The sequence below is a fragment of the Helianthus annuus genome, chromosome 17, assembly GCF_002127325.2.
Source record: "Helianthus annuus cultivar XRQ/B chromosome 17, HanXRQr2.0-SUNRISE, whole genome shotgun sequence".
Taxonomy (NCBI): Eukaryota; Viridiplantae; Streptophyta; class Magnoliopsida; order Asterales; family Asteraceae; genus Helianthus; species Helianthus annuus.
In genome coordinates, this window is record NC_035449.2 from 4,076,404 (window position 1) to 4,148,492 (window position 72,089).

The window sequence follows — 72,089 nt, forward strand, 5'->3', positions numbered from 1 at the left end:
TAACACTATAGTTTGTCTGATATGGTGTTAAATATTGTTATACGGTGTTTATATGATGTTATATAATATTATATATAGTGTTATAATACACTTCTCACACTTTGAGCACTTTTTACAAGATCCTCTACCTTATTAAACATTTATATTATTGTAGTGAATGTTTTTTGTAAAAGGATTAATTGATGTTCATGAACACAAATATATAAATTGGATTACATATTATTATATTACTTTAATCACGTGACGGTAACTATTTATTTACTATATAACAATTAGCAACATGTGTTATCAGCGCTATTTTTTTTATCCATTTAAATTCTTTATTTTGTTTTCATTTGGATTCGTTAGGTTCTTGTGTGTTAACAGCAACTTTTCGACCCCTCAGGGCGAGGTTTTGTTTTTAGTAGATTAGGGTTTTCTATTCAGAAAGGGATGGCGGCGCAATTTGTTGCTCGTCTACCTGCTATCCTTATGTAAATTGCTCAAATTATTGGAACGAAATATATTTTGATTTAAAAAATGTTTATAATAAACTTTAGGGATATTTTATTTTAGTTTTAGTTTTTACAAAAATTCAAATATTTCATTTCGACTTGCTTTTTATAGTACGTCTGATGTAATTTTCATTCGAAACGGAGTTTTCGTGATAATATACAAATAAACAAAGCATGGGCTTACAAGTCGTCAACCCTGCTTCAAGGTTTCATTTCTTTATTAGTATTTCTTTCTTTTTCTTCTTACAACCTTTAAAATATGATGTTTTATAAAATTCTGAATTTGCTGTTTGACGATATCTTTTTTCGTTGACTAAATACCAGTATACATGTCATCGAAACCGAGCCTTACAAATTTTAACAACCCGTCGTTGCGGGTAATATATCGCTATAGTTATATATAATTTCCACTATTTTATTTTGAATTGAGGTTTATAAAGCATATTGTAGACTTTAATCAAGTGATGGTAACTATTATATATAATTTCCAATATTTTATTTTAAATTGAGGTTTATAAAGCATATTGTTTTATACATGATATACTTAAAAAGTTATATACCAACTATAAGATGATCCACTTGTGTTATCCATCAACTTCCCTATATAAGGAGATGAAGGGATAAAACCAAACACACAAAACCTCTTCTTACACATCTCTCTTCAATTTATAACATCCGATTTCAAATGAAGTCACCAATCTCTTCTGTTATCTTTGTCATCTTTCTCTTCTTCTTAGTGTCATCAGCCCATCCGGGCATGAAAAAACAACACTACCCATGTAAAAACTTAGTGTTTTATTTCCATGACGTGATTTACAATGGCAAAAATGCCAATAATGCAACTGCTGCTATTGTAGGTGCACCCCAATGGGGAAATCTTACAATATTAGCGGATAAGTTCCATTTTGGGAATATAGCGGTTTTCGATGATCCTATCACTTTAGACAATAATTTTCATTCCACTCCAGTGGGTCGGGCTCAAGGGATGTATATGTATGATACAAAGAACACATTCACCGCATGGCTAGCGTTTTCGTTTGTGTTTAACAGTACAGAACATAAAGGAACCATAAATTTCATTGGTGCTGACCCAATTATGGTTAAAAGCAGGGATATATCGGTGGTTGGTGGCACCGGAGACTTTTTCATGCATCGTGGGATCGCAACTATCATGACTGATTCTTACGAAGGAGACGTGTATTTTAGGCTGCGTGTCGATATTAAGTTCTATGAGTGTTGGTGATTAACTCATCATGAGAGTATCGTAGAGGCTAAATGTACTTGTTGTGGAACTTGTTTTACTTATTTAAGTGTGATGCAAAATAAAACATCTTTTTTTTATGAATTTGACACCACCCATAACTTATGGGCCATAAGAATGCTATGATTGTTATCTCAAATATATAAATATTTTATGATAGTTGTATCAAATTTGTCATTGTGGTAAACTTTTTGCGGCATGCTAGCAATTATTAAAAAGAGCCTTAAATTGTTTAAACTTTATTTTTTTTTTAAATAAACTTAGTATTGACATATTACACGTTTCTAAACTGTTATAACAAGCCTAGCAACCTCACTCCACTTGACAGTGTGTTTCTCCTAACAATCTCAGAGTGCAAACCATTCCTAACACTGTGTTCCTGAGTTTCATTAAATGAGAGAAAAGAAAAGATTTGGAAGGAAATAATTTTTAGTTGTGTTCCAGAGTTTCATTAAAGGAGAGAAGAGAAGAGAAAATGAGAGGTTTTTTGCCTAAATTTAATCTTTCCAATTTGGAAAGAAACGGAGAGAAGAGAAAAGAAAATGAGAGAATCATTTCTTTTCTCCCCTTAACTTAACTCGGGAACACAGCGTAAGTTTCGATTGCACCAGATCATCTCCATCTTCTTGTCCCTTTCGGTTTTCTCTTCCACCACCGCATCACCACCACTCGTAGCAGGGCCGACTCCGCCATCACCGATACGAAAAGAGACTGGAAAAAATCTTTGCCTCAGGTCTTTAGGGTTTATATATATGAGTTAATTACATAGTTAGTCCCTGTGGTTTGTACAAAGTAACATACTTAGGTACTAATAGTTTAAAATCAATTTCTAGGGTATTAACTTTTCATTTTGTAACGTTTGGAGGTATTAACGTTATTTGTATGTTTAAAATCACATTCTATTAGTACCTAAGTATGTTATTTTGCGCAAACCACTGGGACTAAGTATGTTAATACTCTAGAAGTTAATACCTCCAAATGTTACAAAATGAAAAGTTAATACCCTAGAAGGTATAGGGTGTTAACTCCAAAAAATTGAGTTTATGCTTTTCTTGGCTCAGTTGAGTTTATGCTTTTCTTGGTTCCATATATTGATATAGGAGTTGTTTTTTAGTGGAACCAATCGAGTCTAAAGTGATTTTTTCGATGTAGCGTGTTTCTTTACCCGCATAATTTTTTTTTTCAATGTTAACTCAAAAGTTTTCATTATTTTCAATTTAACCTCACAAAATTTTTACCTTCAACTTTGGTCCCCTATACTTTTCATCTTTCGCAAATTTCGTTTTATGTTTCGTTCTAAATTTTGCGAGTTAAGACGGCGCGACGTGCGTGTGTGGTTCAACATTTTTTTGGTTTTGTTCAAAATCATGCGAGTTAACACGACGCAACCTGCATGTGTGGCTCAGTGTTTTACGTTTATTTTTTTTCGTTTGATAAGTTCGCCGCAACATGTGAGTCCTGGATCGACTCAGTGTTGGTAGTCTCTGGCGGTGACGTGACATTAGTGTTATCTGGCATTGTTTTACGCCCCGTCACAACGCATGGGAGTTTAAATCTAGTTATACATAATTTTATAGTACAAAGTCAGTGGGTTTCCGCTTTCCACCAAACCCCCTCAACTTTTGCATATGGCAATCCTAACCCCTTATCATCTTCTCTTAGCATACTAATCGTTCGATATTTAACTAATTTAACTTTTCTTCCATAGCACTAGATCGTTAATTTCTGTTATAATAAACTAAATTTTCATTGTCTTTAAAATCTTTATAAATACCATTTTGACCCTCTTAAGTTTTTAAAGTTTTGAGTTTACCCCTTTCGTTCCTTAATTTTTTAAAAACTACTTTTTTGCGTGCGTATTTTTACGTACGTGTAGGTATAAATTCAACTTTTTTTCAAAATGAATCATGCCAAATATAATACATTTTTATGCTTATTTTATGTACATTTCGGTTGGTCAATGTTTCGGCGTAAATTTTGTTCCAAAACGAGTGAGGTCAAATATGATACGTTTTCATTCGACGGTATAAATTCGTGTCACTCTACCCTTCGCCCCCCCCCCCCCCCTCCGCAACTTGCGACGGGTACAATTTTACTTTGCAAAACACTCATGAAGTCCCCTTGATGTGAATGTGTTTTCTTTTATCCTTTTGTGGTTTATTTTTAAGCTCTAATTAATCAATTTTGATTACACGTGTCATTTTTTCTTTATACACGTTTTTATGTTTTTCTTTTTTGGGTACGATTCCTATGTGTGGGTCAGGTCATATATAAATATGTTATGATTGTATGGTATAAATTTGATTTACTTTACATTTTGATCCAAATGCAATGCTTATACAAGTTACTTTGAATTAAATTGGATTCGTTGAAACACGGGTTTTCAAATGGTTAACACATCACATAACGTTTAAACTGATCCATTCGATGTTTACAACAAGCCCGCAGCGCATCGCCTGCGGGTCATATTACTAGTTAAATGCTTAAAATGGACGGAATTTAACCACAGAAAAAAATTATTGAAGTATTACAACAAACAAAAAATTATGTCAGTTATTTAACTCATTTTTATTTTAATTATGCATAATATAAAATAGAAATAATTAAATACATCTAATACACAAGCATATAAATAAAACATATTGTCAAATCTTATGGCCGGTCCAGTTTTATACGGCCGGTTTACGGCATAAAATGTAAACCAAACCGTTCGTCACGGTTTAAAACTTTTGAAACCGATTGGCGGGAAGTTAGAAAAAGAAAAACTTGTCCGTAAAACCAAACTGATGACAAGTTTGAAAAGTTTTACCGATTTAGAACGGACCGTAAGCACCCTAGTCCGTTATTAACTAATTTTTGAAAAACCTGCTTTGCTTTATTTTGAAACGGTCCGTTCATTTTGGGCCCGATTGCTTTGTTTTGTGATAGGCCGAATTGTTTTACCATTGCTCCATCAGTGTGTACTAGCAGTATGAAATTGCTTTTGGTTTGGTTTTTGTTTGGGCCGAAACAGCCCAGGCCCTAGAAGGCTAGAAACAATGAAGTAAATGCGGATATACCATTTGTAGTTTTGTATCACAACTAGGTTTATCACCCTAGCCGCGTTGTGGCGAACTTCTTTTGTTATTTAGTCTGTGTTTATATGTGTTTTGAAATCACTACGAGCGCGTTGCACGCGGAACCACTAACAAGAATAAAAAGAAAATGTAAAAAACAGTAAAAAATAATCGAAAGAAAATCAACCAAAAAAGTTGTATGTTAATGATGTTGTTCGTATGAAATCCGTGGTTAGAGATGAGCAAATAATACTGGGTACCGGTGCCGATTTCCCAAACCGAAGGATCCTAAGTACCAATTCGGTACCGACTTTTAGCGTTCCTAGTATTGGTTCGCTACCGATTTTTACCTTCATATGCCGGTACCGTAACCGGTATTTTTGGTATCGGTTGCCACCAAGCTCATCCCTACCCCTGAAACTAAAAAAAGAAATCATTAAAAGTTGAAGAAAATCAACAAGAAAAAGTTGTACGATACCGTTGTTGTTTGTACGGCACACGTGATCAGGGATGAGCAAATGGTACCGTTTAGGCGTGTAGCAATACCGAATTCCCGAACTAAAAGATTTTCAAACACAATCCGGTACCGACTTTTGGCGTTTTCTGTATCAGGCTGGTGCCGATTACCTTCATGTACCGATAATGAACCGGACTGTACCTGTATTTTCGATACCAGTATTGGTTGACACCAAGCTTATCCAACTCATAAAGTAAAGAAAATAATAACAATTATTATGATTTGTTATAATATAATAAAGTCACTGTTCATTTCAATTGTAATAGTAATATATAGTAATATATAGTAATATATAATAATAATAATAATAATAATAATAATATTTAGTAATAATAATTCTTATTAAAGCTTAAAGAAAATATACCATTTGCATTTGCCTTCATCCTTCTCCACATCTACATAATCACACCCAAATTAAAACATACAAGCATAAACAACAAAATCCCACTAGTCCCTCGCCGCCCCGAGAAGATCGCCTTGAAACCCACCCAGTTGGTTTTAAGACGCTTTTAAGAAATTATGCTCGAAATGCTTGTGCATGTTGAAAATTGCTTGAAATGCTTGTACCGTTTACTTAAAGTGCTTGTACTTGTTGAAAATTGGATGAAACGACCATATTCTTGTAAAGATCGAATAAAATGGGTTTGAAAAGAAGAAGAGGATAGGTAAATTTGTAATTTAGTTGTGTGTAAAAGGAATAGGCTATGTATTAATTTAAAGGCGAAAAATATAAATTTATTTTTTATGTTAAACGGTCAATAGATCGTTGCGAAACGTTCACATTTTGAAATTTCACGCGGATTGTAATACTCGCTTAGACTACTCGGAATGGTTGAGACGATATACCCACCCAACCCTGAGCAACTCGCAACAACCCCCCTAAAGAAGGTTTGGTATGTTGTGGATTTATGGAGCGCCATACTTGTTAGATAGTAAATTATTTTTTAGTATAATGATAATAAAGACGGTAATTTGTATTATCTTAGTACATCAAGTCTTGGACATAAGACACATAACACTTATCAATCTGGATAAAGACCGAGTAGCGCATGTATCATCCCCTTGTCTTTCGGCTATCAACGCCATCACATGATGCATGATTAACCGTCCGACGCTTTTAACACTATTTCCACGAAATTAGTAAAATAACGTTAAAATTTGTGCAATTTCACTTTTGCCCCCGAGCGCCCACGTATACATACCGCAAGTGAGGCAATACTCAGCTTCGGTATTTTCTAGTATGTACAAAATTAGAAATTACGCATGGGGTAAAAAACCTAATCACACATGTTATAAAACTAATCACGTATGTTATATTTTCACAGCATACGCAGCATACGTTTAAATTTGAATGAACCTAACCACTTATAATAACTGTAACTTTTTATGTTATGTTTTAGAATATTAGATTTTTATATTTAGAGTAAATTATGTTTTTGGTCCCTGTGGTTATATCACTTTTACTGTATTAGCCTAAAATAAGAATTTTTAACATATCGCCCCCATGGTCTCTATAACTAACCATTTTGGCCCCTAAGTCTAACCATTTTAGCCCCCATGGTCTCTATAACTAACCATTTTGGCCACCATGATCTCTAGACTTAGGGGCCAAAATGGTTAGTTATAGAGACCATAGGGGCAGATATGTTAAAAATTATTATTTTGGGCTAATATAGTAAAAGTAATATAACCACAGGGGCCAAAAACGTAATTTACTCTTATATTTATATTTGATGGTATATGCTTTATATTTGATGGTGTATGCAGATTAGGATATGTGTGTAAGTTATGTTGTTGGTCGAGTTTTGTGATTCGCAATTGTCATGCTACATTTGTCTGTGTTTTGTGTGATATATATGCGTTTTGTGTGTATATATGTGTGTTGGGTGTATGTGTATATACGTGTGTTGCGTGTGCTTGTTTGCGTGTTTGTTTGAGAAGGCAAGGATCCGTGAATAATCACCGATCGGTGATTATCTTTTTCCCCAGGGTCGGGGGAACGGTAACGGTCTGATTTTAAAATTTGTTGAGACATAGTCAACAATGTCATATCGGATTAAACCCAAACCAATTCGGATCCAAACTGGATCATAAGAAATTGGTTTGTTCAAACTGGTTCTTTTTTTGTTAGAAGTTAACACAAAAAATAAGTTATAATTGCTAGATAACCTTATGATTTTTTTTATTTATTTTTGAGAGATCATACAATCATGCAACATCCATATATTATTATTACACAACCGCAAACGTGCACAAATTAGACAATGAAGATAGTTAGCAAAACCGTCTAATGGCATGAAACACCAAACACAAAACTAAATAGAGCATCAAGAAAAGAGTAAAAACATGTTATCGAGAATTTTTCCCACGATAGTCACACGAAAAGAAGTCACTAGTACCATCAACAACATAGAAACGACTTTGACTTGAAACTAGAGAAGTCAACTCTTCCTTGCCACATATATGCTAATAGCAAAAGAGATCTTGATACGATGAGGAAGATCAATGAGAATATGGCAATAACCGATACGAACAAGAAATTGATTTCGTTTTCGTCGAATCGTAAAGGAAGGGAATATGAAAGAAAAAGGTTTATAAGAATGCATCTAGGTTCAATGAGATACCTCATTTTTCTTTCTTGTTACCAAGTTAACCTGACACAATACAAAGTGGGTGGGTAATATTAAATCTGACCTGAAGGTTTATATAGGGTCGGAAATTTCTTTTTTGGCATATAGGAAGGAGCCGGATCACTTTCTTGAGAGGGGTTCAAATAAGCATCTTTCCTCAATAAATGTGTTTTGAGGGTTCAAATAAGATGGTGTACTCAAAAAGTTTGTTTGAGGGGTTCAAATAAGCGAGTCCTTTTAAGCACTTTGAGAAAGTATCGGGCCCCACATGCATTAAGTCACCAAAGATGTGACAATTTTAATTATTATTATTTATTATTGTTTTCTATTATTTAGATTTTTAGAGTATAAGTTTGTTTTTCTTTTGTATCTTTCATATATTTTTTATATAGATATAGAATCGAACACATCACTTTTTTTTTCTTTAGTTTATGTATATCTTAATATAATTTTTGGATAAATTTAGCAAACACGAATTTAATTAAGAAGTTGAATAATGAATATAGAACATTGGGAGAATTAAGAGAAGGGCTTTCATTAGTTAAAATCCCAAATCGAGTACATTCATTACTTTTATATCCGTTTGAAATATTTAAGAAATTATAGTTTTTGATTTATAATAAACAAAAAAACAATGGGTTAAGTATGCTTTTTGTAATTAAAATCGTCTTAATAGATCTTTGATAATGATTTTTGGCTATATACTTTTTTGAAAGGTAAATTTATTTAATCTTATCGTCTGTGGAACTTATATTCAAGACGTCCAAACGTTGGTGTTTATAAAGGTTTTATCATTACCAATGGGTCACCATCTCCATTGGTTCTGATTATATACCTAACTATTAATCTTGTTATATTTGGATAATCTTTATAAGTTTTTAGAACGGACAATCTTTGTACGTAAATCGTTGATTTATACCCAAAAAATCCACACATTATATAAATACACATAAAAAAAAGAAAGCCATAAAACTTACCGATATAAACAAAAATTCAACATAAATTTTAAAAAACTAACAATACTAGTTACTAAGGGGCTTTTTGTTAACCTTTTAATTAGGTTCTTAATGGTTCAGACCTCTTACTGGTTCAGCACTTAAAGGTTCAGACTGTTTGTTTCGCGAGCAGATGTCTGAATGGTTCAGACATTTGCCTCTGAATGGTTAAGCATTATGCCAAGTCTGAATGGTTAAGGTCTCTAATCTGAATTGGTCGACATTTGCCTCTAAACGGTTAAACATTATACTGTCTCTTAATGTTTCAGACCTCTTACTGATTCAGCACTTAATAGTTCAGACCTCTTATTGGTTCAACACTTAACCATTCAAAAGTTGCCAGACAACCCCTATGAGTCCTTATGGGAACATCTTGGTGGTTAAATGGTATACTTTATAATCAAACAGTTCGAAGTTTAATCACTGTAAGGGTGTGGGTTGTGATTTATTTATCTTAGAAAATCTATAAAATGTTTTTAAAATAATTAATTAATTAATTACTAAAAAAGGGTGGTGACTAGTGCAAAAAGAAATGGAAAGACAATGGTGAGTGTTCCAATTTATGTGTTGCAATAAAACCATGTCTTTAAAATGAGGGTTTTTTAAACATTCTTGACTTCTTCAGCATACGACTAAATCCATACCTTTCTAGGAGAATACTTTTATATGGTTGGAAAATTAACCTTCATATTGTGATAATGATTACATAATATATATAGTATAAATATAAATTGATATTTAAATATAGGGGTGCAAACGAGCCGAGCTTAAACGCGCTCGAGCCTGAGCCTAAAAACAAGCTCGTTTAGTAAACGAGCCCGAGCCTGAGCTTTGCTTATCGAGCTCGAACCAGCTCGCGAGCCTAATCGAGCTTTTTGTTTATATATTTTTTATTAATATATTAAACATATATTTATATAATAATTACCATTTATATAAATATAAAAAAATAACTAAATTATATGTATAATAATAATTATAATTAATATAAATTAATTAATAAATACTAAACGAGTCGAGCCTGAGCCGAGCTCGAGCTTGAAAAATTACATTCGAGCCGAGCTCGAGCTTTCATATGTTAAACGAGCTCGAGCTTGGTTAAGCTCGGGCTCGGCTCGACTCGTTTGCACCCCTATTTAAGTACTACAAAATTAGCCAGATTGACACAAATTGTAACCAAATTAAAATGGTACCTTTCTATCCATAAAAAAAAAGATGTATAAATGTCCTCTCTTTAAAGTGAAGCCATAAAAATATAAAATCAATGTCAAAATTAAAAAACTTGTACCAGAAAGAAAATCTACTTTGAAACCTTGTTAACCCTACTAACCGAAATCGACACCGGTTTTTCCAAAACCGACACATTAATGTTGTTCCAAACATCCGATACCGTGGGAAGGGTAGCAATTTTCTCTGCAATTTCCATGTCCTCAGGAAGAACATATCCAAAAACCGTGTACGTGTTTTTCCACTCTTCATGATTCGCTAAACTGATAAAGAATTCTGGGCCCGAGTCAATCCATGCAACCGAGCCCCTTTGGATGACTGGACATTCTTCGATTGGAATTTTTTTAAACGCAACACCTTCAGCTTCAAGTGTTCCTTGAACCAATGCAAATGGAGGTCCAAAAGAAGCCTGAAAAAAGACACACAATTAATAATTGAGTAAATTACAAAAATCGTCCTTTATGTATGCCACTTATTGCAAACTGTGTCCTTTGTCTTCAATAATTACAGAAAACGTACTCGATGTTTGCAAACCCTTGTAAGTTATGTCCTTTAGCCCTAACTCAGTTAGTTTTTGTGGTTAAATCTGACCAAATGGACCACACATGAGGGTATTTTTGTGGTTAAATCTGATCAAATGGACCTCACATGAGAGTAAAATGACCAAAATACCCTCATGTGGGGTCCATTTGGTCAGATTTAACCACAAAAGATTAACTGAGTTAGGGCTAAAGGACATAACTTGCAAAGGTTTACAAATATCGAGTACGTTTTCTGTAATTATTGAAGATAAAGGACACAATTTGCAATTAGTGACATACATAAAGGACGATTTTTGTAATTTACTCTTAATAATTTAATGAAACCACCAAAAAGGTTGACTTTTTTGGTCAAAGCTGTAAAAGTGATATATAGATTTAAAAGAGGGTTAGAGAAGCCTTACGGATTTTATGTGATTTCCTTTTGAATCCCAAGATTGACCACGTCCTTCGGCTCGATAAAACTGGCAACCCGCGCAATGTCGCATGGTCAACAACTCGAGAATGTACATGACTGAACGCGGGGCACATTCAGGGAGAAGCTGCATGAAAATTTGAGTTTTTAGAATAATGTACAGGAAATAGAAAATGCAAAAAAAAAAAAAAAAATGCAACACATTAAAACAAAGGGTTCCATTTATCATTCTTTGTTTAGAAGAGTATCCAATTAATATTAAGAGATACATGTTGACTTTTTTAAGTCAAATGTACAAATATTTGAGCGAATAAATTGATGTGTTTCTCGTATTTTTCTATAAAAACCAAAATAAAACAAGTACTAGATAATACTCTGTATCTTATAAGCCTCAGTATTGGAGTTAAATTCACAATAAAACTAGGGGTGTAAACGAGCCGAGCGGCTCACGAGCTACTCGAGATCGGCTCGAGAAAAAGCTCGAAACGAGCCGAGCCTTATCGAGCCCGAGCCGAGCTTGAGCCTCAGAACAAAGCTCGTTTGTTTATCGAGCCCGAGCTCGAGCCTCACATGTGAAGCTCGTTAGGCTCGTCGAGCCTTAGTGTAAACGAGCTGAGTCGAGCTTATTTAAACTTGTTTACAAGCCGACCTCGAACCTAAAAATAAGCTTATTTAGTAAACGAGCCCGAGCCCGAGCTTTACTTATCGAGCTCGCAAGCCTAAAAAGTCTATTATTTATATTATTTTTATTTAATATACTAATTAATAGATAATAAACGAGCCGAGCCCGAGCCGAACTCGAGCTTGATAAAATACAAACGAGCCGAGCTCGAGCTTATTGAGCCGAGCTCGAGCCCGAGCTCTCATAAGTTAATCGAGCTCGAGCCTGGCCGAGCTCGGGCTCGGCTCGGCTCGGCTCGTTTGCACCCCCACACCATAAAAAATATGAATTTACGAAATACAAAGTTTGACCATAACAGTTAGAATTATCGACTAGCATGTGCCAAATTTGGAAGGTTTTTACAGTTTCCACTTACTTTTATGTGAAGAGTGCCGTGTAGTGTTTTCATTTTCACGATGCCCTGCAAAGAGGAAAATGAAAAGAATAATATCCGTTTTCTTGTACCGAAAACTGAGATTACCAACATGCTAAATTACCTCGCCTTTTCCATAAACAAGGCCAGAAGTCCAAATTGTGTTGTCTCCTGCTTCTTGCCTATCGGGAGCCAAAGGATCGCTTTGTTTCTTCAACCAACACTGAACCAAGAAAATGTAAAAATCGCTTTCAAATATCGTACCATTTACGTTTATGGGTCTCGTCACGATTCTCTTCAAGTCAAGTAACTGAGACCCGATGCACGTTTTTATGAATGAATAATCTCACACAAAATCTCGTTGCAAGAAACTATAAGGCTGAACTTGATATTTACTTATTTAACGCTACGCTTTGTTAGATGATGTTTAAATTCTGATAAAAAATACAGTTGTAAAATTTGCAGTTGGGTAAAGAATAGAGTAAATTACAAAAATCGTCCTTTATGTATGTCACTTATTGCAAACTGTGTCCTTTGTCTTCAATAATTACAGAAAACGTACTCGATGTTTGCAAACCCTTGCAAGTTATGTCCTTTAGCCCTAACTCAGTTATTTTTTTGTGGTTAAATCTGACCAAATGGACCCCACATGAGGGTATTTTTGTGGTTAAATATGAACAAATGGACCTCACATGAGAGTAAAATGACCAAAATACCCTCATGTGGGGTCCATTTGGTCAGATTTAACCACAAAAAATTAACTGAGTTAGGGCTAAAGGACATAACTTGCAAGGGTTTGCAAACATCGAGTATGTTTTCTGTAATTATTGAAGACAAAGGACACAGTTTGCAAAAAGTGACATACATAAAGGACGATTTTTGTAATTTACTCGTAAAGAATATAAAGGGATAAAACAGAACACCAATCATGGTCAACTAAGTTCTTAATCATAGACATATTCTTAAACAACAACCCTATTAGTTGACTTTACATCAACAACCCTAATAGTTGACTTTAAAGCAACAATCAACAACCATACCTAGTAGAATCCCACCCGTAGCCATGTTATTGGTGGGGTTTGGGGAGGGTGAGATGTACACAAGCCTTACCTCTATCCCGGCTCCAAATTCATTTTCATATATAAATGTCAAAATAAAACATACATAACTACTCAAAAACTCTACACAACAAAAAAACCTAAGAGTACTAGAAAATATCCTTAGTAAACTAACATGTAAGAAGGGACAGATAACACATCATATAGACACACCTTGGTTTTAAAAAGCGAGAGGCGCACAAAAGCGACGAGGTCTAAAATTGAGGCGCGAGGCGCAAAGCGCAAAAGCGGTGGGCTTTTCGTACCCGAGGCGCAAGGTGTTTATATAATTTTTTTATATATCCCATACATATCCCATAGGTTTTTAACTTCCTTTAACCAAAATATAGCTATAAATAAGGCTTTTATACCATTTTACTTACATGTACAAGTCAAAAAACCCAAGGTACAACATTTTTGTGCAGTAAAACGCCTCATATACATGAGGCGCGCTCCTCAGGCCAAAAAGCCCCCAAAAACCATCAGAAAATGCGCCTTTTGGTCGCTTCCTGTAATTACACAAGGCGCTGAGCAAAAAAGCCCCAGGCCCTGCGCCTTGTTGCGCCTTGCGCCTAGGCGCGCCTAGGGCGCACTTTTTAAAACCAAGAGACACACAGACAAGCGATAACATGTAAAGGCCACCAATATAAGCTAAGAAACTAAGCTCCTATAGCGAGAATAAAACACGAAAATCCGTACCAACCTCCTAAAAGTCTTTAACCTTAATCCTACGTCCTTACGAACTCCTACCAGGCTACCAGCGACCATATCCTCATAGAGGTGCAAGTCTAGCAAAACCTACCTAATCCGTTCCTCCCAAGTCAGTTACAGTCTACCTATACCCCCCCCCCCTTCCACAGTGAGCGTTTCCACGATTCTAATTGTGGTCATTACCATCTCAACCTCCCCTCCTTTATCTAATTTGATACACTAGCCACCCCTAATCTTTCCCTGAAAACCTCATTTCTTATCCTATATAACCTAGTGTGCCCACACGTCCACCTCGGCATCGTCATCTTTGTTACCTACATTTTACGCGCTTGTGTCTTCAAGAAACCTAAATATCAAATTTGTTGACTTTACACAACATATGATCAAATTAACACAAATGTCATGGCAAAACAAGAACCAAATTCAACTACCGAATAACAATCTAACTTAGGGGCCGTTTGGCAACATCTGAATGATTAAGTGATGAACCAGTAAGAGGTCTGAACCATTAAGTGTTGAACCAGTAAGAGGTCTGAACTATTAAGAGCCTGTATAATGTTTAACCGTTCAGAGGCAAATGTCTAACCAATTCAGATTAGAGGTCTTAACCATTCAGACTATGTATAAATCTTAACCATTCATAGGCAAATGTCTGAACCATTCAGACATTTGCTCATGAAACAAACAGTCTGAACCATTAAGTGCTGAACCAGAACCGGTAAGAGGTCTGAACTATTAAGAGCCTCATTAATAGGTAAACAAACAGCCCCTTAACAACAATCTCAATTCAATAAAAGTCAAAGATAAAGATCAAAACAACTACTCACCTCCCCAAATTTCGACCCACAAGCTTCAGGATCCCCACAAAACACCCAAGAATCACACAAACAAGGCCCACCTTTACCACTACACATCGCCTTACACGCATCACAACACTCAACAGACGAATTAAACTTAAAATCCGAACCCCATTTCACAGCAGAACCCCAAAGCTCAACCTTATCAATCCCTCTACAACACCCACCATCACTCCCCACCACTTCCACAGATTCACCATCCAAAATTGACAAACTTTTACTCTCTTGAACAACAGGTCTCAAAATCACAGACATGAACATATACACAACCGAACAAGAAATAACACCCATCAAGAGAAGGATCACAGCGACCCAACGGGTGGGTTCCGAATCGATCTGTCTCCGACCCATTAGGGTTTGATCAGTGAAGAACAAAACCCAGAAAAAAAGTTTTGAAATTGGTTAACAAAACCCTGTAAAGATTGTAAATTTATTTGGGTTTATTGTCGAATTTTGGAGGGGGTGCATTAGGGTCAACTGAGAAATTGATGTGGCTATATAAGATCATAAATACAATTGAATTCAGGGAAGTTGGTGAGTGTGTGCAGAGACATTGAGGATTCTGAATTTTTGATAAAAAATAATAATTAAAATATTCAGAAAGAAGAGAAGAAATGGTGGACGATGGTGGCGGTTTCTTGAGATTTTTGTTTTGTCGAGATGTAAATGGAAAAAATAAAAAATGGAATGGCATGATGTAAAAGAACCTAAGTACCTAACACACAATTATTGGGTTTTTGGTCAATGGAGATGTATCAATCCCTAATCACAATTAGGGATGAGTAAATTGGACCCGGTACCGGTACCGAATTTACCGAACCGGATACATTTTCGGTACCGATTCGGTGTCAACTTTTGACATTTTCGATACCAGTATTTACCGGTTTTTACCCTCAAATATCGGTACCGAACCGTACCGTACCACTTTTGGGAATTTTTGATACCGGTACTTTCGGTACCGGTCAGTACCGAGCTCATCCCTAATCACAATTAGTTGTGCATGTTGGTAGACTTATTTTTGTAGCCAAAATGTTATATTTTTTTCATAAAGCGTCTCATTGATAATTTATTGTCATAACAACAAAATAAGTGATAATATAAAGTGTATAAGAACTAGTACGTGGCGTGATGGGGTTTTAATCGGTGTCGGTTTGGTATGGTATATGAGTAATATGACATCGAAAACAATCTAACATTTTCAGGCATGATAAATTAGCTCAATAATTTGTATATTCAGGCATGAAAACAGTGATTTTATTGAGTATAAGAACTTTAGAGGTGTTTAAATTAAACCCATTTAAAATGGGTTTTAATTGGAGTGTTAATGTTTATGGCCCTTTTTTTTTGTAAATTTCAGGTTAGGTTTATTAAAATATAGTGATAAATGAGCAAGGACTAAAGATGAACGCTAATAAATTATACATTTATTAGGGTGTAAGGGTGCATGCCTAATGAAACGGAGCAAACTTTCAACCCACCCAATCACATTGTGCTATTTCATTTTCCCTCTTATTCTCCCCTCTTGCTAAAAAAACACAAGGGGTGATTTCTCCCAAACTATTTTTTTAAAGGATGATTGGTTGACAAGAACTGGGCCCGCCACTTACCTCTCTCCCTCTTCTTTGCCACATGTGGCAATCTTTCCCCGCATGCCTCATCCTTTCACCTTTACCGCACGGCATACTTGTGTTGGCGGTGGATTTACCGATCGGCAAAGGGGTTGCCGCACAGACTTTGTCGCGACCACCCCGTACCCCCTTATACATCATGAAGTAAAAATCCTACTTTGTGAATCATATCCCTTCTCTCACATTTTCAACTTTGCTATTGGGTTGTAAATCTATACACAGGTGTGTTTCAAATAGTTGCAATTCCTTTTTCTTTTTTCAAAGGGCTGTGATGCGAAATTACATAAAATGATTTGAGTTACGGCCCGCTGACATTCTTGTTTTTGGATGGGAATGAGGGAAACACACGTATGTCGATTTGACAGGTGTGTCCCCCCTCGTTGGGCTAAGGGACCACGAGTTTGTGGCGAGACAGGCGATAACCAAGGCAGAGGCGGGCAAAGTAGCTAAACACGAAAAAACTTGCATCGAGAATCAGCACGTGTTCGTCCCGTTCGCTTTCGATACATTTGGCTCTCTCACCCCTGACGCGGTGCAGTTCCTTAAGCGGGTTCAACAGGTGGTAAGCAGTAACACCGCACATGTTAAGGGGCAAAATTTTGTGTTTAGCAGGGTAGGGTTTGCTATTCAAAAAGGGGTAGCGGCGCAGCTTGTTGCTCGTCTACCTACCATTAGTTTGTAATCGTATTGAGTTTGTTTATAATACTTGGTATCATTTATATCATTTGAGTTATAAAGAAGTTTTATGATAAAAAACTTCACAATTATAGTATATAATAATAATAATAATAATAATAATAATAATAATAATAATAATAATAAATCTATAGTTATAAGAGTTATTGAAATAACTATACAAAGACTTAAAAGTCCATTAAAAACCTAAACATTTCTGTTTGGTTAAAAGTGTGACGGTTTGAAAGTTAACAATGACGACGAGCCAATGGATTGCTCCATTTACCCGGTTTGGGCTGACACCACAAAAGCCCAACACACAAGGCCCATAGATGAGTTTACTTCCCTATTAAGACTTTTCCCATATGAATACGAGCGGGAAATAAGAATTCAGAAAAGGAAAAAAGCATTTAATGTCCGATGTAAATGGCATCTTGGCTGGCATAGTACTTCTCCAGCCGTAAAACACTAAATGAAGCTATCATCTCGCCGCTGGGGGTCAGACACGTGTCTGAGCCCCCCAAAGATTACCAGAAACCGTTGGATCATCTTAGTCAATATCCCACATGCAAGATAAGGTTACTTGCTTATATAAGGAGAGGAAAACGGTAACAAGGAGGTATGACATTCAATACACTCTCATTTACTCCCCTTTCATTGGTTCCGACCAATATTCTCATACATTAAACACATTCAAGTATTTATTAGATTCACACCTTGAAGGAACTATTCCGGTGATCATAGTCATCGGAATAAACTCCTTTCATTCTCCGGCAAGCTTACTTACTCTCACGCCGGAGCTTGGTCACGGATCCCCCTTCCGGGGTCCCCCGTGGCGAGGCTAACGGTTTATTCTTTTGTAGCAACGAAGACAGATGCATGTTGACGTCAGTGAAGATCCATTTAACGTCAACTGGGATTTGGGTATTCGACAAACAAGACAGCAAATTTCCTTACATTTAAGCATAATTTTTTTTAGTGTGGATTTCTATTGGGTTTTTCATATTTTAAAATGTGAAAATTCGGATTTGACTTGTTATGACATATTTTTCGTGCTTCTCTTCAATTCTACTCACATATAAGTGTTGATATTTGAGTTATTTGTTACACCTGCTATGATAAATAGGTTAAACAAACAGGTTATATATGGGTAATAGGTTGGTGGGTTGACATATCTAAATACGATATCTCACTTAAGCTTGTGTTCTAACCCCAAAAACAATTAAAGGGCAAAAGAAATATAACTCGCATTAACCTCTTATATTGATAACAAGCTATCAAACTATTTACTTTAACAATTGTCAACTCTTTACTATTATGACATCCTATAAGTTTAGATTTCATAATATACAAATGAGTATGGTTATCTATATTGAAAGCATAATCGTTTGGTTGAGTCTCTAACACTTGTTATTCATTTATGAAACCAAAATTTGACAAGTTGACATGTAATTCTTCAATTTATCTTTTTAGTACCATAAATTTTGGTAAATATGAAACATAAATTCATATTTTTGGGAGATTTATTAATCAGATATTAAAACATGAGCATTAGTCTACAATCAAAATGCTTAAAAGACATCATAAAATGTGCGTAAAAATCATACGCTTAACTGATAAAGCAACCATGATTGACCACAAAAAAGCTGGCCAGTTTGCATTAGCAAAATCACGATCGGTACTATGACTAAACCATAAAACGGTCGTCACGTGGTTGGACAACGTTACGAGCAATGAAGCAAGACAACCCATCCACATACTTTGTTGTTAGTCTCAACATTGAAAGAAAGAGATCAACATTCTACTTATGAATTTCGAAGAGATAAAATTAGGTCAAATTCTTCGGTCGAATTTTCATCCATGGAATGAGTCCTAAGACATACGTCTCATTCTCCTTCCCCAACTATAATTCCATTTTTTTTCTTTCCATTCACACGTCAATCACATCTTCTTTATTCTTCTATCTTTCCTTAATTCTTTGGTTTTAGTTATATCTTCCAAGTTTCGTTTTTCTTAATCTATATTCTTTAAGTGTTACATCGCTATCATATACAACTCATATAACTTCATTTACTACAACATATCAACCCGTTTAACACGCTTACAACTATATTACTAATTGTTAGCCCGAAACTCATTTAGATAAATCACTAACATAGTAACATCCATATTCTAAGTTACACAAATTCAAGTGCATTCAAGTTCACACTTAACACCTTTAACACAACTAAACACACAAATCATGCTCTAGCCTCTAGGCTTCTAGCCAACATTTCAACCCACTAACCCGACAGAGTTTAAATCATAACCATGGCAAAAAAAAAAAAAAAAAAAAAAAAAGGTCCATCCTTTTAGTGAAATAACCAAAAACACCAAGGGGCAAAAGTAAAACATTTACCATTAACACCATATAAATTGTTCTAGGGTTTCTTGAGTGGATCAAGCAGTAGGGTTTGAATCGATCTGCTGCGCAGCCTTAAATCTCACCAGTTTTCTCTTCATTCACTCACCATCCAACAATGGCTGTCGGGTACTCTCTCACTCCCAAATTCATCAACTTTCTGTATCCATCCATCAATCAATTATGCATTCAATTATTCATATTTCAATCTATTTTTTTTTTATTTTTTATTTTTGCAGCAAGAACAAGAGGATTTCCAAAGGAAAGAAGGGTGGGAAGAAGAAAGCGTTAGTCTTTTTATTATTTCTATTTTCTGGGTTTTGTTTTCTTTAATTTCTATTTTCTGGGTTTTGTTTTGTTTTCTTTAATTTTGTTTTTTTTTTAATAATTTGGGGATTATGATTTTTGATAAATATATATTAAACAGAGCTGATCCGTTTTCGAAGAAGGATTGGTATGATATCAAAGCTCCATCACTGTTTAGCACTAGAAATGTTGGCAAAACTCTTGTCACACGTACTCAGGGTACCAAGGTAATTGTTAATTCATTTTATTATTAGTTTGTTAAAATTTGATATTAAAATTTAAAATTTTTAGTGATTTTTTAGTAGTTTATGTCATTGTGGGAAATTTATAGATTTAATTTGATTACTGTTTTAGAATTTTTAGTAGATTTTGGCTGAAAAAAAAAGATTTTTTGGTATATATATAAAGCCCAACAAATCGCCCTGAATGCGCCTCGCGCCTTTAATAACTATGGTCAGTGGCGAAGCTTGACGTTTTCGAGGGGGGGGGGGCGGAAAACGTATATACCAAAAAATTTCTATAGAACCGGGGGTCGAAAATGTATATACCCAAAAAATTTTATACGAAAACTACATATATAACACTACTGTGCGAAAAGTTCGGGGGGTCGGGCGCCCCTCCCGGCCCCTCTTAACCTACGCCCTGATGGTGCCCAGCAATTTGTATGTGATGATGGTTTTAATTTGGTTACAATGAGTTGGACATAGGCTTGTGCAAGGGTTAAAAGAATGGAATCGATCCTCGAGGCGTTTTCCTTTTGACTCAAGTGGCATGAGGCCCAAGGCAAACCGAGGCGTAAGCCTGAGGTGGAATTAAAAAAATGAATATAAAAATTATATATGTTATAAAAAATAAAATAATTGACACAGAAAGTCTAAAACATCGAAAACACATATAACCCCATGAGGTGTACGTTTTCTTACCCTTCGGCCCTTAGAGCTGTACATACAAACATAACCCTATGAGGCGCGTGTCATACATTTTTTTTACTGCCTCATCTCGAGGCCTCAACCTTTTTTTGATGAACTATGGGCTTGTGAACTCTGCTCATAGTTGTCGATAGCGAATAGCGACAAATAGCGACAAGGCATGGCTAGGCTACGTAGCGAATAGCGACAAATAGCGACGGATATTTTATAAATAGCGATTACACTAGAAAAAGAATTTTGAAAATTTTTATATGTATGTTACATCAAAATACCCTTGTATATATGCTATTTTACATGTATATTTAACAAAAACCTATAAATCTAGCTATTTTATTATAGCTATAACCCTTTATAACATTAAAAAAATTTAAAAAAATTAAAAAAAAATAATAATAACTGTCGCTAAATTTCGTAGTCGTCGCTATGAACCAAATAGCGACAGTACGTTGCGTCGCTATAAATCGCGCTATAGCGACCGCTATGTTCGCTATCAACAACTATGACTCTGCTGCATTAGTTTGTGGTAATAAGGCTGCAATATTCCACATTTCAGAACTATAAGCACAATAAGTAGTGGTAAAGTTTGAAAAATATATGAATTTAATTCCATACAAGGTCCAATAGGCGAAGACGTTCTTATGTTTTTTTTTTTTTTTTCTTCTCGAGGAAATGCACTTATTGGAATTCATATTTTAAAACTATATTGCTCTTTGACACTTTAAAACTATATTTTTGTTTCAAAGATTTTTATGTGTACTTTTTTTTATTTGTCAGATTGCTTCAGAAGGTCTCAAACATCGTGTGTTTGAAGTATCCTTAGCTGACCTTCAAAACGACGAGGATCACGCCTACAGAAAAATCCGTTTGAGAGCGGAGGACGTTCAAGGAAAGAACGTCTTGACCAATTTCTGGGTATAATCCAGTTTCATATTGCATTTTTTTTATTTACACTAATTTTGCAAATTCACTTAAAAAACTTTTTGTATCTTTCTAGGGCATGGACTTCACCACCGACAAATTGAGATCGCTCGTGAAGAAATGGCAGTCTTTGATCGAGGCCCATGTTGACGTGAAAACTACCGACAACTACACTTTGAGAATGTTCTGCATCGGCTTTACCAAGAAGCGTGCCAACCAAGTGAAAAGAACTTGCTATGCACAATCTAGTCAGATTCGACAGGTAAACATCATAAAGCTACATCCTTTTATCTAATTTTTTTAGAGTAAATTACAAAAATCGTCCTTTATGTATGTCACTTATTGCAAACTGTGTCCTTTATCTTCAATAATTACAGAAAACGTACTCGATGTTTGCAATTCCTTGCAAGTTATGTCCTTTAGCCATAACTCAGTTAATTTTTTGTTGTTAAATCTGAACAAATGGACCCCACATGAGGGTATTTTGGTCATTTTACTCCCATGTGTGGTTCATTTGGTCAGATTTAACCACAAAAATACCCTCATGTGGGGTCCCATTTGGTCAGATTTAACCACAAAAATTAACCGAGTTAGGGCTAAAGGACATAATTTGCAAAGATTTGCAAACATCGAGTACGTTTTCTGTAATTATTGAAGACAAAGGACACAGTTTGCAATAAGTGACATACATAAAGGATGATTTTTGTAATTTACTTTTTTTTATAATGTATTATATATTTATGTTCAACAACATTTAGTAACAAAGATGGCATCTTTTTTCAGATTCGTCGCAAGATGAGGGAGATAATGGTCACACAGGCACAATCTTGCGACCTAAAAGAGCTGGTACAAAAGTTCATTCCCGAGTCAATTGGAAGAGAAATCGAGAAGGCTACATCTAGCATCTACCCTCTACAAAACGTCTTCATTCGCAAGGTTAAGATCTTGAAGGCACCAAAGTTCGACATTGGCAAATTAATGGAGGTAAGTTACAATCTTATCTAACAATTACAAGTAATTTCATCATCCGATTTTTGTTCTGTGCTAGCATTTTTTGACGTTTTTGAAAGAGTAAAGTGCACGGATAGTCCCTGTGGTTTGGTGAAATTTCACTTTTAGTCCTCAACTTTTCAAAATTACACTCTTAGTCCCTGTGGTTTGACAAGTTGTTACTCGGATAGTCCCCAAAGCGGATGGAGGTTAGTTTTTCTGGTTAAGTGGGTGTGAAATGACAAGGACTATCCGAGTAACAACTTGTCAAACCACAGGGACTATCCGAGTAACAACTTGTCAAACCATAGGGACTATCCGAGTAACCTTCATCCGCTTTAGGGACTATCCGAGTAACCTTCATCCGCTTTAGGGACTATCTGAGTAACCTTCATCCGCTTTAGGGACTATCCGAGTAACAACTTGTCAAACCACACAGGGACTAAGAGTGTAATTCTGAAAAGTTAGGGACTAAAGATGAAATTTAACCAAACCACAGGGACTATCGGTGCATTTTACTCTTTTTGAAATTTACAACTTTTTTTGTGTACAGGTTCATGGCGATTATTCAGAAGATGTCGGTGTAAAGATGGAGAGACCTGCAGAGGAAGCGGTGCAAGAAACAACTGAGGTTATCGGTGCCTGAAATAAGAGTTATGTAGCTCGTCGGTTTTCTTAATCCTGGACATGAATCTTGGTTCTGTTTATTCGGAGAATAGTGATGAGTTTTCGTTACAAGTTTGTGGGATTTTGTAGCAGTTATGTATTTTGTGGATTTTTGCATATTTGAAGCTTTATTCATGCTTTTTGACTAGAAAGTTTTTGCAGTTTGTTGAGACTAGCTCTGTTTGGTTTTAGATTTCCTAAGCAATTTATTTGTTATATAACTATCACTATATGAATATCACAAGAGTAAATTACTTTTTGAGTCGTATTTTAGTGGTTTTAATCACTTAAGTCCAAAATCAAAATATTTTAACGCTCTGAGTTCCTAACCGTTTATTTTATAACGTTTTGAATCCAACGCCCTTAGTTCCTACCCGTTTATTTTATAACGTTTTGAATCCAACGCCCTGAGTTTCTAACCGTTTATTTTATAACGTTTTGAATCCAACACCCTTAGTTCCTACCCGTTTATTTTTTTCTTAGTTTGTTAGTCAATTACCAAGGGACAAGGGTTGGTTTTAAAATACGATTTTAAATGATGAGTTAATGAATGAACCTATTACTATTAACTCATAATTAAATTAATTCGAATATGTAACCGAGCATAAAGAAATGAATGTACACGAACAAAAATAAACAAACATGATCGAATTGGCATATACGATCATTTGAGAACGCAAATGAACAAACAAGATGTGTTTATGTTTGTTCGTTTAATTAAATAAATGAACATAAAATATTTATTCATGTCTATTTTTTAAATAAACGAATAAAAACAAACTTCTTGACAAACCACTCACAAATAACTCACCGAACGTTCATTTGTTTACGGTTTCACCTTAAAGGCCTTGGTTAATGAATTTTCTTTTGAAGTTTCTCACTAAATTAAAGAGAAAACAAAATTAACAATCAAAGTTTCCTTGGATGTGGCATTTCTTTTGCTATTAAGAAACGGATTTGTTTTTGATTTTACGAGGGTCAAGTTACTCATTTTAATTTTATTTTTATACTGAAGCATGTTTAACTGTAAAGTTCTTCTCTAAATAATATGTTAATATATGTGAAATAGATTTAAGAATTATGTGTTTACCTTCTTATTAGTTAATGAGAACTTCTCAATGATACAATGTGAACTAGAAATAGTTGCTCAATAATAAGGTGTTAGAAAATTCAAATTGATTGTGATCAAAACAATTGATTGAAAATTTCACTTTAATCAAATGAAATGTCAATTCTTTGTACAAATCGGTAACCATAATCATTGTAAGTCATAAATAGTCTCAATGCAATGACTATTCTTAAATGGTTTATTAATTACAACAACTAAAAATGTTTCTTTTGTTTTAGCTATAAAATAAACTTGGTGTTTCATTTCATTGGTAGAGAATTCTATATATAGAACTAGACACACATATATCTATAAAAATTCAACTAGACACACATATTTATAAAAGAAATCGCTATACTATAAAATAAACTTGTTGTTTCATTTTTATTGGTAGAGAATTTTATTTATATAACTAGACATAGATATTTATAAAAAATTCGCTATACAAAAATATCATAGACATATGACTCATAATATTTCATAAATAAAAGGATAATTATGCCAAAACCCTTCTACTTCAAGAATCCACAAGACGGATCACTTGGTCATTACCGACATCCCCCCCCCCTCTTTTTTCTTGAACGACAAATTTTGGATTATTGACGGATCACTAAAGTATCATCGTGCCATCAGCGGAACCACCCGGTGATATCCATCTCCACTAGGCATGATGCCTATACACAAATTCAGGAGCAAATCCAATAAATATGGAAAAACCCCCTTTGTGGGAATTGAACCAAACACCTATTGGTTCTAAAGCCTTATCCCACCTCTAAGATGCCACTAAGCTATAAAGCCATGGGCGGTAACCGACATCCCCTTTGCTTCTTTCTTTTTTCACATACAACATCATAGAAAAACCCAAACCTAGGACTCGTGAATTCATTACCTGCAATAAATCTACTACTCCGATGGTTGTATCGTGGGGGACAAACTACATTGGTTGAATAAAGATGTACCATCTGTCAGCACAAATCATGTCAAACACACGACCCTAATCAAATGTAACTTTGTAGACTATATGAATCTTGTCATATTCTCTTTGTGTTTATGTAAATATGTAATATATACATCCTATGGAAATATATGTTATGGTTAGGAGTTGGCTACAAAGTCATAAAACATCATAATGTTAACCATAAAACATACCCATAACCCACAAATAACATCATAAAATATATTAAAACACCGTATCTGTGGGTTTTGTTTTTTGTTTTGGATGATAAGACTCTGATTATCCAATGACTAGCATTATGTGTTTTATGTTGATTATCATGTTGTGTTTTATATTATAGTTCTGCGATGGTGTGTTTGGAGTTTTTTATAGACAACTAGGGTTTGGATATGGTGTTTTACTAATCTTCAATATGTTATTCGTGGGTTTTGGATGTGTTTTAGAGCTGAAATTATGGTGTTTTATGACTTTGTACACATTTTAAAAGATTTAGATTTTGTAGCCGAACCTCACCCTCTTATACCAACGTTATTATATTATATTGTTTCGCACAAAACAAAAGCAAATCATTATTTAGTCTCTAAATGAAAATTAGGCATTTCACCTAATGTATAATACCTTAGTAACTTTGGATCCAAACACAATTACACTATTGAGTGCTCCAACAATTCAATGCGCCCAGACGTCAGTTCTGCAACCGAGATCCAGACACCCAATTAACCGCGTCTAGACACCGATCAAGATCCGGTCCAACACGTCTAAACGCCTAATCTTTTCATCAAACCCGATATAACGCATCTAAACATCAATTATTTGGATCAAGACCCAACCACATCAAATAACATATTTATATGCCAAATGTTAGACCCAAACCTAGTCACATGATTAAGACCCAAAACATCATCCTCCAATTCACTATTCTCATTAACAAAAGCCACTCACTATCCCCATCAAATCACAGTGAGCACAGGCACACACTATTATTCCCAAACCTTCTTCACCCGCACCACCTTCTATCTATCTCTATCTCTTTCGCATTACCCACCAAATCATTTCACCATTTTCACAGAAAACCCTAATCTTGAAAATCGTAAATTAGGGTTTTTTTTTTGAAACAGAAATAGGATGTACAGGGAGAAAGGTGGAGGAGGATCCAAGGGTAAAATGGACCGATCTTTAACACCCACAAGTTCAAAAGGATTGAATTCAAACGGGAAAGATGTTAGTAAAGATCGTTCGTCACCTGGAAGTTCAAAGATTCCATCTTTTTCTAGGTCTTCTTATCCCAATAAGAAACCCTCAAAAGGTTTTTTTTTTCATTATTTTTTTTATGTATGTATCTTGAAATTTATGTTGTATGTTGTGAATTTGGGTTTTGAGTCTTCTTTGTAGCCATTCTTGCTTTGGACTTATTTTAGGATTTTTTGGTGTATAAATTAGTAGGGTGTGTGTGTGTGTGTGTGGATTTTTTTTTTTTTTTTTTAATGTTAGAGAAGATTAGGGGATGTGTATGGTTAGTGAGAATGGTTATTGAGCTCACCTTAATTGTGAGCTGCTAGTAGCTTCTTGTTATGGTTATGATTGGTAGAAGATAAAGCACTGTTTGGCAACTTCTGAATGGTTAAGTGCTGAACCAGTAAGAGGTCAGAGGTCTGAACCATTAAGAGCTAGTATAATGTTTAACTGTTCAGAGGCAAATGTCTGACCAATTCAGATGAGAGGTCTTAACCATTCGGACTCAGTATAATGCTTAACCATTCAGATGCTAATGTCTGAACCATTCAGACATCTGCTTGTGAAACAAACAATCTGAACCATTAAGGTAGTGTTTGTTTTTTTTCAAAAAGAGCTTCCTGCCTCTTCTGTCTGCACCGTGCAGACGCGGGAAGATGTTTAGCCTCAAAAGAGTGTTTGTTTTTTTTTTTTTGAGAAGTGCTTCCTGTCTCTCCCCAGCCTCTTCATGAGGAAGTGATAAAACCAAAGCTTCTCCAAGAAGAGCTTTACCTCTTCTTGGCACCACCTCCACCTCCACCCATGCTCCGCCCCTGCTCCGCCACCACCACCACTGCTCCGCCACCATCATCATCATCATCACCACCCCTGCTCCGCCACCACCACCTCCACTCCGCCACCACCTCCGCTGCTCCGCCACCACCACCACTGCTCCGCCATCATCATCATCATCACCACCTCCGCTGCTCCAGCCTCCACTCCGCCATCACCTCTGCTCCACCTCCACTCCGCCACCACCTCCGACATCATCATCAACATCACAAACAAAACCCCCAAAACGAAAACCCTAAAATCGAAAACCCTAAAATCGATTCGTTGCAGGCTCGGTGGTTGTGATGATGGCGGTGGAGGTGGTGACGGTGGTTGTGATGATGGCGGTGGTGAAGTGGTGGCGGTGGTGATGATGGCGGTGGTGCAGATTGTAGAGAGAGAGTAGAGAGAGAGAGTAGAGAGAGAGTGGAGGTGCAGATTGTCTGTGTGTGTTAAAACCTAGAAGAAGAAGAGGTTTTATATAAAAGAAAAAACAAACCCTCTTCTCCTTACAGACTGAAGACATTTGGTCCACCTCTTCTCCTGCAGATGCCTGCAGATGTGGCCTGCAGCAGAAGAGGTTTTCAAGAAGAAAAAACAAACAGCACCTAAGTGTTGAACCAGTAAGAGGTCTGAACCATTAAGAGCCCCATTAAGAGCTAAACAAACAGCCCTTAACACCCTAGGCAAATCTCACTTCCGATGTGGACCGGAGAGATGTTAGGTTCATAAGACGTGTCCCGCCTCAAATATTAACAAAAACGTTTCGGGCACATTGGCTGCTGACAAGACGAAAACTCCACAGTGTGCTCAGGTGGGAGGAGTCTCCTCCGGGGCAACCAAAACCAAATACGTGAGCTCATAGTTGTCAGTAGTGCCCTATGTAGCACGGGGACTCCATTTATGTGGCCTTACCCGTCTCGGGTACTTGTCGGGGACGGAAACACCATGGGTACTCGTCGGGGACATTTCCTAAACGTTTTCAATGTCGGGGACGTATCTGGTAGAAGTATCCAGCCCGTTTCCATTTATTTTTAGGGTTTTTACCCTTCCAAATTCCACAACCGGCCATTAAATAAATAGACCTATCATATTTGGCTTCTCTAATCTCTAAACTCTCAAGTCTCATCATCTCTAATTCTCTATCGATTGCCGATCTCTCACTAGATGAACTGGAATTTGAAAATGATTTGATTATTGATAATTAATTATCTTTGGAAGATGTAGTATTTTTGGAATTTGTTTAATGTATTTTTATTTTTTTATATTTTTTATTGCCGTACCCGTATCTTGGAATTTTGAGTTTTGCCGTTCCTCGTTCCCGTATCGTCCCCGTACCCCGATCCCGTACCCGTTCCAGTGCTACTTAGGTAGTGCCCTATGTAGCACGGGGACTCCATTTATGTGGCCGTACCCGTCTGGGGTACTTGTCGGGGACAGAAACACCTTTGGTACTCGTCGGGGACGTTTCCTAAATGTTTCCAATGTCGGGGACGTATCTGGTAGAAGTATCCAGCCCGTTTCCATTTATTTTTAGGGTTTTTACCCTTTCAAATTCCACAACCGGCCATTAAATAAATAGACTTATCATATTCGGCTTCTCTAATCTCTAAACTCTCAAGTCTCATCATCTCTAATTCTCTATCGATTGCCGATCTCTCACTAGATGAACCGGAATTTGAAAATGATTTGATTATTGATAATTAATTACCTTTGAAAGATGTAGTATTTTTGGAATTTGTTTGATGTATTTTTGTTTTTTTATATTTTTTATTGTCGTACCCGTATCTTGGAATTTTGAGTTTTGCCGTTCCTCGTTCCCGTATCGTCCCCGTACCCCGATCCCGTTCCCGTTCCAGTGCTACTTAGGTAGTGCCTATAGCGCGCTGTGTAGCGATGCGCATATGGCGCCATAGGGTGTTTAGCGACAAACAGCGACGTTTCTTTAATTTTTTTACAACTTTTTTATATGAATATTAATAGCGATGCCCATTAGGGTTTTTTTTGTTTCACGATTGAAAAGAAGCGTATATAGGTGATTAGTGATAGTGTATTTTAACTATATTTGATAAGATATACATATGATATATTTCTTAAATTTTCTACTATTTTATCGCTAAGCATGAATAGCGCGCGCTATTTCGTAGCTATCGCTATTCGCTATTGACAACTATGCGTGAGCTATATCGGGGTGAAGCAGACAATATTGGTGATATGAGGGGCCGGATGTTATAGTGTAAAACTATGTTCCATGGTTTTAAAAAACGTTTGAGGCGTGTGCCTCGAGGCGAAACAACCAAAAAACGAATCTTGAGGCGTGCCTCATGGTGTTTTTAATGTATATGCGCCTCAGAGGTGCTGAGGCGCTAAGAAAGCTGCGCCTCAGGTGCGCCTTAGGGGATTTTGATAGTTGTTTTTGATGTTTTTGACTTTTTGTGTCAATTTCAAGCATTTCATGTCTTTTTTTAGTGTGTTTATGATGATTTTGATGAATCTGATGATGAAATTAGTTAGTATTATTATTTTTATAATATATATAATTTTTATATTTATTTATTAATACCGCCTCGGCCTTACGCCTCGTTTCGCCTCGAGCCTTACGCCTCGTAACTCGTTTCCGTTCTTTAAAACCTTGCTATGTTCATTCTTTGCAGTTTGTTGATTCGTTCTGTTGATTTTCCAATCTCGGATACTTGATCAGGTTTGTCTAACAAAGTTTTTTTTTTTTTTTTTTTTTCCAGGAGAGGAAAATGTAGTAGAGGAATCTGAAACGGATAGCGAGGAATCGGATGTTAGCGGGTCTGATGAGGAGGACACATCGTGGATATCATGGTTTTGCAACCTGCGCGGAAACGAGTTTTTCTGTGAAGTCGATGAGAATTACATCCAAGATGATTTTAATCTCTGTGGTTTGAGCAGCCAAGTTCCCTATTATGAGTACGCTCTTGATTTGATCCTGGACGTTGAATCCTCTCATGGTAAAACCTTTTTGTTCCTTAATTACTGTTTTCATCCCTGTGGTTTGTCAAAATTCACTATTTCAGTCCATTAGTTTAAAAATTGCGATTTCAGTCCCCGTGGTTTCACTTTCGTAACCATTTCAGTCCCTGTGGTTTCACTTCCGTAACCATTTCAATCCATTATTCTGTTAAGTACAGGGACCGAAATGGTTACGAAAGTGAAACCACAGGGACGGAAATCGCAAATTTTAAACTAATGGACTGAAATAGTGATTTTTGACAAACTACATGGACGAAAACAGTAATGAACTCGTTTATTTATGATAATGAATCAAGTTTACGACTTTATGCTGATAATTGATGAATCATGTTACTTTTTAAGTTATTTTGGAACCAATCTTGTTAATATTTATATTAGTTTTGAACCAATCATGTTCTTTTGATATTATTTTTGAACCAATCATGTTCTTTTTATATTATTTTTGAACCAATCATGTTCCTATATTACAATTCATAAATTAGAGGAATAAAAAATTTAAAATAATGTTTTCTGTTGATGGACTGTTTAGTAGCGAATCAGATCAATTATGTTCAATGTTGTAGAAGGCACTAGGCGCTAGTCGGGTGGTGAGGTACCGCTTAGGGATTAATCGGGATTAATAGGGATCATGGTTTAAAAAGGCTTTCCGAGGCCCGCCTCGAGGCTTACGCCTCGGCTGAGGCTATGAAAAACCGCCATAAAGGCTTAGCCTCATAGGGGTCAACTGAAACCTAGGCCTCGGTCATCCGAGGCTTTCCGAGGCTGTCCGAGGCGCTGAGGCGGTGAGGCGAGGCGATGAGGCTTAAGCCTCACCAGACCTTGTGAAAATGAAAAATTTTAGGTTTTTTGGACTTTATTTTAGACCCGTTTGGTGTTTATTAGGCTTAATTGGTGGGCCAACTCAATAACTCACTTAAAAAACATCTATCAGGTTAAAAAAAACCTAATCTAAAAGAAGATATCGGTTGGGCACAGATAGGATGAACAAGTTGGTGTATGTTAGGGATTAATCAGATTGGACTTTTTAAGTATAATTTTACAAATTTTTATATATATATATAGATAACTTTATACTTTTTATTAATAAATTTCCAAGTTTCGGAGGTAACTTTATACTTTTTATTAATAAATTTAAAAGTTTAGGAACCATATGTAAACTAGTGAAAGATAGAGGGGGTTAAATGTTAAAATACCTAAACTTAAATGTTAAAATAGGTTTATAACTAAAATTTGGGCTTTAAACCATGGGCCAGGTTTCAAAGATTGGGTTTTTTTGGGTCAAAAAACATGGGCCCGATTAGTCTGATTTTTACCGATTTTGTCCAACTTTTACCGATTTTGACCATAACCGATTTTTTTGACCGACTAGCTTAAATTTAGGCAGTAACCCACCGACTAGCGCCTAGGCGCCGATTAATCGGCCGCCTAGGCCGATTTCTGCAACATTGATTCTGTTGATGATTTTAAAATGTTTGTTTGAACCATACGTTTTTATTGTTTCATATGCGTATCGGAATATGATAGAATATAGATGCTAACATCATGTTTGGATCATATCTTTGCACTTTAATTTCTTGTGCAGCTCAACTTGTTTTAACAAAATTATACGCAGGCGATATGTTTTCAGAAGAACAAAACGAGATATTCGAATCAGCAGCGGAGATGCTTTATGGTCTTATTCACGTGCGATATATCTTAACAACCAAAGGATTAGCAGCCATGGTAAAAAAAAAAATTATCCTTTAATCTCAAATTAGTAATTTAACGTTTTCGACTTTTGTAAAAATTAACAATTGGAACAAATGATCCCTTTCATAGCTCGAGAAATACAAGAACGCAGAATTTGGTAGATGCCCAAGAGTTTTATGCTGCGGTCAACCCTGTCTTCCCGTTGGTCAATCGGACATTTCTCGACAAAGCAACGTAAAAATATTCTGTCCGAAATGTGAAGATATTTATACCCCACAATCCAGGTTTCAAGACAGTATCCTTTTTCTTACACCTTTTATCATTAGTAGCATTAAAATTCATTTATCGCTATCACATTTTTCTGCAATTTATTTTTATTATTAAACTATATGTAGTAAGGGTAGGGATCCTGTACATTAATCCAGAAGTGTGAGAAGTGTATTATAACAGTATAACACTATATAACACCATATAAACACCGTATAACACTATGTAACAGTAACACCATATAACACTATGTAACACTATACAACACTATATAACACTATATAACAAATATAACACTATACATCTATCATAGACATGCTATCAGACAAAATATAGTGTTATATTTGTTATATAGTGTTATATGGTGTTACATAGTGTTATACGGTGTTTATATAGTGTTATATAGTGTTATAATACACTTCTCACACTTCTGGATTAATGTACAGAATCCTCTACCTAGTAACCTGTTAAGTATATTGAAGATTAACATAACATTCTAAATGTAAAGTGGGCATCTTTCTTGGACCACAAGAAACACTAGGGGTGTGAATTTCTGACACGACCCGAAAACACGGTACAAACCTAACACGAAATTCACCGGTTTGGGTTTAGTCTAAATGGGTTCGGGTCAGTTTCGGGTTGCACCCGCGATACCGTTTAGCTAAACGGGTCTGGTTCGGGTCAATCCAGCCAGGTTGGCGGGTTGACCCGTTTAACCCATTTATATTAAAGGCAAATTGGATTTAAATAATCCCAGCTTTCTCCATTTGGCCGATAATAATCCCAACTCAGTTATTGGCGGATAATCATCCGAACTGGCCCACTTTTGGCCGATAATAGTCTGCCATTAAAAATAGCTTAACGGAGTTAAGCTTTTTTCCGAATTACAAACTGATGTTTTATGGATTTTGATCGGAACGAGGATGCGAGTCGATTTATGTAAAACTTACCTCGAATCAATGCTTCAAACGGCTTGATTTTTGTTAATTGGGAGTTTAAACACCCGAATTGAAGCACCGTTTTCGTTGTTTGGGGCAGTATTTCTTCGAGGTAAATTTTACATCAATCAACTCGTATCCTCGTTCTAATCAAACGCCCTAAAATATCAGTTTGTAATTCGAAAAAAAAAACTTAACTTCGTTAAGCTATATTTAACGCAGACTATTATCGGCCAATAACTGAGTTGGGATTATTATCGGCCAAATTGAGAAAGCTAAATTGAGAAAGCTGGGATTATTGAAATCCAATTTGCCTATATTATATTATATTATATTATATTTTTTACAATATATTTATGGCATAAATTAAATTAGGTGTGTATTTTGTCGTTATTATAATTTATAAAGAGAAATGAAATAAAATTTTATAATTTAAACGTAATTGTATTATATACATTTGTGTTTTTTAGTAAATTTTAAGTTTAATATATTAGTTTGCGGAAAAAATAAAAATCGGGCTTAACGGGTCATGTTTGGTCGACCCACGATTATTTGGGTCGTGTTCAGGCTCACATGTATGACACGATTTTCAAGTTCGTCTTAATTTTTCGGGTTCGGGTTGAACCCGCCAACCCACCAACACGACCCGTTTAGCCCAACACTTATAATTTTATACATGTGGGCCGTACATTATTTTCTTAACAGCATCTAGATCTTGATGGAGCCTTTTTCGGGTCAACATTTCCGCACTTGTTCCTGATGACGTACGGACACCTCAAACCGCAAAAAACATCACAAGATTACATACCTCGAGTCTTCGGCTTCAAGGTCCACAAGCCATGACATGACATGACCTCAAGGCCCGGATCCATAAACGTGTGTTTGGGCTGGTTTCTCAAGATATGACTTCTGCTCAAAGGCTTGATGTGAAATCACATCACAACCGTAGGATCCTTCATATATGATTATGATTAAACATCTAATTGGAAGAAAAAAAAGATTGTGTTTTGCTGCTTGTTTTCATTATTTTGTATGAGTACTGATTTTGTAAGTTAGGAACATTTATTTTCTCTAAAATGCATTTGTTTCGGTCCGATAACTAGGGGTGTTAATCCGATTATCCGAAAACTAAAAAGAAATAGTAAGTATATGTATTATATGAGTACTATGTTTAGTTTAAATATAGAAAAAAAACTAGTAAATAACCGGATTCAAATGTGAGTTTATGATTTTTTTTTTCAATGTTGGAAATTTGGATAATCGAATACAGGTTTAGTTTTAAGTTATGTATGAAATAGATTTTTTTTTTGTTTTTTTTTATAAATATCCGATCCGTATCCGACATGATTCGCGAATATACACGCTGTGAAAAGATGCTCCGCAGTTTCCTCTTGATCTTAATGGAATAAACGTAAAGCCGATGGAATATTCACATTTCTTCTTCTAAGGTTAACTCGAGTGGCTAATCTGTCCAAATTTCTCCTAACCTAGGTTGCCAAAATAAATTAAAAAAAAAGGAAAATTATATTTTTCTCCACAACCTGGTTGGCCAAGCGACCCAAGGTTGCAAGAGGTTGGCCATGCTCTTTTGACACTTGTCAAAAATGGATTGGTTCTATCTTCTAATTTTCTTTTTTTATTTTATTTTCTAACTATCAATTCCCCCTAATATGATTACTCAAATAATTTTTAATATTTAAACTTAATAACAAAACTAAATACACTGTATTTCCTAAAATAAATTTGTGAACCTTACAATATAAATTTTATTAAAAACCGGATTCGTTTGAAAAAATATATTTTCCTGTATATTATATATATTGATTGTTTAACTTTGTTTAATATTTTCGAGATCGTTTGAAAAAATATATTTTCTAGTATATCACACTTTACTTTATTTTTTTTGTGAACATGCAGATATAAAATTTATAAAAATTGATATATTGTTTTAATTGTTTTTTATCTAACATTATCTTATTTGCTACATGTCAACATTCTATTGTTTTGTTAGATTTTTTTGATAAAAATTCTTTTTTATTTTTAATAACTTTTTATTTAAAAATATAAACATTTTTATTAGTTATAATAAATTTTATAGAATAGATTATAACCAAATGCATATTTATTTAATAAAAAAATGGTTTAGGTTGGGTTGTTAATGAGTATGAAAGGTTGGGTTGGGTTGGGGTGTGTAGGTGGAAGAGAGGGAAATTGTTTTTTTATTAAAGGTTGGGTTAAGTTGAGTTGTGAATGACGATAGTCTAATAGCTTTAATTGACTTAACCGAAAAATAACCCGATTCATCACCCGAAAAATAAGCTGGTTAATCAAACATGTGGTAACAAAACTAGTAAGTAAGATATTGTTCGATGTAAGTAAGAATAATTAGAGTTTTTTTTTTTTTGAACGGCAAATTTGGATCACTGACGGACCACTGGAGTATCATCGTGCCACCAGAGGAACCACCCGATCATATCCATCTCCACTAGGCATAACGCCACACCAATTCAGGAGGAAACCCAATAAACATGGGAAAACCCCCTTGTGGGAATCGAACCCAGGACCTATTGGTCGCAAAGCTTTATCCCACCACCAAAATGCCACTAGGCTATAAGACCATGGGCGACGCATTAAGAAAGCGGGATTCTGCTTTTATATCAAAGAATAAGAGTGAGAATAATAAATGTGTAAAAAGGAATATTGTGAATATTGTATTGTGTATAGTTTGTTTTTTTTTTAATTTTAACAAAAGAGATTTATTTTACTTATAAATTTCGTGTTTTTTTTTAATAAAAGAGATTTTTATAACAGCAAATTTGAATCGCTAACAGACCAATTATCATCGTGCCATCAATAGAACCACCCGATATCAATTGTAATTTTTTATGTAGATGTCAAATGCTTTTAACTTAATATGAGATTCAAGGATGATCTGTCATTTGGATAATTAAATCTGTCTCTAAATAATAGTTCTTACTAATTTATTATATAAATATATTAAAAAAACACCTCACTTCAACGCAACAAATTGAACACTAGACAACTTTTAATCATTTAATATTTTATCCGTGTTCAAGTTTTGTACTAGAAAAATCATTTCATGTGTTTCTTGTTTGTCAAGAAGATGATTTGCACTCCTATCATATAATCCTCCAGTTGGCCAATTAAAGCAGATATTACAGATTTATTTATATAGTGTTTATTCTTTTAGAATAAATCCATAAAAAATCATATACATATTCATTTTTCATGAGAAAAAAAAACAACTCAGGTTTATCATATTAAGGTGCTTTAACTTACTTAAAAAATACACATAATAAATTAGACAAACAAATATTAATTACATTAGTTTTTCATAATATTAACCTTCTACTTTTTTTGTTAAATTACGAATTATTGTATGTAAAATATTACTTCAACACAAGGTATTAAGATAAGTTAGACAATTAACGAGTATAATGTTCAACTATGATAAAGACATGATTCAAGCCATCCGTAAATCATGAATAAGGGTTAGGCTATTCAGTGTGGGGGCGTGGAGAGAGTCGTGGGACTGTCAAGTGGGCAATGGAGAGACGTGGGCACTGCCCCCGTGGGGCCTGGCGCGTCAAGATCGTGGGCAGGGTCACGACTGTTATGGACCTCTCTTTCTCTCTTCAGTTAGGCTAATAGGTGTGGTGATTGCCTCCACTCTATAACCATCCTCTGATGTGACAGGCGTGGAGCGGGTCATTGGACTGCCAAATGGGAAGGGGAGGAACGTGGGCACCGGCCCCCACGGGCTTGGCGCATCAAGATTGTGGGCAAGGCCACGCCTGTCACGGGCCTCTCTTTCTCTATTCATTTACACATCATGTCACACCAAATAGCCTTATTTTTTTAATAGAGTAATGAAAGATGAGGTGATGTGAAGGATTATCAGTTCATCACCACACCCTCATAGGGTGGTGATGGAGAGGGTGGTGATGAGTGGAGGCCCATCACCACACCCGTTTTATAACGAAGTAGGAAGAGGCAAAATAAACTTGATGACTACATTAATCATGATTAAGTATATCTAATTTATAATTAAATAGACCAAAATAAAGATTAAAAAGAAGAAAAAGGATAAGGTTATTGCTTGTAATATTGAATCAAAAGATAATATACTTGAAGTAGCCAAGGATCCACATCTTCAAATTGGATGGCTTACTCCTTATTGTGTGCTTATCCATTTTGTCTCCTTATACCTCGTCTCAATCAAACATAATAATAATAATAAATAAATACATTATAAACATTAATTGTAATGTAATCAAATTCGTATTAATATATATGTATATACGCATATAGCGATGTACGACGTTATCTGTCACATGTGGTGAAGTGAACATAAGCACAACCAGATTGTTTCTATCACATAGGCTAATTAATAAAGGGGGTTGTTTTCGGTAGGATCGGTTTTGCAATTTAAAAGGGTTTGCGGCGCAGCCTGTTGTCTGTTTATCTACCACTATTATGTAATTTCCTACTTCTATAACGAATTTATAAAAAATATTAAAAAAACTGCTAATTCTTTTATAAGTATATTATATTTAATAATTATATACAATGTAGCCTAATAAGTAATAACACACTAAAAAATCTCAAAATATGTATGGTTCTATGTATTTGTTCTATCAACGTGACATTTAAACTAAACCACGCAAAAGTGAAATAATCATATTAGGTTTTTATCCATTAAAAATTATTTAAAAAACATAAAAAAAAATCTTATTTTGGATGTATAAATGATGGCTATTATTATTATCAAACTTCACTTTCAACATGATATTAAGATAAAACGTTAGCAAATTTGACAAGGAAGTATGCGAGTCCAAAAAAATTAAGATGAGAGCGAATACTTGGCACAATATATTACCTTCATATCGTTTTCAGTTAAGCCTCTCAACAAATACATTTACAAAAAAAATATATTTTCTTCTGTTTAACTTTAGGTTTAGGTAGTTAAAAGAAATTAATAAAATCTTATACATGCTTCTGAGCAGTGGCGGACCCAGAAATTATTTTCTGAGGGTGCGAACGAAGGGTTCAACCAAATTTTCAAAGGGTATAGTTGGAATTTTTACCTTGAAAATAAACTAAATTTTTTTTTTTTCAACGGGGCAGTCCACCCTTGCTTCCGAGTAAGGTTATATGGTGTGTATATATACTTCCCCTCCCCTATTACAAAAATTCAAAATACACGAAAACAAGAGTTCAAATTAGATTTATGAGTGACTTTTTTTGGTCAAGCATGTCTTCTTTTACGTTTTCATTTTCCCGTGTATAGTTAGTTCTTCATGTATCTTCTTTAATGTATTTCATCTATTTTATCTTTCTTGCACATATGTTTAATTGTCGATATTTATTTCTTCACTTGCTTTCTAAGTCCCATCCTATCAGTGGGATTTTTATTGAATATGAGTGATTGATATATTGATAGGTATTAATATATTATATTATATAACTTAAAATATTTTCAACAAATACATTTAGAAGTTGATGATGTAATGTGCAATAGTTTTTTTAGGTGGTTGGCCATTTTTGGCGGCCACCTTTTACTTTTGTTTTTTTTTTCCTCATGTCAAATTACAATTTTATCCTAAGTGTAAAATTACGATGTCATCCTCGATTCAAAATAAAATTTTGCTTTTGCCCCTTACTTAAATTTACGATTTTACCCCTAGTTAAAAAACACAGTTTTGTCCTCAGTTTAAAACAAAATTATGGTTTTGCACTTAGCTAGAGTCCTGCCAAATTACGATTTCGTTCCCAGATTAAAATTACAATTTTGCCCCTAGCTAAAAATTACGATTTTGCCCGCAGCTAAAATATTACAATTTTGACCCATTTCAAAATTAAAAAAAATGGTTTTGTCCTCAGTTCAAAATATTATTTTACTTCCATTTTAAAATTACGATTTTACCTCCGCTAAAAATTCCAATCTTGCCATCGTTTTTTTTCTTTGGCAAAACCATGGTAGTGTTTTATTTTACTTTGTTGACTTAATTTTGTTTTTATTCATGTCAAACAGCTGCCTAACACTCGCTAATTGGTCCTGACAAATTATTGTTTTGCTCCCAACTCTAAATTACACGCTTGTTATCGTTTTAGTTAAATTTTTTTTATCATAACTATGGTACTGTTTTTCTTTAATTGGTTAACTTGATGTATATTTTTTGATATCGTGTTATGGCTAGCATGTATAAATAACCGACATAAAGGCGTACATGTTATTAACCTAAGAAATACTCGGTTTAGCGCCCCGCAACACGGGCGTCGCATAACTCTAGCCGCCTAACACTGGCTCATTAGTCCTGAAAAATTACAGTTTTGCCCTGAGCCCAAAATTACGGTCTTATCATCGTTTTTTCATAGCAAAATCATAGTAGTTTTTTTTTAATTCATTGAGAATTATTCGACCATTGCCCCGCAACACGGGCGGGGCATCTACTAGTTAAACTACAAACCCATCAAACAAACAATATTTAATTGTCGTGAACTCACATGTTATCCACTTACCCGTCATATTTATTTGAAGTTTATCCAGTCTCTCAAGAAGAAATTTAATAATGTTTTTAAGTTCATATTCAAAGTGTGACTATTCCTTTGAAGTATTTTTTCAATGTTTACATTTTACATTTTATTGTTTGTTACGAAACTAGGAGTTAGAGGGTCATATACGTTTAGCATGCCACGCAAAGGCTTGAGCCCTCAAAAAGTAAGGATTTCCAATTGTTTATATTTTTATATATATTATATATATGCGTAGTTAGTCTAAATAAATAAACAAAACTAAAGACATAATTGCATAAACAAGTAAAACATCTAGACTCAAAACTTGAAGAATTAATGGCCCGGATGTCTTTTATCTTAAACACCATCGTCTACCTTCAACGTATCTTCCGCTCATATTAAACAATTTTATAGTAATGTTTTCCGTTTTTTGAAATTAGATTGTTAAGAGATATGGTCGTGAACCCTCTATGGGTCCGGGCGAAACCCACATCTAAGCCAAAAAACAACCAACTGACTCTGACAAGTCACCCATGACTGCCACCCGCCACATGGTGATATGCTAGCACGGAGGAGATAAACAGTACACAATGAAAGCGACGCGTAGCCAATTACAGCCTGCGAATCGCTATGCCAGGTGATCTCCACCAGCGGTTAGCGCAAAGGGGATTGGAGGTACAGGTGACAATGACGTGTGGCCAGTCACAAACCGCAGATTCATATCCTTCTAAACCTCTACCAACGGTTGAAAAAAAAGAGACAACAAGGACATCTTGAAAACGACGTATGGCCAATTAGAGCCCGCATATGTGATCTCACCTCTACGGACACTAATTTTTATAGCATAGGAGACCAAGTGGATATTCTTGGTAGCGACGTCTCGTGCAATCCTCTTCCATCCTTCCAGTTATAATTTCCACACTCCATCAAGGTGGAATTATTCCATGCTCTCTACTCTGACTCTCACTTACACTTATACTCTCTAAGGAACAATACTGATTTTCACGCTGGAGGATGGTTACGAGAAGAACCCACATCTCTCCTTCTGGCAACGAGTTTCACGGTGTTGTTAGTTTTGCAAATTCATTCATGGTTTAGAGCTTGTGAAGATCATATTACTCCCCACCTAGTTGAGTATTCGCCTAATCCTCTCTCGGATTAGACTTTTGTTTCTTTAGATGCACAATTCCAAACAAGTGTAGCTGAGTAGCAAAAGTTAGAGAGCGTGTCGTTCTAAAAAAATAGTTTAATGTTCAAAAGTTTGATGGACTTTCATGAAGTAAGTGAAAATATGATTTTAATACATAAAACCTACTAATAAACTAACATGGCCAAATTTTTCTCATCTATAATTCATGTTACATCTACATTACCTGTCTTGAAAAGTAATTATCAAATCTTTATTGAACTTCATATGGGAACTACTTGCATTACTTTTACATTATAGTGACTACTTGCATTACTTTCACATTACACTACCCAAATGAAGGGCACCAATCTTAGGCAGCCAGGACTTTGGAAATAAGGGGTGATAGAGTAATGGACCATATTGATGTGGAAATGAGGGGTAAAGGGGTTGTACTTGCTTTTGTATGTTCATGTCATTTGGACCCTTACGTTTTTCTTCATCAAACATTCCAAAATTTAGGGTGACCACTTTTTTCTTCTAGCTTTTTCTTAATTAATTGTACGGACAAAATTAGAATTATAAAAGTATTAGACTATTTTTAAAACTAGTGTTAGATACTACTCATAAAGTTGTTGAATTGGGTATAAATTCAATCATTCAATCTCAATCTTACTGAAGTTTCATCGTTGCTAAGATTTTACACTAAGTAAAAACTTTTATCATATACTAATAACGATTTTACCTGATAATAAATCTAAGACAAATCGCATAAAATGCATTTAACTTTTATCATATATCATACGAATTTGCAATACATGCATATTAAGTTCTGTTCTCAAATTTAGAGTTGTATCCGATTGAATTATTTGAAAAAACCACTGAAATAATTTGATCTAAAAAGGATCACGCGCCTCTCTGATTATACGTTGATTTCTAAAATCCCTGACAATGAATTCAAAATACAAGTGTGACACACCACATATAACGTCTTAAGGCAATCCAAGTGATGTGGAATGCCACGTGGCACGCGAATTGTCACGTAAGTTATATGATATACAGGGGCAGATATACCTTAGAACAAGGGTAACCTCCGTTATCAATTAACGCTCCGGCGGTGTTGTATTTTATTTAAATGATGTTTTTTCGATTTTTCTGCCCTCGTAGATTTTTTTTTAAAATGTTGACTCTTTAATTATTTTCTAAATCCATCACATTGATATGTATGTATTATCCATGTATATAAAGAGATATATATGAGTTATGAAATACACAAACATTTAACATCATTATGCATTATAATTTCTTTTTTCAATTTCTTTCAAATAATATTATAAAAAATAATCTTATCGTTCAACTAAGACAATTTAGAATGTCACAACTGAGCAGAACCCGCAACAATCCTGATTTCGCACCTCGTTTCTCTCACTTAGCGCTTGCCAAATTTCGGGACGAAATTTCTTTCAAGTTGGGGATGATGTGACAACCCGAACATTCAGGTTGGTATTATGTAATCACTCGCGGAACCATTCATACCGTTCATGCATTTCTTGGCCGTTTGGGCCTCTCCTCCCCTCGGCCCACATAGTGTGACACAAAACCCGTATACGTTTCAATGATGAATAATTAACAACATATTATGGTATGATAATCGGCCCAACACATTAATTAACAACATATTAGCCATATTATTGCATGATAATCGGCCCAACATAGGTATATTATTGTTTGATGATCAACACCTTCATGATTTCATTATTTAGCATCTTATTGGTTTGTTTAGAGAATGTGACCGGCCCAACTTTGAAATCCTTATAGGTTAGGAACATACGAATTATATTCCAAATCAAATTACGTTTAGTTTAAAACGATAACTAACCCTACCTTCCCCAAGAATACGTACGGCAGTAGATATCCCTCCCCCTCTCGTGACCATCTCCTTTATCGACAATTCTGCAATCGGTATGTTCTTTCCATGATGTGATTTATATTAGTTGGTTATCTTAATCATGCGCGATCTATGAATAAAAGTTGTATGTCGATATGATCCAAGGGATTTATATTTTCATGTTGTGTGTCGATATGATCCAAGGGATGGTTGTAAGTTGTATTAATTCTAGACATGTATGATTATACTTGTATGTCGGCCATCATGTCACCTAACAAACAAACAGAACATAATTAATTGATGCAGACCTCATTAATTAACATCAGAAAACATGTGATACATTACCTTTAAATTTGATTTATGATGTGATAGGGTTTTGAGGTGTTAATCGGTTAGAGGACCAAGCAAGGGTCCAATAGGGGGTGGGTTGGTGTATTGTAATAAAAGAGAATGATGGTAGAATTAAGTCAAAAAGGGGCAACTAGAAAAAGGGCGGCCATGTGGGAATTGTGGTTTTCGATGCAATCATATGAGGTTAGGAAATCATGTGAGATGCCATGTTAGTCAAACCCACCAACTTGTATCGGTCCAATAGAATTAAAGCGATTGAATATTAGTATGTGTGTGATGTATGTGGCGGCTACCATATTTGATCATGTGATTCCTTTATGTGCTTGATTGATTGGTTATAAGGGGCGGCTTGGTTATTCCTAATATTGATGAAAAGGAACTGTGCATGTTATTATCATTTATCACTGATAGATATGAAAGATAATTAGGATTTTTAAAAAGTGTAATATGGGCCGGGGGAAAAGGTAACTGGGCTGTGAGCTCGGCTAGAGCTACACAGGCCGCGGATTGATCAGTTGGGCTGAGCCTGTGGGCCGCTGTGAAGTGAGGCTTTGGCCGAACTAGAATTGGTAATGTGGGCTGCAAATAATTGATCGGATTTAATTGGGTTGTGCTGGGCCGAACAGGTTATTTAGTGGGTTACCACATAACAAACACTTTGGTAAATAATAGGATGTATGGATTGGATGTTAACCGGATGGACTTGGGCCATCCGGATCGGTTGTATAGTGTAAGGATAGACCGGTTAGGGTTGATAATCGGATTGGGAATTGCTTTTTAATTCGAACTTTGTAACTTGATTGAGCTATGCAATACTGTGTGCTATCGGACTAACTGTACGCGTAATCATTGATCTTGCCTGAATTGTGGTTTTACTGTTATACGTGCCATACGTGACAACCATTGATGTGATCTATGTGAAAACGAACGGTAAAACTAACCACTATCAAATACTCATCTAGGTCGTGAGTATTGAACGTATTTAACAAGTAATTTGTCTAACCGAGCAAATCTAAGGTGAGTTCACTGCACTTTTCTCAAGCATGCGTCCCAGTGGTTTGGGACAACTGGTAAACATTTGGAAGGGAAAACATTGGGTAAATAACTTAATCGGTTTTGTTATTGCCTGGAGGGCAATGGGGGTGATTAGTTGATAGCGCTATTAGGTGGGAAACCTCACACCGGGCCGTAAGGACGGGCGTGAACTAATTATCTGGGTATGGCTATGGTTGTTAGAGGCACACTCCTCGGATACATATGGGCACTCTCCCTAGGGTATCTAACGAAGGCAACATAGCAATCGGTCGTTAAGGGGTAACCACTCCCCGGATACACATGGGCACACTCCCTAGGGTATCTAACATGAGCAACATCGTAACACAACATTGAATCGCATTAACATATATCTGGTAACACAACACGTTAACGAAACCTTGAACTCACCAGCGTAGTCTGACACACTTGTTTACATGCTTGTAGGTAATTATTGAAGGAGCTTGGGAGCTTGCCGTCTGATGCTGCTGGAGTGGTTATGGTCATGATAAACATTTACATTGATTTGGTTTCGATACATTTATACATTTAAACTTTTATGCTTCCGCTCAGTACACTGGTTTTGGTTTGATTTTCAAACGATACATTTCTTTCAATTGGGTATTTCAATACATTATAACTTGTGTTTGATATGGTTGGTGGCTCTTTGTTGGATCGTTGCACTTCCAATAGGGATATGCCCTAGGTGGTTATTTGGGGGTGTGACAGTTTGGTATCAGAGCCACTGGTTATAGAGAACTCGGTTTTAAAAATGTTTTCATAAAACCAGACTATAACCGAATTGATCCAAACGATGACCATGACACTCAGCTCCAGACTGCAAGGTTCGTTTCTCATCTACTAATGCATAGTATATCTAGTGTACACATATGTATAACATTACACGTGAATTCACACTTGGCACAGCAGCATGAGCCCTTATATTACCAACCCTTGTTATGTGATCTGTTAGTGTGACACTATCCATTGATTATTGTAATTCTTAACCCTGTGATACCTTACGTTTGCTGTTTGGATGAGGGGAACCTTTTAGCGCGAGTTAAAAGGCACTGAGATAAGCATGCAAATTGCCTTATTATTATGGGTGCACACATAATAATAATGTGGGGTGCATGTGAGTCCCAGTGAGGTTTAACGAGTGTGAGAGGGGTTCCGCTCTGTTAATTGACGTTATGTTAGAACACAACAGTCCATGGGAGTCATAGCAGTGATTGTCTCCTACTCGAACATGATCTTTTCACTCCTTTCTGAATCCTTACAAATCTCGATGCTATCAAGTATTATCTGAACACACATCTGAACGCCTAGCGAAACGTGTAGAATGTTAGGTGCTTGAACGAACGTCCTTGAGCTGGTCTATACCTTTCTCGCTTCTCTTCGTTTGCTGGGACTCTATGTATTGACGTCTTAGACTCCGAAGTGTGATCACTTCGGCAACACTCTCGCAGCATACCGTGTATTACTCAGTCGACTTACTAGATCGATAGACAAAAGGGTGAGCGTAGTATTTTACCGACCTCAGTATTTGGACAACCCTGATTACCGGCAACGAACACCAGCGAATTGGCTTCAAACGGATCATTCACCCTAGTTAGCGACTTATGGGAGTCAACTCTTACAAACCAAACGGGACATACACGATGACAATGGACTGTAGAAAGGAATGGATAACTGCCAGTGCAACGAGCGGCGCCTTAGGACGCGGCACGGAATGTGTTATGATGGACCATGTTGGTGAAAGATCGTAGGGCTCTGTTTCGAGCAACAATAGTAGAGGCAACAGTCACGGCAACATCAAGGCACTCGTAATCGTAGTCTATAGTAGGGAAATGAAGGTGCCTACGGCATGGATCGCCCATTGTTAAATCAAGAAGACAACAACCAAGGGAACGACAGAAGTACTAGAAATCCTCGTAACAATAGCAACAACATTGGAAATGATGCTCGTGGAGGGGCATTTAGGATTGGCGTGAGCGACGCCAGGAATACAACAGCATGGTGGCCTGCACGTTCTTGATAACGAATCGACTGACGGCAAGTCAATTGAAACCTTATATGTTCGTTGGGATGCAAACTTGATCTCGTGGGTCAACTGTTCGACATTGACCTACTTCCCAATACTCTTGTAAGTTTTGACATGGTCGTTGACATGGACTTGGTTATCTATGTATCAAGCAGCAAATTCTCTGCAAAAAGAAAATCGTGCGTTCCCTCTCCCCAGTGGGGAATCCTTATCAGTTTAAGATCATCATGGTGGTGCCATTGTTGGCATTGTCATCGTCCTTGCAGCTTTTGAAACCCAACCCTACAACACGCGGAGCATCGCTTCTATCCGAGGGTACCAATGATCGCTAGATGGAACTTCCGAACGAACACGGGATTAGGAGAACTATACCCACGCATCCCTGTAGACGAACCTTATCACTTTCACTTGTCATCGCCGCTAGAAGTGAAGCAGTCACAGTTACACGCGTTTGTCGTTTTGCAACACTAACCTTTACCCACCAAACTCTGTTTTGGACAAATGATACACTCGCGCGACCGCAATGTGACGAACCTCCCTGTTGTGCCATGCCGCCATGCACCACTACTGGAAATTACTTCTTGACAACAAATTTGCTGGCCAAATCCTTCGGATGTTTAATGGACCCCTGTTTCGCTCGAATCTTTGTACGAACCTCATTAATCCCCTGTTTCATTGATTGGCAACTGATATAACAAAACGCTAGCACCATACCATGATTTCCATCGAAATTTTCGGGACGAAAATTCTTTCAAGTTGGGGATGATGTCACAACTGAGCAGAACCCGCAACAATCCTGATTTCGCACCTCGTTTCTCTCACTTAGCGCTTGCCAAATTTCGGGACGAAATTTCTTTCAAGTTGGGGATGATGTGACAACCCGAACATTCAGGTTGGTATTATGTAATCACTCGCGGAACCATTCATACCGTTCATGCATTTCTTGGCCGTTTGGGCCTCTCCTCCCCTCGGCCCACATAGTGTGACACAAAACCCGTATACGTTTCAATGATGAATAATTAACAACATATTATGGTATGATAATCGGCCCAACACATTAATTAACAACATATTAGCCATATTATTGCATGATAATCGGCCCAACATAGGTATATTATTGTTTGATGATCAACACCTTCATGATTTCATTATTTAGCATCTTATTGGTTTGTTTAGAGAATGTGACCGGCCCAACTTTGAAATCCTTATAGGTTAGGAACATACGAATTATATTCCAAATCAAATTACGTTTAGTTTAAAACGATAACTAACCCTACCTTCCCCAAGAATACGTACGGCAGTAGATATCCCTCCCCCTCTCGTGACCATCTCCTTTATCGACAATTCTGCAATCGGTATGTTCTTTCCATGATGTGATTTATATTAGTTGGTTATCTTAATCATGCGCGATCTATGAATAAAAGTTGTATGTCGATATGATCCAAGGGATTTATATTTTCATGTTGTGTGTCGATATGATCCAAGGGATGGTTGTAAGTTGTATTAATTCTAGACATGTATGATTATACTTGTATGTCGGCCATCATGTCACCTAACAAACAAACAGAACATAATTAATTGATGCAGACCTCATTAATTAACATCAGAAAACATGTGATACATTACCTTTAAATTTGATTTATGATGTGATAGGGTTTTGAGGTGTTAATCGGTTAGAGGACCAAGCAAGGGTCCAATAGGGGGTGGGTTGGTGTATTGTAATAAAAGAGAATGATGGTAGAATTAAGTCAAAAAGGGGCAACTAGAAAAAGGGCGGCCATGTGGGAATTGTGGTTTTCGATGCAATCATATGAGGTTAGGAAATCATGTGAGATGCCATGTTAGTCAAACCCACCAACTTGTATCGGTCCAATAGAATTAAAGCGATTGAATATTAGTATGTGTGTGATGTATGTGGCGGCTACCATATTTGATCATGTGATTCCTTTATGTGCTTGATTGATTGGTTATAAGGGGCGGCTTGGTTATTCCTAATATTGATGAAAAGGAACTGTGCATGTTATTATCATTTATCACTGATAGATATGAAAGATAATTAGGATTTTTAAAAAGTGTAATATGGGCCGGGGGAAAAGGTAACTGGGCTGTGAGCTCGGCTAGAGCTACACAGGCCGCGGATTGATCAGTTGGGCTGAGCCTGTGGGCCGCTGTGAAGTGAGGCTTTGGCCGAACTAGAATTGGTAATGTGGGCTGCAAATAATTGATCGGATTTAATTGGGTTGTGCTGGGCCGAACAGGTTATTTAGTGGGTTACCACATAACAAACACTTTGGTAAATAATAGGATGTATGGATTGGATGTTAACCGGATGGACTTGGGCCATCCGGATCGGTTGTATAGTGTAAGGATAGACCTGTTAGGGTTGATAATCGGATTGGGAATTGCTTTTTAATTCGAACTTTGTAACTTGATTGAGCTATGCAATACTGTGTGCTATCGGACTAACTGTACGCGTAATCATTGATCTTGCCTGAATTGTGGTTTTACTGTTATACGTGCCATACGTGACAACCATTGATGTGATCTATGTGAAAACGAACGGTAAAACTAACCACTATCAAATACTCATCTAGGTCGTGAGTATTGAACGTATTTAACAAGTAATTTGTCTAACCGAGCAAATCTAAGGTGAGTTCACTGCACTTTTCTCAAGCATGCGTCCCAGTGGTTTGGGACAACTGGTAAACATTTGGAAGGGAAAACATTGGGTAAATAACTTAATCGGTTTTGTTATTGCCTGGAGGGCAATGGGGGTGATTAGTTGATAGCGCTATTAGGTGGGAAACCTCACACCGGGCCGTAAGGACGGGCGTGAACTAATTATCTGGGTATGGCTATGGTTGTTAGAGGCACACTCCTCGGATACATATGGGCACTCTCCCTAGGGTATCTAACGAAGGCAACATAGCAATCGGTCGTTAAGGGGTAACCACTCCCCGGATACACATGGGCACACTCCCTAGGGTATCTAACATGAGCAACATCGTAACACAACATTGAATCGCATTAACATATATCTGGTAACACAACACGTTAACGAAACCTTGAACTCACCAGCGTAGTCTGACACACTTGTTTACATGCTTGTAGGTAATTATTGAAGGAGCTTGGGAGCTTGCCGTCTGATGCTGCTGGAGTGGTTATGGTCATGATAAACATTTACATTGATTTGGTTTCGATACATTTATACATTTAAACTTTTATGCTTCCGCTCAGTACACTGGTTTTGGTTTGATTTTCAAACGATACATTTCTTTCAATTGGGTATTTCAATACATTATAACTTGTGTTTGATATGGTTGGTGGCTCTTTGTTGGATCGTTGCACTTCCAATAGGGATATGCCCTAGGTGGTTATTTGGGGGTGTGACATAGAATCTAATAAAAATATCAACATGGTTCACACAACATTCCATCGGTTTGATTTGTGTATTTATAGTTGTGGATCCAAAAAAAAATTTACCAGTACTTTTATTAGAATATATATGTGATGAATCAGGTCACTCGGCTCCTCAACATCGTTGAGGATGGAGGATTGAGTAATAGATGACTTTTTTTTTTTTGGAACTGCGGAATTTTATAAACAAAACGGCACAACTAGCAAGGCTCTAGCCGGCCATTAAAAACAATTACAAGAAAAGAAGTGGGTTTTGAAGCCACTCGGTCCAACTAATTTTACAAATTTGGCATTCTATTCGAATACCATCTATACGAAAAATGAAGAACATCATCAAATAGCAAGCTATTGTCGTTCCTCTTGTTCAAGTTAACCACGTCATTCCGAAGTCTCCAAATAGACCACCATGTAACAAATATAATCGAACCAACTGCCTCTTTCTTTGCCCGTGTCCAGGAGGAGCTTTCGAGCCACTCCAAGAGATGAATCGGCTAAAGCGTATCCGGTAAATGAATTTGAAGCCACCCTGCTATTAAAGGCCACACGCGCGAGACTACTTCACAATCTTGAGTAAGGTGAATAGAGGATTCGGAAGATCTTTCGCACAAAGGACACAAGCTCGACGGGAGATCAACTCCTTTATCAACCAAGTTGACACGCATTGGGAGTCTATCCAAACATAAACGCCAAGCACAAATGTTAACCTTCCTTGGAACCTGTTTAAACCAAACTGTAGCCTTGTCCGACACCGGGAGAGTACGGTCCTCGATACCCCGACGAACAGACTTAACTGAGAATTCAGCCACCCCAAAACACGACCATCGCCAAAAATCTTGCCCATCCGAGAGTTGCACGTGGCTTATCCGACAATTTAATTCAGCCACCTGCTCCGATTCTCGACCCCCTCTAATGTTTCTAGACCAGGCCCAAGATTGACCACCTAACCGAGCCTTCACCATGCATCCTTTTTCTGATTCCAATGCATAGAGCCGAGGATATGCATCAGCAAGAGTCACATTGTTTTCTAACCAACTATCCAACCAAAATAAGGTATTGTCCCCATTTACCACTTTTCTAGACGAAGAAAAAGGAACCATACCAGAGTTATGTAAACTTGAAAAAAGACCCTTCATTCGGTTCCACACCCCATTCCCCACACACGTGTCGGCTTGTTTAAACACACCGACATTAGCTCCATGAATAGAGGAAATTACTTTGGCCCAAATACTTTGTCTTTCTGTAGCATACTTCCATCTCCACTTCATTACCAACGCCTTATTAAGGGCTTCAAGTGACCCAATACCAATACCTCCAAAACGTTTGGACGCCATTACTCGACTCCACGCCACCCAATGAATATGATGTTCCCCTTCTTTGAAACCCTAAAAAAAATTCGCTCTAATCCGCTCCAGAGACTTGATTACCCCCTTAGGAACAACAAATAAAGACATATAATAAGAACCAATGGCACCTGATACCGACTGAGAAAGTAACGACCTCGCCCCAATAGACATCAGCCCTGTTTTCCATAAAGTAAATGATAGATATACCTTATGTAAATATAGATAAGATTATGTAATTAGTTCTTCCCTAATTTATGGGATTGTATTTTGTATATATATTGAGGTGTCAATCAATGAGAATAATTCAATTGAGCCATAATATTCTTCATGGTATCAGAGCCTAACCCTAACCCTACTTTCTTTTTCTCTCCCATTGCCATCCGCCCCCTTCCTCTTCTCGGCCGGCCATGGCATCCCCTCCCATTCACCCCGCTGTCATAGTAAACAACATCAAAAACTCTATACCCTTGATCCTTGATAGTCAAACCGAACATTATAACACTTGGGCCGAACTCTTTGTCCTCCACTGCAAAGCATATGAGGTCTTCGACCACTTACAGCCCCGTGAGGACGCGGCATCCTCCTCCACAACCAAAGAAGCAGCCGACAAAGACAAAGAAAAAGCTCCGACCGTCAAACCCAACTATCTTGAGTCATGGGAACGGATCGATTCCATTGTTCTACAATGGATCTACGGTACCATCTCTCAAGATCTCATGCACACCATCATGACCACCAACACTACCGCTTATGACGCATGGTGCCGTCTCAAGAACCTCTTCCTCGACAACCAAGCTGCTCGCACCATTACTATACATACAAGTTCTTCAACTCTCGGCTCGAAAACTTCTCCAGCATGACCGAGTATTGTCAACATATGAAGCTTCTTCACGATCAACTTATCAGTCTTGGTTCCACCATATCCGAGAATCAGCTCGTTCTTCAGATCCTCACCGGACTTACAGATCAATACGAGAGCATCTCCCTAATTTTGCAGCAAACCCAACCGCTCCCGGACTTCTACAACACGCGCTCCCGTCTATGCCAACTTGAAGAATGGAAGACCGTGTCCTCCCGCCGCCCTCCCTCCGAAACCCGCAACCATGCTGGCTCTGATCGCGGACGCGGCCGAGGCCGTGGCCGAGGTCGCGGACGTGGTCGTTCCTCTAACGGCCGTGGTCGTTACCCTCCTTACCAACCACACTACTGGCCGCCACCTCCATGGGCCGGCTACTACCCACCACAGCCGACATCTCCTTGGGCCCAATGGTCTCCTCCCCCATGCCCCTACCCATCCAACCCAAATCCTGATCCACCGGCCCAACATCAATCGGCCCAAGGAATCCTTGGCCCAAAACCGAGCACTCCCTCTTCGGCCCAAACGTATGCTACTGGATATGCTCCAACTGACATAGCACAAGCACTATACAACTTGGCTCTCCATCACAACGACTCTTCATGGACCATGGACACCGGTGCGACAGGTACAAGGTCTCCTCAATCTGATAAGTTTCCGTTTCTTTTTAATTCTGGCATTATTCGCAACATTATTGTTGGCAATGGCAAAACCATTCCGGTACTCGGACAAGGCAACATAACCCTCCCCCCCCCACCTTTCCCTCCCTTTAAATTAAACAACGTTTTATACGCTCCTAATCTTGTTAAAAATCTTATTTCCGTACGTCGTTTTACTACTGATAACCAATTATCTGTTGAATTTGACCCTTATGGTTTTACTGTGAAGGATCTCAAGACCAAGAAACCTATCCTACGGTGCAATAGCTCGGGGGACCTTTACACTCTCAACCCGTCCAACATCACGAACCTCACCACTGCATCCACTTTTGCAGCTATTTCTCAAGACATCTGGCATCAAAGGCTCGGCCATCCTGGCCCAGCTATTTTACAAACTTTAAAAACTTCTTCTTCAATTTCTTGTGGTTCTTTAAACAATAAAGTGTGTCGTGCTTGTATTTTTGGGAAACATACTAGACTTCCTTTTGTTGCTTCTAATACAACTACTCGTTTGCCATTTGATCTAGTTCACAGTGATGTTTGGACTTCTCCCATTATTTCCAATGGGGGACACCGTTACTATGTCTTATTTTTAGACGATTACACTAATTTTTTATGGACATACCCTATAGCCAACAAATCTGATGTGTATGCCATGTTCACTAAATTCACCACTTTCATTCAAACCCAATTTGGCACCAAAATTAAACAATTTCAATGTGACAACGGACGTGAATACGCCAATAACCAATTTCATACGTTTTGCACCACCCATGGCATGCACTTCCGTTTTTCTTGTCCACATACCTCCTCACAAAATGGTAAAGCTGAACGCAAAATACGCACCATCAATAATTTAATGCGTACTATTTTGGCCCACTCTTCAACTCCAAACACTTATTGGCATCATGCCCTTGAAACCGCAACATATTTATTAAATATTATTCCAAGCAAAACACTCAACTTTCAAACCCCTACCCAACGCCTATACCATTGCTTGCCATCTTACGACCACTTACATGTGTTCGGGTGTATGTGCTATCCCCTTATACCTCATACAACCATACACAAACTCGCCTATCGTTCCTACCCATGCGTATTCCTCGGCTATCCTTCGAACCATCGAGGGTACAAGTGCCTTGATCTCAAGTCCCGAACCATCACCATCAACCGTCATGTCCTTTTTGACGAGACCATATTTCCCTTTTCCAAACCTCACAAACACACAACTCATTCCTACCAATTCCTTGATACCCCTATACACCCTTATCTTCGCCAACCTACCCACCCAACAGACCCACCTGCTTCACCTCCTTCCACTCCTCTGGCCCACACACCAACCCCACCCACCCCTACAGCCCAACCGCAACAGCCCACACCCACCCCTACGGCCCAACCTCACCCTTCTAGTTCCACAGCTCACACCAGCCCCTCACTTATTACCTCCCATCCGGCCCAAACTAACACCTCGGCCCACTCATTGGCCGATGCTTCCTTTCCCAGCCCACTGCCTTCATCTCCTATCCCAACTCTTAGCCCACTAACGCACCCACCACCACCCGTTCCACCCCATCGCACCATACAAACCCGTGCCATGTCGGGTATTTCCAAACCCAAACAAATTTTCAACCTCTCCTCGACCTACATTGCACCTATACCAAAAAATCCCATTGTTGCCTTATCTACACCGGAATGGTTTCATGCCATGCAAACCGAATTTAATGCTTTAATTAAAAATAAGACTTGGGAACTTGTCCCGAGACATCCTGACATGCATATTATTCGTAGCATGTGGCTTTTTTGCCATAAATACAGGTCCGATGGCACGTTAGATCGATACAAGGCACGGCTTGTGTGTGATGGTCGAAATCTGGAAGTGGGTATTGATTGCGGGGAAACTTTTAGTCCGGTTGTTAAACCGGCCACCATTCGGACAGTCTTAACGTTGGCGTTGTCACAGTCTTGGCCCATTCATCAACTCGATGTTACAAATGCTTTCCTTCATGGAAATCTTACGGAGACTGTATACATGTATCAACCCATGGGGTTTCGCCATCGAGACTATCCAGATCACGTGTGTCGTCTCAAGAAGTCTCTTTACGGGCTTAAACAGGCACCAAGGGCGTGGTACCAAAGATTTACGGATTTTGTTACTTCCATGGGTTTCGTGCAAAGTCGATGTGATAACTCTCTTTTCACATATCATTACGGGGGTGATATTGCGTATTTATTGATCTATGTCGATGATATTATTCTCACCACGTCTACCGATTCACTACGAGTGAAACTAATGGGCAGCCTCGCGGCTGAATTCGCCATGAAAGATCTTGGACCTCTTAGCTACTTCTTGGGTATTACGGTCTCTCGCATCGGTCAGACTATGTTTCTTTCACAAAAATCTTATGCCTTGGATATTGTTAATCGTGCGGGTATGTCCTCATGCAATCCGGTCGGTACACCAGTCGATACAAAGCCTAAGCTTGCCGCTACATCTGGTACACCGTTTGAAGATCCCACGTTATACCGAAGCCTTGCGGGTGCTCTCCAATATCTCACGTTTACTCGGCCCGATATTAGTTATGCGGTTCAACAAATATGCATCCACATGCATCATCCTAGCATTGATCATTGGCAGGCATTGAAACGCATTATTCGTTATATTCAAGGCACGGCCAACTATGGGCTCACTTTATCATCGTGTTCGGATATCTCTCTCCGGGCGTATACCGACGCCGATTGGGCCGGGTGTCCCGACACCCCTCGCTCTACATCTGGATATTGCGTTTATATGCGGCAAAATGTTTTATCTTGGTCTTCTAAGCGGCAATCGACCATCTCGCGATCTAGTGCTAAAGCTGAATACCGTGCAGTTGCTAATGTTGTTGCTGAAATTTGCTGGCTTCGCAACCTTCTTCTTGAATTGCGTCGACCTCTCTCCAAGGCCACCTTAGTGTATTGTGACAATATCAGTGCAATCTATCTGTCGAGTAATCCCGTTCAGCATCAACGCACGAAACATATCGAGCTTGACATTCATTTTGTGCGTGAGCAAGTTCAACGCGGCACGATACGGATACTTCACACCCCAACTCGACTTCAGATTGCAGACATCTTCACCAAAGGCTTACCTCGGGTTCTATTTGACGACTTCCGCTCCAGTCTCAACATTCGTCCACCTCTTGCTTCGACTGCGGGGGTGTAATCAGGGGCGGACCCACATTGGTGCCACCGGGGTCCCCGGACCCCAATATTTTTTAAAAAAATAGTAGATTCGGTATATTAAATTGTATATGGACCCCATAAATACAATTAGGTGGACACCATAGAAATAAAAAGAAAGCTGGTGTAGTGGTAAATCTCCTTCTTTTTCAGCAAGAGGTCATGGGTTCAATCCTTGATAAGCCCATTTTTCTTATTTTTTTTTTAAATCTAGTTCAAACCTCACTTTAACTCGACCCGAACGAGGACCGACCCGAAAATGGACCCCATTGAAATAAAATCCTGGGTCCGCCACTGGGTGTAATAGATATACCTTATGTAAATATAGATAAGATTATGTAATTAGTTCTTCTCTAATTTATGGGATTGTATTTTGTATATATTAAGGTGTCAATCAATGAGAATAATTCAATTGAGCCATAATATTCTTCATTAAAGTTATCACATCTTAATTGATCCCGTACCCAACTCTTGTTGCATTTATATGTATGTATGTATATAACTTGTTGCATTTATAACCAATTTTTTTTAATTTACTTGTTGTTTAATCACAAATGTGTATCCATATAACTCGATGTGTCTATGACCAAGTTTTAAAATTTACATTTTGTTTAATCTCAAATGACATACTACTCAAATTAACTATTTTTCTATATAAGCTATTTGAATTTTTTTATATCTCCAGTAGTTTTTATAATATCGTGTAAAGTTTAATTTTCTACTGAAGTTCAAAAATTTTAGGCTCAAGCTATTCACATCTTAAAACTTATTTTGACATCTTAACATGTGTATGATCTTTATAGTTGTATACAAGCCATATAAGATGTTAGCTAGGGAATGTCTTATACGACCCGTATATACTTATACGAGTCGTGTTTTTCAAGAGAATGTCAACTATACAACTAGTCTACACTTATGCTACCCTTATACACTTTTACAGGTCGTATACATGTAATGGAATGTCAGTTTTATCATGTGATGTGAATATATATGATCTGTATACTTGCATAGAGCCTGTATACAAGTTATACATATAGCAATACCTATTTTTTTTAAATAGAAGATTAATTTATACCTTATTGGATAAAAGAGTCATGCCCATATTAAAGCTGCCGAAAGTTGGTTTGCAATTATTCTCATATCTCATCATCATTATTAGCTTATGTCATTGACTTATACCCCAAAACATCGCCTTCCTATCTCTATAGATTTTCAAATAAACTACAAGACGTATAACATTTGTTTTCTTAGAAGTAAACAACTTTTAAAATATGTTACTTTTTGCTAAAAGGTGTCTAACTCAAGAAAGCGTAATTCGAATTTGCTAAAAATAGTTCAACAATGCAGTCAATGATCAATAAATTATCTTTTTTCAGTTGAGCCAATGAAAATGCACCTCAAAATACTTTTGTTTATTTATGATTATATTAACATATTCTCTAACAAACATATTTTCGATATAATCGGTTGATTAGGGTCAAATTGTATCCTTTCATAAGTGTAACTTTGAACACTTATTCAAAGTAAGTGTAACTAGTTCAAGAATTAGGTTGAATGTTCTTCATGGTTAATCGAATGGATATATTTCAGAATTGAAAAAACTATGTTTTATTGATATATAGTCGGTTGATTAGAGTCAAATTGTACCATTTTTTTATTATTACTTTTTTTGTAACGGTTTCATTCACTCTATATAGTCGGTTGATTAGGGTCAAAATGTACCATTTTTATTATTTTATGTGACGATTTCATTCACTCCTATTAAAATGATTGAGGTAGTATTTGATATGCAAGAAAGAGATATTGATCATTGTGAGAAAATGACAAAAATGGTGTTTGGCTGGTAAATGAAATGAAATCACGTATTATAACTGTCACACCCAGACCCGTAGCGGATAGGTACGGAGCGGACCGATTGCCCATAGCTCATGACACTAAATAAAGTTACAATATTTAAAGCACAACCAAATTAAAATGTCACTCAACATATAAGAATCATAAATGTTCATACAAAATTCAAAACAAAAGATAACATAGGTTTTCCCATTTATTTTTCCTAAGACCCATGCTACGTGACCTCTCCACTCAATCATCAACCTTGATTACCTGCATCACGTTAGGAAAAAATATATTTTGGGTCAACAAACATGTTGGTGGGTAATTTCTTCATTTTATTTCAAAAACATTTTCATAAATTAAATTTTGAAAATAAATAATTTCGACGGATGTTACAGGCACGTCCATTCTATTGCCTCTCCACCACCACCGCCGCCGCCGCCCACCTACTGATGACTGTGTCATCCCGATCATGCAAAAACCCAATTAACCTACGTAGCTAGGGTAAGTCAAGTATCGTATCCATGAGGAACATGTGGTTAGTATTACACTAGTTATTTGATTAGCTAAACTATGTATAAAACAATTATTAAGTTTACTAGTTGTCTTGTAGGCTGATTAATTTGTTTGGAATCGAGGAAAGATCCCGTTTTGTAAGAACCACGAACGAAAGCTATGATGTAAATGAAAACAATGATTATATGGTTTAATAACAATAATGAGAAAACGGGTCACACCCGGGTTGGAGTTTATAAACAATCAAGAATAAATCACACAATTATGTTTGAATTGGAATAAGCCATCGGTATCAAATGGATTGGAGTTCAAGAACTAGGCATCAACAATCATTAACATAGATAAATTGGACAAAAGTATGTTTCAGCATCGATAAACCCTAAGTTGAATTAAAGTTATAATATAGAAATCATGTAGAGAAGTCAATGGTACAAGAAAAACCTTACATTCAACAAATCCCATTATTAATCTCGTACTTAACCTTAAAAGCATGAAATTCAGGCAAAAGAAACATACCTGGTGTGGCCAGCTTGGCCTATGCCTTCTTACTCTAGTTGACACCACCAGGCCATTCCAGCTGATTCGACTTGGGCGACGCGAGTAGCCAACTTTTCTCCATTTTCTTCGTTTTTTTGTCGCGAATCACTCTAGCTCCATCCCAAAGCTCTAAAAAGCTTTCAAATAATTCCTTAAACTTATCAAGGCCTACAAATGACAAACCACATCCAAGTAGCACGTCAGATAATTCATTTTCACATAATTTAATGAAATTATACACTTTAAACTAAGGTTTATCGACCACATATCACCCACCACCACCACCTTCGCCACCCACCACCGCTGCCACTGCCACCCACCACCACCTTCACCATGGCCAACCACCATCATGGCCCACCTTCACCTTCAACCATCATTGTTGTCACACCCCCAAAATCCCACACTGCGGAGTACCACCGCTCGGAGGCGTGACGTGACCAGGATCAAGCCATCAATCATATCAAACATAGCATTTAATAATAAAAGTAGATAAAGTAATCCATCACGACATGATTGATGTTTCAAAAACCAAACTTTGTTTAAGTAGCGGAAGCATAATAATAGAAACCCAATTAAGTTCTAAGTTCAAATATCGTTCATGATCCGTATTCCACAACGACCTGCTCCTCCCTGTGCAAGCTCCATAATGTACCTAAGGTTCTGCAAGGCATGCAGCAGATAATCAACAACTAATTGAGCGAGTTCACAGAAAGTAAATGCGTAATAGTACGTTCATGAGTATCAAGTGGCTCTACTGGGCCAGTATAGGTTCCTATTGGTGGGGGCTTCCCATGTTATTAATCCACTAGACTGTGCGTAACCATAAGTGTTCTTCACAACCGAGAACAGTAATACGTACAAGTTTACGTAGGATTTACGTAAGTATCCTTCACAACCGAGGATAGGGTACGTGGGGGTTTACGTAGGTTTTACGTAAGTGCCTGACACAACCGAGGCAGTAGTGAGTATCCGTTCACGCAGGTTTTACGTGAGTATCCTTCACAACCGAGGATAGCGAGTAACTTAGTTGTAACACTCTAGTTATTATATTAAAGGTTTTCGTAATAATTACGAATACAGACATGTATTTAGTGTTAAGTATCCTTAGGAAATTTCGAGTAAATTAAAACTTTTAAAATTCATAAGCTATTCTACAAACGTGATTGGGTTCGTCGTTAAAATTTACAACGAGGCAGTGTGCGGAAGCATGAGTCTTTATAGTGTTCGGTTCTTCATTGAGCTTGATCGTCTTCCGGCATCTAAAATGTACCTACATTTCATAAACATGAAATGCTTTAGTCATACGGGACTTAAAACGCGTCTAAACGAATTCGAGAAACAATTGATAACAAAACAAAGTTTTCAACCTGACCTCCACCGTAAATTACGGTGGCACCGTAATTTACGGTGGCCACTGGTAGTACAGGCCCCCACCGTAAACCAGGAGGGATCCACCGTAGCCTTTTTCAACTCCACCGTAAATTACGGTGGACACCGTAATTTACGGTGGCCCCTGCATCAGCAGGTCTGCAGCTTAGTTCAGCTATGCTAGTTTTTACGGAAACGGCCATAACTTCTTCGTTATTGATCCGTTTTACCCGATTCCTTTTCCTACGCGTCCGTAATTTAATCCTCCATCTTATGAGGTTAAAATCCGACATTCGACTTAACAAAATTTAAGACTTCTAAGTTTTCGGCTTATTTCCCTTTTTTGCCAATTTTGACCCGTTTGCGAGTTCACCATCAAACATGTTTATTTGACCCTTATGTCACATATACTTCTTCGACTTAATGTTGCCTATCATATTAGATTTTAATCGCCGGTTTAATTACTCAAATTAAACCCATTTTTACTCGGATACTTATTTTGACCCGTTACGGGTATTTAAGCATTTTCAAGCCTAGAAACGCTTTCGAATGCTTCTATATTTATTCTAAGTATTTACCTAATCATAGAACTCGTTTCCAAACAACTTTTAAAGGTTGTTTGCTCGAATTAGCCAACAAGGGCGTTTTGGTCGATTATGTTCTTTTTACTACGAAAGACTCTCTATCCCATTTATTCGACCAAAATAGCATTTTAAACTACGACATGAATATGCATACCTGGCCCGGATCAACAAGTAGACCCGATTTATAAATACCTTGCTTTTTAATCGCTAAGTAAGAGCGATGCGAGTATTCATTGGATTTCTATTCCTGGAAGCATATAACTCGACAAAAGATCATTAGTCAATATTGTCAAAAGGTGATGTCTACACCTTTTGACCCGTTTGGCCGAATTGACCGTTTGTCTTTTCGAGATGATATTTATTATCATCTCAACTACATGACCCGCTCCGTTAACACGGTACGGTCATTTTTACTTATAAACCTTTTATTACCACTTTCGTCATAATATGACCGAATTATCTATTTACTTCCTTTTTAACCATTATTATGGTTTCTTTCATCTTTGATTATCTAGTTCCGTACGCCTACACGACGGAACATCGTATTTTAATTGTTTAGTTATTCCATTCGTTATTTATACGCTAAGGGAATATTACACAATCTAAGACTAGTGTAAGCTATACTTACCTTGCATCCGAATAATGCTTTTCCACCATTCTTGCTTCGTTTGACCCGCTTCCTTTCCAAGCCTCCACCTAGCTTGTCAAGCGTCAAACTATCATCATAATTCGTAAGACGGTTATATTAGTCATCATTAATTATGACTATTCCATCTTACATATTTTCTATCACAAATACCGTTCGATCTTATTAATGGTCGGTTTGACTATTCAAAAGTCAATTCACCAATTAACACTTATGATTGCACTATCAAGTTCACAAGACTCAATTAGGCACATTATCAACACTTAATTCTCATTTAGGCATTTTAACAAACACCTAGTGTGCATGATTTTACATATTTACTAACTAGTCCATAACTAGTTATCTTTACCAAGATTTACATCAAAAATCAAACCTCTATGTCTAGTGTTCATGGACTATATCAAGAACTTATTTCAAAACAATCAATATTCATCAAATTAACACTCAAATTCAAGTGTTCTTCATATTGTCAATAAACCCATTTACCACACATGTAGGTAATCACCAAATCATTCAAGTCATAGCATCATATGTATGATTTTCACTTAGGGTTTCGTTCCTAAGCAAGTATTCATCACTAATCTAGCCATAGCTTCTCTAATTCATGCCTAATTCGCGATTAGGATGATTATCAATTTTTACAACTTCACGAATGTTAGAAATTCAACATACCTCACGATCCCCTTGACTTGGTGATCGTTTCTACACGTTCATGCATTGATTTGGATCTTGATTCGAGCTTCAATTTGGTGAATTTGTTGATTCTAGGGTTAGCTCCCATGGAGCTTGTCTCCTGCTTCATCTCACGCACACACACACACACTCTTGTGTGTGTGTTATGTTTTATTTTTAAGTTTATAATTCCATTTTCAAGTTACCCGGTTTTGGTCCCTCGTGTTTGGTTAGTTATTAATTAGGTCACAACCTAATTATTTTCAATGATATTCCCACTTATTAACTAGGTTTAATATTCCTAGTTAACTTAGCGGGTTCGGGAATATTTATGACTAAGTTTATTTTAGGTCCCGTTAACTCGGGCCTTTTATCCATCTTATTCCTTAAAAGCTTTTATTCACTTCTTATTTAATATTAGGATTAATTATTTAAATCCTAATATTTACCAGGTAAGTTTTACCACTAACGGTATTTTACCCGTCTCTTAGTGCTAATGTGGTTTGATCACCAAACCCATTTTCGGGGTGTTACAAGTCTACCCCCCCTTAAAGAGGTTTCGTCCTCGAAACCTGGCTTACATAGTTCATTGAGTTCTAAACTCAATGCGTTTGACTTGAGTAATCTCTTAAGCATTACTCATACTTTAACCAAGTGTTAGTATTACCAGAAAAATTATGGTAACAGAACCTCTACGTACCTCATACGACATAATGTGGCTTGAAATAACGTAATTCCGTTATTTTCACTAGTTTAGTTAACTAGCGCTATTCATCACTTCCATATATTATCGAATTCTTTATGGATCCGTTACTTTGACCCATTTAAAGGTCTTTAGTGAAATCTTTCACTTTTAGCAACAATTTCTTTTGTTTTAAAATTCATTTATTCGGTTCAGTTATACCGAATCCACCGCTTACAAGCAACCAAATTACTTAAATGACCTCAACCGGTCTCACTAACTAGACTTATTAGTCCAGTTACTTTTTACTCTTATTATTTACTATGGTTTACCTTATAAGGTAACCATTTAAAAACTCGTTATCTTTTAGTTAAAAGTTTTCATGTATACTGACGCGTGCGTCTTTCATGTGTAAGGCCTCGCGGGCCGTTACTTACTGCTTATAACCCTTAATCTTTATTGACTGAGTTGTAACTTGACCACTCAGTCTCGTTAGTCTTTTAACAGGTTTATCACGCACTTGTCTTATATTAACAAGCGTTTTGTATTCTTCATGACATTTTCTTAACCTTGAATAGTTTTGCGGCTAGCCTAATTTGACGCCGTCACTTCATACCCCGTCACACGGGTATACTAATTTGCCATCTCCGGCCTTATGTGTGTCTAAGATTTTCTAAACCATCTCTTACTACTTATGTTTGTTAAAACATTGCTTTTAACTAAAAACTAAATTTTTAGTTTACATTTTCTCCTTGTCTTATATCTTTTTCTCATGTCTAGGAATTTCCGTTTTGAGTTTTATTCCTGACCGTTATTATTTTACACGAAGAATTGTAACCAGTTCCCCTTGCTTTACAATATTGACCCGTAGGTTTCTTTACTTAGCCTTATGGGCTATTTTTGATTAGACATTCACCTTTTTAAGGCGAAATCCTTATAACTTCTTTCTAATCATGACCCGTGGGTCGTTTTGGTCCCGTAGACCTTTTGCTCTAATTAATACCTCGTAGGTTATGATGATCCCGTAGATCATCTTTTATTCGAGTCTTCCTTCAAATGTGTATACATTTATATACGCATACTGCGTTAAGGCACCATGTTTTTGCTTAACATCATTTATTATCGTTTTGATATTATCTTTGACCTTGACCGTAGTCTAAGGCTACATTCGTTTCTTTTCGGGCACATTTTCCGACTTTATGATTTCTCACGTCATTTATGCGTCGTTTTATCTTATACTCACCATTATCCAGTTTACATACATTCGTGTTTGATTATGTCCCATTGCCGGGCTCATTATTCTCTTGCATTTAACACTACCTTTATCTGGCTAGTGCTCATTTGTGCCATTCGGCGTTATATGGTATTCAACATGTTTGACCTATTAATGTGAAATCCATCACTTATAAACAATCCACTTTATTCTTTATTCGACCCATTCAACTTCGAATAGTTGAACATATTTACTCACAATTTCTATATACGAGATTTTTATAGTCATAACTCGTAATCCACGTTACTTTGATCTTTCAACCCACGTTCACGTCTCTTGGTTTACGCATGTGTTTAATTCTTACCCATCCACCGGGTGTTTTACCGAAATTGTTATTATTGCAACCCTCCCGGTATGCATTAAGACCTCGCTTCGGTTTTTATATTCTGACTTTATCCTTAAGTTCGACGTTTTACAAAAATGACCCGTTAAGGAACATATTTGCATTTTCCGGGTTCGAGTGTAGGTACACCCCCTTCCAATGCATATCTAACTCATCTTACATGTTTACATTCTCCGGGTTCGAGTGTAAGTATCACTCCCTCCCAATATTTGTCTAAATCATTTTACATGCTTGGTGTTTTCTGGGTTCGAGTGTAAGTACACTCCCTCCCAATACTTGTCTAAATCATTTTACATGCTTGATGTTTTCTGGGTTCGAGTGTAAGTACACTCCCTCCCAATACTTGTCTAAATCATTTTACATGCTTGATGTTTTCTGGGTTCGAGTGTAAGTACACTCCCTCCAAATACTTGTCTAAATCATTTTACATGCTTGATGTTTTCTGGGTTCGAGTGTAAGTACACTCCCTCCCAATACTTGTCTAAATCATTTTACATGCTTGTTTGTCCCTTCACCCGGGCTCGTTATCCTAATGTAATACGCTCCCGTCACTTGGTTGTGCGTTTACATTATTATCAAATATTTTGCTTATCTGATTCATTTGGGTACTTTTTAATTAGTCCCATTCACCCTGCCCTTACTACATCGGATGTAAACGTGTCCGCCATAAGAAGTTCATGGTATCATATGCCGCTACTTACTTGGCCAGAGTAAGCGATTAACACATGACACGCATGACCTTTTTACAGTTTTCACATCACGCCCTATGTAAGTAATACCTCTATCTGTTTTTCTTGGAAACAATATCCCGGATAGGTTTTCTATTCAGGTCTTTCCAAGTTTTCAATCTACATATGCAACTTTCAATCTCTACATATCTGTTGCATATTACTATTTATGCAATGATTTAAAACGTGCACCTGATAATGCTTGCCCTAACGGGCTTCTCTTGCCATTAGCCTTGTTCGCGGTCGTTACGCGATTTAGTCCTTGATGTCACACCCCCAAAATCCCACACGCGGAGTACCACCGCTTGGAGGCGTGACATGACCAGGATCAAGCCATCAATCATATCAAACATAGCATTTAATAATAATAAAAGTAGTTAAGGTAGTTCATCATGACATGATTGATGTTTCAAAACCAAACATTGTTTAAGTAGCGGAAGCATAGTAATGTATTCTCAAAACAGTTATAAGTTCAGATATCGTTCATGATCCGTATCCCACAACGACCTGCTCCTCCCTGTGCAAGCTCCATAATGTACCTAAGGTCCTGCAAGGCATGCAGCAAATAGTCAACAACTAGTTGAGCGAGTTCACAGAAAGTAAGTTCGTAATAATCATGCGTAAGTTCATCTAATAAGGCTTCCCAAGCAAGAATATTCTATTGATGAGGGATTCTCACGTTTATCCTTTATAACGGGGCTTCCCATTATGGTACTTACTAGACTATTTCCAACCATGTGTTCTTCTTAAACCGAGAACAGGAATACGTACAGGGTCACGCAGGATTTACGTGACGTGCCCTTCCCCGAGGACAGTGGTACGTGTGGGGGCTGCGCAGGATTTACGCGGCGTGTCCTTCCGACCCGGAAGACAGTAGAAGGTATTGGGTTACGCATGATTTACGTAACGTGTCCTCCCGACCCGGGAGACAATTGACAATTACTGGGTTACGCAGGATTTACGTAACGTGTCCTGACTATCCTGAGGACGATGGTCTATAGTCTAGTGATTGCGTAAGTACGAGTAATCATTCCATAACAAATCATTCCAACCCAATTCCCACCCAGGAATCCCATGCCTTGGCTGTGTGAACTCACCTTGGTTTGCTCGGCAGATACACAAAGAGTACAGGTAGCAAGTAAATGGTCAACCACGTCCTATCACGGTTATATACAAGTCAGGTTTTGACTTCACGTAATGCACGTATAAAACATACAAGTTAACATGTTTCGAGCACTTATAGAGCATGGTAACACTTAGCAGTCAAGAGCATAACTTGTGCGTTCTAATCTCGGCCCAACATAACCCGGCCCAATTATATACCACTTATTAAACTTGTGCGATCCAATGTCTAAGCCCAAAAGACAATCAGCCCAATTACATACTACCAAATAACATATCGGCCCAAATACATAACGCATGACAGTCAATTGCATAAGTCCAAAAGGTTTGGTCCAGAATGATTGGGCCCGTGACAGTGTAGGCCCAAAACAGTGTACGTGCATATTTGGTCTCGAGTCGCAACCGGCGATCTCGAGTCGCAACAGGGAATTACGAGTCACAGCAGGAGATTACGAGTCGCAACAGGAGGTTACGAGTCGCAATGGTGATCTCGGCTTGTCATGGTCTGGTTACGAGTCGCAACAGGACTCGCAACCGTGGTTTCGGTTCATGCTGATGTGGTCTCGAGTCGAGACTGTGGGTTCCCGACTCGCAATCTGGGTCGCAACCAAATGTGTAACTGATTTCCATAATTCATGCAATGATTTATCCGTGATTCTAGCAAACATCTAAGGCAGTTTCGGAAATCAGATCAAACAACAGTTTCATTCCAAAATCAAACACATTCATACACGTTCATAGCATCATCCTCAAGAATGCAGAATTCGCACTTAATCAAGCATCAAATCGGATCATGTGATTTACAAGAATCATAAACTATCATGCAACCTAATCAAACCGATTCTTATTATAGCCGATTACAAACATTCAATAACCCATAATCGAAGCATCATTTAGCAAGCACTTAACATCAAACACTAACCGGATTAGCCCTAGTTTATCATCATGCAATTCTAAAACATGTGAAACCACATAACATCAACCAATTTAATAACCAAACACTAACCGAAAGGTGAAGGATGCAAGAACAATTCCAAACTCGTGAGCCTTTGGGTGCCGTCGGCTTCAAGAGAAACGAGAGAGAGGATAAGAGCTTCTAGGGTTTTGTGACTTGTGTGTGTGTTTGCAACTAATGAGAAAACAAGTCCCTAAGGGGTGTTTTGTTTGTTTGCGCATAAGGGGAGTGGGCCGAGCCCACTCGGCTACTTCTAATGGTCCGCGAGCAAGTGTAAAGCCCAATAGGCTTGTGCGGTCCAAGGGTGTTGTGCGATTCGGGTTTCCAAGTGTTGTGCGGTTCAATACATACATGCACACATGATACACATAAAACCAAAACATTCATTAAATCACATAATTCAGTTCTCGTAAGCACGTAACGTTACATCAAAGCAAGTCTAAAGTCCGAGTTGTCACACTTGATGGGCATGTTCCTCTTGTCATGCCTCGGACTGTTCCTCTATCACATCTTGCATTTGTTTAACCTTTGCCATCTTTAAATGTAAGTGTCCTTCAGTCAAGACATTCACAAAGTTAGTAATGTCAACTTTACTAAATGCCTGTATCATAGTACAAGGCTTTTGTACTATATGTGTCAACGCACGAAATGTTGTTAACCATATCTATCATTTAATTTGGGGTAACGTGTATTTCACGATAACCCTATGTGTTGTTTACAACACTATAATACGCTAACGATTAACATACATACACTTACCGGATTTGCGATCAAGCCTCGAACCGAACACACCTTACTCTTAAACCTTGAGCTCTGATACCAACTTGTAACACTCTAGTTATTATATTAAAGGTTTTCGTAATAATTACGAATACAGACATGTATTTAGTGTTAAGTATCCTTAGGAAATTTCAAGTAAATTAAAACTTTTAAAATTCATAAGCTATTCTACAAACGTGATTGGGTTCGTCGTTAAAATTTACAACGAGGCAGTGTGCGGAAGCATGAGTCTTTATAGTGTTCGGTTCTTCATTGAGCTTGATCGTCTTCCGGCATCTAAAATGTACCTACATTTCATAAACATGAAATGCTTTAGTCATACGGGACTTAAAACGCGTCTAAACGAATTCGAGAAACAATTGATAACAAAACAAAGTTTTCAACCTGACCTCCACCGTAAATTACGGTGGCACCGTAATTTACGGTGGCCACTGGTAGTACAGGCCCCCACCGTAAACCAGGAGGGATCCACCGTAGCCTTTTTCAACTCCACCGTAAATTACGGTGGACACCGTAATTTACGGTGGCCCCTGCATCAGCAGGTCTGCAGCTTAGTTCAGCTATGCTAGTTTTTACGGAAACGGCCATAACTTCTTCGTTATTGATCCGTTTTACCCGATTCCTTTTCCTACGCGTCCGTAATTTAATCCTCCATCTTATGAGGTTAAAATCCGACATTCGACTTAACAAAATTTAAGACTTCTAAGTTTTCGGCTTATTTCCCTTTTTTGCCAATTTTGACCCGTTTGCGAGTTCACCATCAAACATGTTTATTTGACCCTTATGTCACATATACTTCTTCGACTTAATGTTGCCTATCATATTAGATTTTAATCGCCGGTTTAATTACTCAAATTAAACCCATTTTTACTCGGATACTTATTTTGACCCGTTACGGGTATTTAAGCATTTTCAAGCCTAGAAACGCTTTCGAATGCTTCTATATTTATTCTAAGTATTTACCTAATCATAGAACTCGTTTCCAAACAACTTTTAAAGGTTGTTTGCTCGAATTAGCCAACAAGGGCGTTTTGGTCGATTATGTTCTTTTTACTACGAAAGACTCTCTATCCCATTTATTCGACCAAAATAGCATTTTAAACTACGACATGAATATGCATACCTGGCCCGGATCAACAAGTAGACCCGATTTATAAATACCCTGCTTTTTAATCGCTAAGTAAGAGCGATGCGAGTATTCATTGGATTTCTATTCCTGGAAGCATATAACTCGACAAAAGATCATTAGTCAATATTGTCAAAAGGTGATGTCTACACCTTTTGACCCATTTGGCCGAATTGACCGTTTGTCTTTTCGAGATGATATTTATTATCATCTCAACTACATGACCCGCTCCGTTAACACGGTACGGTCATTTTTACTTATAAACCTTTTATTACCACTTTCGTCTTTTAACCATTATTATGGTTTCTTTCATCTTTGATTATCTAGTTCCGTACGCCTACACGACGGAACATCGTATTTTAATTGTTTAGTTATTCCATTCGTTATTTATACGCTAAGGGAATATTACACAATCTAAGACTAGTGTAAGCTATACTTACCTTGCATCCGAATAATGCTTTTCCACCATTCTTGCTTCGTTTGACCCGCTTCCTTTCCAAGCCTCCACCTAGCTTGTCAAGCGTCAAACTATCATCATAATTCGTAAGACGGTTATATTAGTCATCATTAATTATGACTATTCCATCTTACATATTTTCTATCACAAATACCGTTCGATCTTATTAATGGTCGGTTTGACTATTCAAAAGTCAATTCACCAATTAACACTTATGATTGCACTATCAAGTTCACAAGACTCAATTAGGCACATTATCAACACTTAATTCTCATTTAGGCATTTTAACAAACACCTAGTGTGCATGATTTTACATATTTACTAACTAGTCCATAACTAGTTATCTTTACCAAGATTTACATCAAAAATCAAACCTCTATGTCTAGTGTTCATGGACTATATCAAGAACTTATTTCAAAACAATCAATATTCATCAAATTAACACTCTAATTCAAGTGTTCTTCATATTGTCAATAAACCCATTTACCACACATGTAGGTAATCACCAAATCATTCAAGTCATAGCATCATATGTATGATTTTCACTTAGGGTTTCGTTCCTAAGCAAGTATTCATCACTAATCTAGCCATAGCTTCTCTAATTCATGCCTAATTCGCGATTAGGATGATTATCAATTTTTACAACTTCACGAATGTTAGAAATTCAACATACCTCACGATCCCCTTGACTTGGTGATCGTTTCTACACGTTCATGCATTGATTTGGATCTTGATTCGAGCTTCAATTTGGTGAATTTGTTGATTCTAGGGTTAGCTCCCATGGAGCTTGTCTCCTGCTTCATCTCACGCACACACACACACACTCTTGTGTGTGTGTTATGTTTTATTTTTAAGTTTATAATTCCATTTTCAAGTTACCCGGTTTTGGTCCCTCGTGTTTGGTTAGTTATTAATTAGGTCACAACCTAATTATTTTCAATGATATTCCCACTTATTAACTAGGTTTAATATTCCTAGTTAACTTAGCGGGTTCGGGAATATTTATGACTAAGTTTATTTTAGGTCCCGTTAACTCGGGCCTTTTATCCATCTTATTCCTTAAAAGCTTTTATTCACTTCTTATTTAATATTAGGATTAATTATTTAAATCCTAATATTTACCGGGTAAGTTTTACCACTAACGGTATTTTACCCGTCTCTTAGTGCTAATGTGGTTTGATCACCAAACCCATTTTCGGGGTGTTACATTAGTTATACGTAGGTTTTACGTATGTGTCCTGCACAACCGAGGACGATGGTATGGTAGTCTAGTAATGGTATCCGTATGAATCTATTCAACCTTATCCTTTCAATCCCATTCCCAACACCCCGGGAAATCCCATGCCTTGGTAAGAGTGTGAACTCACCTTGGGTTGCTCGGCAGATACACACTAAAGGTTTCTTGAACTAAAGTGGTCAACCACGTCCGATTTAAGAAGAGAGTAGGGTTCGATCCGAACAGGAAGTCTTCGGTGGAGAAGGGATCCAGTTGCCGTCGAGTGAAGGGGAGGAGAAGAGAGCTTTAGGGTTTTGTGACTTGTGTGTGTTATGTTTTTGCAACAAATGAGAGAACAATCTCCTAAGGTTGTGTGTTTGTTTGCGTGTAAGGGGGAGTGGGCCGAGCCCAACTCGGCTACCCTATGATGTCCGATTTCAAGGTGTGGCCCAAATGGGCTTGTGTGACCGGTTGAGCCTTGTGCGATCGGTTACGGTGTGCGGTTTGGCTCGTGTAACATTCACATAACATACATACACACATAATGCACATAATAACATAACATTCATTAGATCGAAGTATCACATAGGCACGTAACGTTACACAAGATAAGTCTAAAGTACGAGTTGTCACATTATCCCCAACTAAAAAGAAATTTCGTCCCGAAATTTGGTATCCACTATGCACTCATTGAGGAAGCTAGGTAGATTATAACGTTCACTGGTTTTCCAGGGGTGTCACATCCTCCCCCCGTTGATCTGGAATTTCGTCCCGAAATTCCGAAGTAGTAGCTTCAGCCTCAGTAGTGGTTGTATTGGTTCCGAATAACTGGGGGTACTTTTCTGTCATCCTGTCTTCGCGTTCCCAGGTGTACTCTGGGCCACGTTTGGAGTTCCAACGTACTCGAACAAGAGGGATTCTCTTGTTTTTGAGGACCTTCACATCCCGGTCCGTGATTTCAACTGGTTCCTCGACGAACTGCAACCGCTCATCGTTAGTGAGTTCTTTGATAGGCATTTCTTCAGATTCGACACGTGGAATACATTGTGAACTGCACCGAGTTCAGCTGGTAGGTTCAACTTGTAGGCTACCTTGCCTATTTTCTCAATGATTTCGAACGGTCCGACGTACCGCGGATTTAGTTTGCCCCGTTTGCCAAAACGAACCACACCCTTCCAGGGTGAGACTTTAAGTAAAACCCGGTCCCCGACCTGAAATTCCAAAGGCTTTCTACGCTTATCCGCGTAGGCTTTTTGACGGTCGCGTGCTGCCGCCATGCGTTGTCGTATCTGTGCAATCTTTTCTGTGGCGTCCACTACAATCTCTGGACCCGTAATCTGACTATCCCCCACCTCTGCCCAACAGAGAGGTGACCGGCATTTACGTCCGTACAATGCCTCAAATGGAGCGGCTTGAATGCTGGTGTGATA

The 72,089-nt window shown here is 37.3% G+C and overlaps 5 protein-coding genes across 5 annotated transcripts; 4 read left to right on the top strand and 1 right to left on the bottom strand.

Moving 5' to 3' along the window:
* Nucleotides 1-1,132: 1,132 nt before the first annotated feature.
* On the top strand, nucleotides 1,133-1,878 carry LOC110921784 (disease resistance response protein 206). Its single transcript, XM_022166133.2, has one exon. It carries the CDS (start codon nucleotides 1,180-1,182, stop codon nucleotides 1,735-1,737), a length of 558 nt encoding a protein of 185 aa, XP_022021825.1. The 5' UTR covers nucleotides 1,133-1,179; the 3' UTR covers nucleotides 1,738-1,878.
* Nucleotides 1,879-10,126: 8,248 nt separating this feature from the next.
* On the bottom strand, nucleotides 10,127-15,516 carry LOC110921102. Its single transcript, XM_022165371.2, has 5 exons — nucleotides 14,804-15,516; nucleotides 12,293-12,391; nucleotides 12,172-12,216; nucleotides 11,124-11,261; nucleotides 10,127-10,589 (listed from the first exon to the last, which is right to left on the bottom strand). Exons 1-5 carry the CDS (start codon nucleotides 15,182-15,184, stop codon nucleotides 10,254-10,256), a joined length of 999 nt encoding a protein of 332 aa, XP_022021063.1. The 5' UTR covers nucleotides 15,185-15,516; the 3' UTR covers nucleotides 10,127-10,253.
* A 3,995-nt stretch (nucleotides 15,517-19,511) lies between these two features.
* Nucleotides 19,512-23,537, top strand: LOC110926438 (40S ribosomal protein S3a-like). Its single transcript, XM_022170202.2, has 7 exons — nucleotides 19,512-19,666; nucleotides 19,777-19,824; nucleotides 19,965-20,070; nucleotides 21,547-21,684; nucleotides 21,767-21,952; nucleotides 22,474-22,674; nucleotides 23,234-23,537. The coding sequence occupies exons 1-7, from the start codon at nucleotides 19,656-19,658 to the stop codon at nucleotides 23,324-23,326; spliced, it is 783 nt and encodes a 260-aa protein (XP_022025894.1). The 5' UTR covers nucleotides 19,512-19,655; the 3' UTR covers nucleotides 23,327-23,537.
* Nucleotides 23,538-26,301: 2,764 nt separating this feature from the next.
* LOC110920793 (casein kinase II subunit beta-1) lies at nucleotides 26,302-34,445 on the top strand. Its single transcript, XM_022164992.2, has 5 exons — nucleotides 26,302-26,715; nucleotides 30,194-30,430; nucleotides 32,065-32,174; nucleotides 32,271-32,436; nucleotides 34,059-34,445. Exons 1-5 carry the CDS (start codon nucleotides 26,535-26,537, stop codon nucleotides 34,187-34,189), a joined length of 825 nt encoding a protein of 274 aa, XP_022020684.1. The 5' UTR covers nucleotides 26,302-26,534; the 3' UTR covers nucleotides 34,190-34,445.
* Nucleotides 34,446-51,491: 17,046 nt separating this feature from the next.
* LOC110923608 lies at nucleotides 51,492-51,944 on the top strand. The gene has a single exon (XM_022167674.1). The coding sequence runs from the start codon at nucleotides 51,492-51,494 to the stop codon at nucleotides 51,942-51,944; it is 453 nt and encodes a 150-aa protein (XP_022023366.1).
* Nucleotides 51,945-72,089: the final 20,145 nt, after the last annotated feature.

Coding starts and splice junctions, on each gene's coding strand:
- LOC110921784 (XM_022166133.2), top strand. CDS start 1,180: ATGAAGTCACCAATCTCTTCTGTTATCTTTGTCATCTTTCTCTTCTTC.
- LOC110923608 (XM_022167674.1), top strand. CDS start 51,492: ATGGCATCCCCTCCCATTCACCCCGCTGTCATAGTAAACAACATCAAA.
- LOC110926438 (XM_022170202.2), top strand. Junction 21,685..21,766: donor ACGTCTTGACCAATTTCTGG/GTATAATCCAGT, acceptor GTATCTTTCTAG/GGCATGGACTTCACCACCGA. Junction 22,675..23,233: donor ACATTGGCAAATTAATGGAG/GTAAGTTACAAT, acceptor TTTTGTGTACAG/GTTCATGGCGATTATTCAGA.
- LOC110921102 (XM_022165371.2), bottom strand. CDS start 15,184: ATGGGTCGGAGACAGATCGATTCGGAACCCACCCGTTGGGTCGCTGTG. Junction 12,217..12,292: donor TTGTTTATGGAAAAGGCGAG/GTAATTTAGCAT, acceptor TCCTCTTTGCAG/GGCATCGTGAAAATGAAAAC. Junction 11,262..12,171: donor ACGGCACTCTTCACATAAAA/GTAAGTGGAAAC, acceptor ATTTTCATGCAG/CTTCTCCCTGAATGTGCCCC.
- LOC110920793 (XM_022164992.2), top strand. CDS start 26,535: ATGTACAGGGAGAAAGGTGGAGGAGGATCCAAGGGTAAAATGGACCGA. Junction 26,716..30,193: donor CAATAAGAAACCCTCAAAAG/GTTTTTTTTTTC, acceptor TTTTTTTTCCAG/GAGAGGAAAATGTAGTAGAG. Junction 32,175..32,270: donor CCAAAGGATTAGCAGCCATG/GTAAAAAAAAAA, acceptor TCCCTTTCATAG/CTCGAGAAATACAAGAACGC.